At 44.0% G+C, this 72,089-nt stretch overlaps 1 long non-coding RNA gene across 2 annotated transcripts; it reads right to left on the bottom strand.

Moving 5' to 3' along the window:
• Positions 1 to 24,537: 24,537 nt before the first annotated feature.
• LOC114593575 (uncharacterized) lies at positions 24,538 to 58,134 on the bottom strand. Of its 2 annotated transcripts, none has more exons than XR_003705740.2 (4): positions 57,907 to 58,134; positions 39,896 to 40,072; positions 36,511 to 36,593; positions 24,538 to 32,818 (listed from the first exon to the last, which is right to left on the bottom strand). It is a non-coding gene; the product is annotated as an uncharacterized LOC114593575 (long non-coding RNA). The 2 variants fall into 2 exon arrangements; XR_003705739.2 differs by having other exon boundaries at positions 39,896 to 40,032; positions 57,907 to 58,131.
• Positions 58,135 to 72,089: the final 13,955 nt, after the last annotated feature.

Here is a 72,089-nt window from a genome sequence, read left to right as displayed (position 1 = left end):
GGGAAGGTAACGACGAAGAGCTCTTCGTCTGCTGAGGGGAGCGCGCGCGGGCGCGCAAGGAGAGCGGAAAGTGAAAGTGGCCTCCCCCGCGGCGGAGCAGAAGGGAGAGCGCGCTGCGGCGCTGCTACATCGCCAAGGTGACGCGCGCCTCATGGGGGACCTTTCTCTCCCCTTCTCCGGTTAGAGAGGGAGAAAATAGAGATGTTGCCTTGAGCAGCAGCCGCCACTGTCTTGAGAGGTGGAGGGAGGGGGGGCGGTGTTTGGGGAGGAAGAAACCTCTTCCCTCCGGCTCGCCCAAGCAGACGGGGCGTCCGCACGGCACGGGAAAGATTTTCGGGACCGCGCCGGGACTTGCAGGCTGGCTGATGCGCAAAAGAGCCGGCCAAAGCCCCGAGAGCCCGGCGGGGCGGGGGAATCCCCTGGCCAGGAAGAGGGGGGTGGAGTACCGCCAAAGAGGGCATGCGGCGGCGTGTTGCTCGACAACGGTTGTGGGGCCGGTTTCCCCCCCTTAAAAATAAAAAATATTTTTTTTTAGCCTTGTGCGGTGTCAGGCCTCGGGGGTGGGGACTGCCCCAGTATCAGCCCTGTTGCCCACCCCGGGGGTCTTTGTCGACCTCCGCTTTGAATTCCGCGGAACCGACCCCCCAGTCCTGCTCAAGCGCCGTCCAGGGTTAAGCATGTGCGCAAGCCGCTCCCATGGGCCGCGGCGGATACTAGAACCCAAATGTATTTTGGAATCCTAAATCCTACTGGCCTCGGTGGTTTCCTAGGGCGCTGAAGACTTTCCCCGGGTCAGTGGTGCCCCAAACTCCAGGCCAACACTGCGCCCAAAGGGGGCTTTTGAAAGTCTCCTCTGAGGAGCCGGAAAGAAGGTGGCGCTCGCTTCAGCTTCGGAGCCACACCCGAATTCCTCCTCGGAGCTGAGCGGCTCCCAGCCTGGAGGAGAGGCAGGCACGACCTTGGCGCGGGGTTGCCGAGGTCAGAACCGGCGAGGCGGCCTCAGGGGTCCGCGCTTCTCCACCTGATGTGATCTGATCCCAGAATGGGCGCTGTGTTCGCCTGGAACGAGGCGCCCTGTCCCGTCTCTGCCAGGGGATGCGCTGTCCAAAGATACTCAGCGCATCCGCCGCGCCCTGCGCCCATCCTCCCCGCACCCCAGGCCGCTTTCCTCGGTTCAGAGCTATCTTATTTCAGCTCACAATCACTGCTGACATTCAGGCTTCCCTTTGATCGAGGAAGGCTCAGGGAAGGCACCTGAGACGGAACTGCCATAATCCTGAGGCCAGATCACAGAAGATGGGCGTTTGTAGGAGATGCGGAGGTTGCAAACCGAGAGTCTGCGCCTCCTGCAGACCTGCGCGCGCCCTCGCGCTTTTCATTTATTTGGTTTTTCCAGGAAAGGGAGGAGGGCTATGCTTTCCATGCCATTGAGTTCTAACTGCTTTGTGTGGCGCCGGAACAGATTTGTTTCCGGAATTTCCACAAACGATACCTAGCTCATCAAAAATCTATTCCAAATCCTGAGCACCCAACATTTGCCATAACTACGTTCGTGGGTGCGCCTGACCCAATTCATTTTTCCAACACACACACGTCTATTCACAGTGCATATAAAGAAAACAATTATTGGCATTCTGCTGCCCTCAGCTTGACAAGTTGTCTGTCTCACTTCAAAGGACGGTTACCTAATTGTTTCCAGAGGTTAAAAGTAATTAAGCTACATTAGAGAAACCTAAGTAACACAGAGAAGGGACTCCCCCTCCCTTTCACACTGGGACCTCTTTCTTGGACATAGGCGGCTCTGTCTCTTTCTCGGTGTCCTTTTGAAAACGCGAAACTGCTGGAATCTGCCAGTTCCACAACACAGTTGAAGGTCACTTGGCTATAGCTGCAGATTTAATTTAAAACCGGGTTACGGTGTCCGATGCCTTGGTTGGAAAAAGCCACGGTAATTGTGCATAGTTAATGCTGAGAGGACACATATCAGTCATCAAATATTAAACTATTTGTACACATGGATCATGGGAACTTCGAAAAGAGTCTTCTCCCTGCCCAATAATTCTCCAAGGCTATGAGGGTGTAAAACTGCACAGTCCTCAGCAATGGAGACGTGCATTTGATTACTGTACTTCCAATAATTTGGAATATGCTTAGAATGAACAATTGAGAATTTCCATCTTTTCTGCATGTGTGTGTTTATATAGAAGCCATCATTTCGCCAGTAATATTTGCTTTCTTGAAGTTCGGATTGCGAAAATAGCATACATAGCAGTAACGGTAGCATTCATGTGCGTAGCCAGGATTTTCGTTGGGGGGGGGGGAGAAAGGACTTGGGGGGCAGGACTTTTGTTTGGGGGGCAGAACCGACGTGATTGGTCAGTTAGTTAAGCGTTTCTGTTGTTTTACTTCATGGGCCCCTTGGCTACGCCCATGGTAGTATTGTTAGCAATTACAAAGCAATACACAAATTACATTACCTGCTTGCCGCGTTCAGAGATGTTTCCCCACTTCTGATAACTTTGGCAAAAGAGAGACAGTCATGCTATATTTTTGTGCTATATTGATAAGCAGTTGGAAATGTTGAAAGAATTTTTTTTTATAAAAATGGCCAAATGTCCCAATTAAAATTCACATGACTGACTCCCATTTTAAACAAAACAATAAGAGCAATGTTTTACAGCATAATCTTTATGGCTGTCTACTGTGAAGTAAAGCCCAATAAATTTAATTATAATGTGGTAAATGTGCTAAGATTCTCCTAAGCACGCTTGCTTAGAAGTAAGCTCCATTGAAATAAGTAGGAATTATTGTCAAGTTTACAGGCTTAGGGTAGTAAGTATGTGTAAATGAGGAGTGTTTGAAAATAAGGGGGAAAGCACTTTCAGATAAGATAAAAAATACTATTATCTGAAACTACTTTCCCCCTTATTTTCAAAAAATTGACTCAAAGCATTTTTTAAAAATGCAACATACAATTCCATGCTAGGAGATCATCTGCAATTTTGTACAAAATTTAGGACACAAGCCCCACTATGAACTCAGTCTTTAAAGAGAGGCGATCAGGAGAAATGGTCACAAAATGTGTGTGTGTGTGTGTGGTGGAAATAGGGTTTAGTGTAACTGGTGTTCATTGTTTTTGGTTTTTAAAAAAGTATTGGGAATGCTCTAACACCTCTACATTTTAAAAATCCAGTCCAATCTCTCCCTCCCTCCCTCCCTCCCTCCCTCCTTTCTCGTGAACTCCATCAAAAGAAATATGATCCAAGTCAAGACGTTTTGCTGCCTGGGGCGGACTGCCTAAATAGTGCCCTCAAGGGTGGTAAAATACGACAATAAATTAATACTTGATCGCCTGTTGCCCTTTAGTGATGCATCCCAAAATCTGCCTCTGGAGGCAGACCTCCTTACTTCCCAGATTATTCCTCATTCTCTCCATCCTTTGCAGACCCATCTCCTGTGTTTGCTTTCATCCAGGAGTAGCCAACATGGTGCCCTTCAGATGTTGTTGGACTCAATTCCTAGCAGCGGAGAGTCTTTGCCAGGTTCAAGGGTTCAAGGAGGCACAAAGGGGAGCTTCCAGTCGTCCTTGTTTCAGTGCAGCAGTGACCGGGGTCATGGTTCTAGATGCACATTCAGAGCCCATTTCCATTTGAAGTGACTGATCAATTTCTGCAGGAGCTGGGGACAAATTGGGAGCGGGCAGCTAGAAAAGGGTGGTTCAAGTGACACAACTCCTTCTGCAAGTTAAGTTTGTTGGAATGTAACCAGTGGTGGACTAAAGGTAAAGGACCCCTGACAGTTAAGTCCAGTCGTGAACAACTCTGGGGTTGCGGCGCTCATCTTGCTTTACTGGCTGAGGGAGCCGGCGTACAGCTTCTGGGTCATGTGGCCAGCATGACTAAACCGCTTCTGGTGAACCACAGCAGTGCACGGAAACGCCGTTTACCTACCGGAGCGGTACCTATTTGTCTACTTGTACTTTGATGTGCTTTTGAACTTCTAGGTGGGCAAGAGCTGGGACCGAGCAACGGGAGCTCACTCCGTCGCGGGGATTCGAACCGCCGATCTTCCGATCGGCAAGCCCTAGGCTCAGTGGTTTAGACCACAGCGCCACCCGTGAACTTGGAGCTCTCAAATTTCAGCAGTGCCCTGTGCGATGCTAAAATTTGCCGCCCCCAACTCTCTTGCTCCGTTCTTCAGCATTGTTGTGGCACCCCCTGCAGTGTGGCACTCTGGGCACCCGTGTACCAGTCGCGCTACCCTAAAACCACCCCCGCTGGAACTCAGAGCTTGCACTGGAGGCTGATGTGTTTGCATGGGAAAGAGCAAGTACAGAGAGGAACCTCATGTTTCCTAGACTGTCCTTCCTGACTTAACCTGTGATGTAAGAGCAAGCACCTTTGTTAGATAAGGACGATCCCTAGCTCCAGCAAGCATGTATTTCCTGTAATAAATTCAGCTTTCTGGTTTCTCTAAACTCAGAGTTGCAATGCGATTATATCCAGGGTAAAGTGTGCTCTTCCAACACGGATTCAGTGTCAAGTTCAACTTCTGCTGAGCATTTTAACTCCACATGTCAACACAGGGCGAGTGCAGCTTGGCCTGTTCTTCTAGTGCCCCGTGGTCCTGTCCACGACGCCTCTGATTTATGCACTTCCCCGTGTGGTCTGAGTTAGGGTCAACACCCATTTCTACGTTGTGGGTCCTGCAAGACTCTTGCGTTTAGGTTTCTCTGTCTCTTTAGGTGCAAAGGCATATACACCCAGCAGGCATAGATAGAAGCTGCGATTTCTGCCTGCCAATGTTCTGGCCAGGATCTTGTTTCCTGAAAATCTTTACAGATCTTGCTGCCTGGTCGAAGGATGAGTCTGTTGCACTTTGCACTGCACTGGTTCCTCTATAAACTACAGCAGGACCTTCTGCTGCTTAAACAACAACAACAAAAACCAAAGACAAAAACTTGTGCTGTAACCCATGGCTTTGCTTTATATGTAATAGGAACCAGTTGCTTCCTTCCCCTCCTTAAACAGAAACCACTCTATTCCTGCTATTGTTGCACTGCAAAACTCAACTCTGTTAGTAAGTCCTCTGCCAGCCGCAACTCAGCTGAGGGGAGATGACAGGATACAGGAAAACCCCACCAATAGCTGGTGAGTTAGGCTATCTTTTTAACAACATGTCTGAACAGGGCTCTCCTTTGGTCGCTGAAGTTGTGTTGAAAAGGCTGGTGTTCAAGTGAGTCAGCCAAATTAGTGCTCCAAACCGCAGCGTGGAGGCTGTTTGGAGAGTGAATCATGGCTAAGCTGTGTGCACTTGAATTAATGATGCTAACATTGTGCATGTGGCTCTCTCTCTAGAGAGAGAGAGTTTTGGCAATGGTGGTGCAGGGAGAGAGAGAGGCAAAATACTTATGACCCCAACAGATTTTTGAATGCCTTTGTGATAGCGCAACTGCATTGGAACCAGGAGCTTTTGAATCAGGAGTGTTGGTGAAAGTCTTGCAAAAGTGCCTTTCTCTGGCTTAAGCAAAACCATGCGGCACCCAGTGCTCTACTTGCTGCTTTGTGTGATTTTGGGGTAAGAGGTTGAACGTTTGGCACAATTTGCGAGATGGAAGTTTGGTACTATTTAAGAATAATGCAAATTCTGCCATGGGTTTCCATGGTGCTGGGATTTTATTATAGAGAGGTTCTAGACTGTTTGATTATATCAGCACAGAAGAACACTGTGGTAGAGACTGGGATTCCCTCCCATCACACACACAATGGCATTCATTTAAGTTGTTTCAGGTGTTCCAAAATAGATGGGTATATGAGGCAGAAATTGCTCCTGTCTATGTATCTCTCCAGCTTCTACACCCCTTCCTTCCTTCCTTCCTTCCTTCCTTCCTTCCTTCCTTCCTTCCTTCCTTCCTTCCTTCCTTCCTTCCTTCCTTTTTGACATATTGTAGGGTTATGTAGGGATAACTCACTATCCCAGGGATACAAGAGCAGCGTTTAGTCCAGGCATCCCCAAACTTGGCCCTCCAGCTGCTTTGGGACTACAATTCCCATCATCCCTGACCACTGGTCTTGCTAGCTAGGGATGATGGGAGTTGTAGTCCCAAAAAACAGCTGGAGGGCCAAGTTTGGGGTTTAGTCCTTTGGTTTCAATAATCTGTAAGGGGAATCATGCTTTGTTTTGTCACACTCACAGAGCAAAGCAGAGAGCAAATTCATGCTACACAAATGTGCAAGGCTGTTAGCTGATTGATTTGTTCTCTGCTTTTGCACCTACCGTTCCAAAGTGGCTGCAACCAAATCGGTGATGGCTGGTGTGCATTGGGACTGGTGGAGTGGAGGGCCCGGAGCCCAGTCGTAGGGGGAGCTGGAGGCAATGGCAGAGTCACCCCTCCCCATAGGTTGTATGGAAGAAGGCCAGTAGGTGGGGGGCTGGCCGAGGTTGGTGGATCCATTTGCCCTGATGCACTAGCCTCCACTGAACCAAGCAACCACGGTCAAATTGAAATCCCGTGCTGGATTGAAAATATGTATTTCTGCCTACAAGAATCCCTTGCAAGGCAAGCAACAGATCCATCGCTTTTCGTTGCTCCTCACTGTGCCTGAAGGCGCATCAGGTGTCCCCTCTCCCCCACCCAACAGCCCACAGACAGACATTCCTGCCCACAGGCATGCAATACAAGACGGGCAGCTTTTCCAAGAGAGGGGAAATAGAGAAACTGGAAGGTTACAAAGAAATTAAGGCAGGGGAAATGCTTGGGGAGCAACAGCAATGAAATGGAAGGGGTAAGCAGAGCAGGAATTCAGCTGCAAACAAATGAATTAAAAGATACGATTTAAGGTGCTTTATAAAAAGCAAATGCAAATGCCAAAGAGAAACACAGTGATGCATAAGCATGAGTAACTGTGTTTGGCCACATTCATTCTCTGTAGCTTTGTTAGGGAAGATCTATACCATATATTTAAAGAACGTGGTTCAAAGAATCATGGGAACTGTGGTTTCTCACTGTAAGCTCTGCAATTTCCATTGCTGTTAAAAAAACACAAGTCCAAGGATCTTTGGGGGGAAGTCATGTGCTTTCAATGTATATGTACCCCCCTATTGCCCTGCTCTCAAATCACATCTATACCATATATTTAAGGCACACGACTTCCCCAAAGAATACTAGGAACTGTAGTTTGTTAAGGGTGCTGGGAATTATAGATAGTTGAGGAGTAAACTAGAAATCCTCGGATTCTTTGAGGGAAGCAGGGCTGGGCCTGCCCACGAGGCAGAAGGAAGCAGCCACCTTGGGTGCCAAGCTCACCCCTGTTGCTCCTGCCAGTATTGCGCAGCTGCAGCGACAGCTTCTGGTGAGATCTTGTGAGATCTCACAAAACTATTGCAAGATCTTATGGAACTCATATGGGACGTGGGTGGTGCTGTGGTCTAAACCACAGAGCCTAGGGCTTGCCGATCAGAAGGTCGGTGGTTCGAATCCCCGCGACGGGGTGAGCTCCCGTTGCTCGGTCCCTGCTCCTGCCAAACTAGCAGTTCAAAAGCACAAAGTGCAAGTAGATAAATAGGTACTGCTCTGGTGGGAAGGTAAACGGCGTTTCCGTGCACTGCTCTGCTTTGCCAGAAGTGGCTTAGTGATGCTGGCCACATGACCCGGAAGCTGTACGCCGGCCAGTAAAGCAAGATGAGCACCACAACCCCAGAGTCGCCCGCAACTGGACTTAATGGTCAGGGGTCCCTTTACATTTTTATGGAACTCTCACTTGATCTCACTAGATAGAAGCTGCTGCAGCCACACGACCCCAGTAAATGAGGCTTTGGCAGTGGGTTTCGAGGGAAAATGTTTCCATCACGTTTCACCCCAGGTGGTAAAATGGGATGGGCCACCCCTGGGGTGTGGAATTTTTTTTTTTAGTCGAGGAGTCTCTTTTCCCTCTCCTTAAGTTGCCTCCCCTTCCCTCCCTTTGGTTCCTTTCTTTGTTTATTTTACTCTGTTAGTTTATGCTGCTCTGTACAGCACCATTCAGGTGGAATGAATAACCACCACCACCAATGCCCATGACTGCCAGGTCAAGAAAGAACGTGTGTATCTGCTCACACCCCTGCTTGTAGACAAGGTATTTGAAGGACAATTTGAATCATGTCAAACAGGCTCCTGCTCCACTTAAGCTGGTCCCCTGAGGTTTTCAGAGGAGATGTTGCAGGTCAGCTGAATGTTAAATCTATTTCAGGACTTTACTGATCAGCTAACATGATAGATATGCCTTAATTCATTATAAGAGACAACTACTAGAAAGGTATGAAAGAAGGAGAGAAAAAGCATCCTTCATGGTTTGGGACAGGCATGTCCAAAATCCATTTCGGGGGCCTAATCCAGCCCACTGGTCGGTTTAATCTGTCCCCTGTGGCAGTTTCCAAGTTTATTGTAAAATCCTAAAAAAAAACCTCAACAACTTCAATCCTAAAAAAATGGTCAACAACTTTGGTTGGCCCCCACAGCCCTTCACTTCATCAAATCTGGCCCTCTTTGAAAAAAGTTTGGACACCACTAGTTTGGGAGAATTCAGGTTGATGCCCTTTTGGAATAAATGTCCATACCTTTTGAGCTCTTGGTTTGCCCTAGGGTCTGATAACTTGCCATGTAAGGATCTTCTCTCCTTATTTTCTCCACCATGAAAAGACCCACCCTTTAAGCATGGAAATCTGAATGACCTCCCCAGTTCCCCTGAATATTTGGTATTCCTGAACAATAGAAGATGGTGTTTTGCTACCATGATTGAGTTATTTGGTGGGAGAGAGAAGGAGAGGGATAGAGAACGAACACACCAGACTGTCATCTCCTGTCTTCTAGCATTTATTTCATTTCATTTCAAAGACCATTGTATCCAAATGTAAGATCCCTCCCTTTGCTAAACTCCACTACTAAAAGCAAAGCAAAATGCCACACAAAAAGTTTTAGGAGGAAAAAGGGACAGAGTTTGACATCCACGGTCAAGAACAATGAACTTTACTAAGCTTGTACGTCACTGCTTTGCCCTGCTTCTCCTTTCAGAGTGATAACAGTCCCACTGACAGAGAATGACAAATTTGATAAAACATGGTTATAAAACTTCATCACAAGCTGGTAACTTTCCCACCAGTGTGCTCCGCAGCACACACGCTGGCGCAAAACAGCGTGTCAAGGTTGTGTTCCATAATCATATCTGCGATTGGTAACAGAATAGGAAGGCCAAAGAGATAAAAATTTGAAGCATTGGTTATTTATTCACCTTTGAAAGTTAATGAATTAATCAGCGCACTGAAGGCTTTTCTGATGACCCAGAGGAGAATCTAATTCTTAGATGAAGTACAGCACTTACGGTATAAAACTGTGTGTGTGTACATACCTGTGACCCAGAGTGTACATGCCTCACGCGGAGATGACCTAAGTCCCAGGCGCTGTCCGGTGTTCCTGCCCTGACTATTCTTTTGACTCCTTAATTGATGAGCTTTTCCACTGCCTCCCAACTCTTTGCTTTTAATTCCTCTGTGGACTCTGACCCTGGATTTATGCAAAAAAAACCCCAACAGGATTATCGGAATAGGACCACAGTATCAGATCCCTGGCTTAGTTTAGTGGGTCTCAATGTCTTGCCCCTGGAAATGGCCAGGACTGAATACTTCAAAGAGAAAAAGCAAGTAACTCTATAATGGATGATTATAGGAACATAGAAGTATCTTTCAGACTCTCATTAGCTAGTAGTTAGCTTTTGCCCTGAAGCACAAAGGTTTACACATCTCCTGTAAAAGATTCTTCCTTGTGTTACGTCCTCATTGCCCATATAAATGCCTATAATCCTTTCTGGGGAATCTACCAAGCTTCCTGACTTCACAAAAATGAAATGCCACTATGATTTTGAAAGAGGAATAAGCAGTTTCTTATAAATAAAGTTACCAGGTAATGACTAACTGAGCTGTTAAATTCAGCTGATACATAACGAACACAAATAATTCCATTGAGACGTTACAATTCGGCAAAGCCTCTCTGCTTATTGCTGTTACAAGAACAGAGAGACTCTTGGCTCTTTGCAAAACATTGATCCTCACACCACCCCAAAGAGTAAGATTAAGCCACAATATAAACCCTAAAGTACAACTGGTAGAAAGGGGACATGGATAGGAGGGATGGGGTGGTTCTCAGGAAAGCTTGACCTGCAGGGTGTGTGGAACAAATTTCCATCTCCTCCAGGGCTGGTCCACCCATGAGGCAAGCTGAGGGCGCAACCTGCCCTTCAAGGAATGCATCGCCCACTGCTGATGCCATGTGAAACACATAGGATGTACTGTATGTGAAACACATGAGATGTACCGTATTTTTCGCTCTATAAGACGCACTAGACCATAAGACGCACCTAGTTTTTGGAGGAGGAAAACAAGAAAAAAAATATTCTGAATCTCAGAAGCCAGAACAGCAAGAGGGATCGCTGCGCAGTGAAAGCAGCAATCCCTCTTGCTGTTCTGGCTTCTGGGATAGCTGCGCAGCCTGCATTCGCTCCATAAGACGCACACACATTTCCCCTTACTTTTTAGGAGGGGAAAAGTGAGTCTTATAGAGCAAAAAATATGGTAAGTATTGTCAGTATCTACCTCACCCCTTCCCTTCATCCTCTCCTTCCCCTCCTTTTTCGCTAACGTTAAACACCTGTTGAGCAATTAGTAATGAAAGAGTGTATTTATATCCAGATCCAAACAGGGTAACCTTGCTAAGTAAATCTTAAATCTTAAGCTTAAGCTTAAGCCAAGAAATAGTATTCTCTATAAAATGTAAGTATATCTGTATAATTTTTTGTAGTGTCTGATTTCACGTATAATGGATATGTAATTTTGATTTAATTGAATATTTAGAAGTGCAATAAGTTGTTTCTAATAAGATTTGGTTTGGATTATTATTAGTGAATATCAATATACGTATCAAGGCTTTGAGATCAGACCACTGAAGACGCCCGGAAAACTACCCTGGGAGTGTGCTCTCTGCAAGCCCCAGTAAAAGGGCCCCATCGGGGGCACACAGCGGCCTCTTGGTTATTATTATTATTATTTATGTGTGGAGCCCAAACAGCAATATCTATGCACAAGGGGGAAGTTTCAGCAGGCACAGGGTAACTGCTAAGTTCCATAGTTTAGTAATAAACAATTCTTTTATTAGAGGTATTTTCTGTCTTTGCCAGTACTAAGCATGGAAAAGGCATTCTGCAAATATTGTGTACAAGTATTTTTCTTTGTTCCTTGGTACTGCATCCTTTAAAATAAATTATTCTCAAAAAGCCATGTCCCCCAAGGAGTCGGGTGAGGACTGAGCATGCCCAGAAGATGCTGTCTCTGTTGGGGACAGGGAATGGAATGGACTGACTAGGAAAGAAGAAAAAGAAGAGGAAGAAGAGGAGGAGGAGTTTGGATTTGATATCCCGCTTTATCACTACCCAAAGGAGTCTCAAAGTGGCTAACATTCTCCTTTCCCTTCCTCCCCCACAACAAACACTCTGTGAGGTGAGTGAGGCTGAGAGACTTCAGAGAAGTGTGACTGGTCCAAGGTCACCCAGCAGCTGCATGTGGAGGAGCGGAGACGCGAACCCGGTTCACCAGATTACAAGTCTACCGCTCTTAACCACTACACCACACTGGCTCCTAGGACGATGGCAGAAGGGAAATATAGATATTTGTAGGGCAGACAGAACCATTTCATTTTCTAGACAAGTCACCAAGAATCTGTTTCCAAATCTGTTTCCAAGAATCGTTTCCTGCTTGGCAGGGGGTTGGACTCGATGACCCTTGTTGGTCTAGTCCAACTCTATGATTCTATGATTTTATGAAATATCCTTAGGAAGATATGTGAGAGCTGCCCATATGTGGAGAAACCCAACATTTCCATGTAACTGAGACTGGGCACCAGTGTGTCCTCCCCAGCAATAATCTAGCCCAATAAACTCTGGGCATGATCTGTGTGCATTGAATGCTGACTGTTTGGGGAGGGGAGACCCTAAACAGAGGGTCTTTTTTTGTGTGAAATGGAGTGTCTGGAACCTTGAACAAACTCCACGTTTGTTGGGGGTTCTGCTTCTTCACTTTCAAATTGCCCATGAGCTCTGCATTCCTTCTAGCATATTAGCAAAGCTCCTTCTTCCTGCCAATAATTGGCTGTCACAACATGTAGGTGACTAAGTAAGACCTTCAATAAAGTTTTTGGAATTTGAAACTAAAGTGTTTAAACCTCCTCCTCCAGAAAGAAGGGCTTTAGGTGCATCCTTTTCCTAGACGATCCCACGCTACTGGGCCAGAGGTGATTTGTCATCTCTCACACACGGCAGTCAGAATTGTATTGCTCTATGCACATGACCCATAACTTTGCAATATTGTTTTCTAGGCATGCTCAGAATAAATGTGTGTGTGTGTGTGTGCATGCTGTCAATAGCAGGATTCCAGGATGAGATGAATCTGTATTTGCCTAATGACAGGAAATGCCCACAATGATGTTGAACTTTCCATTCTTAAAGACAGGAATAAATTATTATCTTATGAGAATGGTCACCCAGTCACCCTTTTTATGGTTTACTACTGTATTTTGGAACGTCGTTGGTCTTACCCTTCAATAACACCATTGTCGTCATCAATTGTCATCATGATCAACATCAACAACCGAGACAGAAATACTTGTAAGTGAGAAGGAACATAAGATAATCTAATATGCAGTTGATACCATTATGCTCTTTCCTAATCTAATATTAGACCTTCAAAATTTAATTAGCTATTGCTTAAGCAAATTTCTGGTTTTAAAATTAATTATGACAAAACAAGCTTTGACTATTCCTGTTCCTTGGTCTATTCAAATTAAATTAGGAGGTACTTTTTCTAAAGTCAGCTAAGAAATCTTTTCCCAGTCAGAGAGGAAGGGAAGTTGAGGTGTCTATATCCAAAACCTATTATGGGCAAGTGACATTTGTCTCATCCACAGATGTCATCTTTCCAAAACTTATTTATTAACATTTATTAACATCTGCCAACCTATTTCCCTTAGCTAGGTAATAGGTAAACTGGTGTATAATATGACTACTTCCAATGCAGCACAACTTTACTAATCCAAACGACCCCAACACCAATTATTAGCGATGCTGTCTATGTTAAGTTTGCTCTGATACGGAGCAACATGAGGGATTTCTAATTAATGCAAATAAGCCAGACTGAGCCTCTTGGGCTTGCTGGTCAGAAGGTTGGTAGTTCAAATCCCTGCAACGGGGTGAGCGCCCGTTGCTCGGTCCCTGCTTCTGCCAACCTAGCAGTTCAAAAGCACGTCAAAGTGCAAGTAGATAAATAGGCACCGCTCCAGTGGGAAGGTAAATGGTGTTTCCGTGCGCTGCTCTGGTTCGCCAGAAGCGGCTTAGTCATGCTGGCCACATGACCTGGAAGATGTACACCGGCTCCCTCGGCCAGTAAAGCAAGATGAGCGCCGCAACCCCAGAGTCGTCTGTGACTGGACTTAACTGTCAGGGGTCCTTTACCTTTACCTTTATTCTTATACTAGGCCAGGGTGTCTACTACTACACAGACACCCCAATAAATTAGCTAGTTTATTACATTTATATATCACTTTGCACATACAGAGGCATCTGGAGTGATTTACAGTAATAAAATGCAAAATACAGATTACAGGAGAAATTCAGTAAAACAATGCAAATATAAAATACTAAAAATGTTTGTTCAAATAAAAGCAATCTAAAGCAGCACAACACAGGAGAGGCACCAGCAGCTATTAAATGTCAGGCCACCAGGGCTGTTCAAATGCCCAGTGAATAAAAATGTATTTGCCTGGCGCTGAAGAGATGACACAGTTTCCTTGGGGAGCGTATCTCAGGCCATCTGCCGTCTGAAGCGGTTGTCCCTCTTTGCCTAATGGTTGGGCTGGTCCTGGTCCTATGCCTGTAATCAAGCGAGGAAAAACTGAAGATGTGGATTCTCCGATACATTCATGCTACTGATATTGTTCAACAAAACCCGTGTTCACAAAGTCCTAAGCCAGGCAGCAGCCATTTTGGATGTTTGTCACCGGTTTCAGTGCTCACAATCTCCTCTGTCTTGGGATGTAGAGTAATTTCACTCATTTCAGCCCAAATAGCAGGCATGGGGCCAGCCCAGTTTGTATATTTCACAGAATAATAATAATAATAATAATAATAATAATAATAATAATAATAATAATAATAATTTATTATTTGTACCCCGCCCATCTGGCTGGGTTTCCCCAGCCACTCTGGGCGGCTTCCATAGAAACCAAAAAACACTAAAATATCATACATTAAAAACTTCCCTGAACAGGGCTGCCTTAAGATGTCTTCTGAATGTCAGGTAGTTGTTTATCGTTTTGACATCTGATGCGAGGGTGTTCCACAGGGCGGGTGCCACTACCAAAAAGGCCCTCTGCCTGGTTCCCTGTAGCTTTGCTTCTCGCAATGAGGGAACCGCCAGAAGGCCCTCGGCGCTGGACCTTCAGGTCTACTGGACCAAGGCCGTTTAGGGCTTTAAAGGTCAACACCAGCACTTTGAATTGTGCTCGGAAACGTACTGGGAGCCAATGTAGGTCTTTCAAGACCGGTGTTATGTGGTCTCGGCAGCCGCCCCCAGTCACCAGTCTAGCTGCCGCATTCTGGATTAGTTGTAGTTTCCAAGTCACCTTCAAAGGTAGCCCCACGTAGAGCGCATTGCAGTAGTCCAAGCGGGAGATAACTAGAGCATGCACCACTCTGGCGAGACAGTCTGCGGGCAGGTAGGGTCTCAGCCTGCGTACCAGATGGAGCTGGGAGACAGCTGCCCTGGACACAGAATTGACCTGTGCCTCCATGGACAGCTGTGGGTCCAAAATGACTCCCAGGCTACGCACCTGGTCCTTCAGGGGCACAGTTACCCTATTCAGGACCAGGGAGTCCTCCACACCAGCCCGCCCCCTGTCCCCGAAAAACAGTACTTCTGTCTTGTCAGGATTCAACTTCAATCCATTAGCCGCCATCCATCCTCCAACCGCCTCAAAGCTGTTGCAGGATCTTTCACAACCTGGGTTGTGATGGTCCACGCTTTGGTGTGCATTCTCTTGGCGAATGGGCAAGATTTGCCTAAAGGAATAACATAAAAGTGACACACTTTAACCCCATCAAACCTAACTAGGATGGAGACAAGCTCTGTAGAGCTGAGTATGCTTACAATTTTCTGTTGGGGGGGTTCAGGGAGACAGATCTATTATCATTTCTATCTCTCTGCTCAACGAACTTTGGCTTTATGAGCCATAGATTAGCAGGCAATGTCAAACTTCAGACTGTGACTCACTCATGAAAAATGTAAATGTTTTTGAATTAATATCGCTGACCTGGCCATAAGTATTTTTATTAAACACACACACACACACACACACACACACACACACACACACACACACACGACTCCCCAATCTATCACTCTGTAAGGGGATTTATGCATACAATTCCCATTACTGTTAATGGGAAATAATCACATAAATCCTCTTCACATCAATAAGAGAATAAACCATTAAATCATTAAGCTTTAAATGACAATAAGAACCAAATTCTCCTCAGATTTTCATCTCTGAATTGTTGCTACAGTGATCAAAATGTGTTGCTGAAGCTGCTTCTTCTGAGAATAACCTGTCCCCTAAGGTTGCCAGCCAGATTGACTGAGGAATGAAGCTTCATAATATCCTGTAATTGTAGGAAGTTTAAGCTACTTTTTTTCTTCCAAAGAAATATGCATATGGAAACATGACGAGATATTGGGCTGTTATAAAAGGGAAACAGGTAAAACCAAAATCAAACCACATGCCAGTAAAATATTCCACAACAGATGGAAGACTGGGAGGGGGAATTTACAATTCAAAATGATTGTAAGGCATAGCTGTCAACGTTTTCCTTTTTAAAAGGGAAATCCCCATATTCCAAATAGGATTCCTCGCAAGAAAAGGGAAAAGTTGACAGGTATATTGTAAGGGTGAACTTCACTGGATCTCTTTTGGTAGTTTAAGCGTAGCTTGACAGCATTCTGAACATTGTTATGAGGAAGCACTTTATTTATTTATTGCATTTTTATGCCACCTTTTCCTCCAAGTAACTGAATTTGGTGTACCTGGTTCTAGTTGGACATTTTTGTCACCGAACTAAGCAGGATGCAGAATGGTTTCGAACTGGATGAGAGACCCTGTGTTGAGATACCGCATTGCAAGGGGTTGGATTAAATGACCATTGAGTTCCCTTCCAACTCTACAATTCTATTATTCTATTGTTATACACACACACACACACACACACACACACACACACACACACACACACTTGTTGTTGTTTAGTTGTTTAGTCGTGTCCGACTCTTCGTGACCGCATAGACCAGAGCACGCCAGGCACTCCTGTCTTCCACTGCCTCCTGCAGTTTGGTCAAACTCATGCTGGTAGCTTCAAGAACACTGTCCCACCATCTCGTCCTCTGTCGTCCGCTTCTCCTTGTGCCCTCCATCTTTCCCAACATCAGGGTCTTTTCCAGGGAGTCTTCTCTTCTCATGAGGTGGCCAAAGTCTTGGAGCCTCAGCTTCAGGATCTGTCCTTCCAGTGAGCACTCAGGGCTGATTTCCTTCAGAATTTAGCTGTTTTTAATACTGAACTTTTTTTTATAACGCGGTGGTGGTGGTGATGATGATGATGATAATAACAGTAATAATAGACAATGCCTGAGACAGAATTTGGTGCTGGAGTCCTGCTTCCCTGGGCTGGCTACTGTCTGAATTGAGGTGATTCCAAGAAGCTGAAGAGAGGGCATGCTCAACTAACCTTGGAAGAAGGATTAACTTACATTCTTGAGTCCTCTTAGATGTTTTGCCAGAAAGGAGCTGGTTGGCAAGATGACTTTTAAAACATCTTTCAGCTAAATTAGAGATCCGAAGGCAACATTTAGCATGAAAGGGATATCATGTGGGTTTGTGAGCCTCCCTTGAAACACTGGTGCGAAAGATAATTAATACTTAGGTCTACCCTCATCCATAAATTTCATTGTCTTATCTGAATTGGCAGCGCAATTTTCATGGAACCGTTTCAAGCAACCACATGTGAACACAAGAAAACAGACGGGGAAATTATTCCTACAGCATGTTAGAATGACATGAAAGCATTTCATAGCAGGCCTCTTGGTGGGGGGAAAGGCTTGGAGCAGATTTCCAGCTGGGCCGAGTTTTGCCGAAGTCATCGCCATATGATATAGGTTTGACATAAATGTGACTCACATACTTACGAACAAGGACTGACTTTGACAGCCATGGAAGGTCAACACCTTCTATATTTCATGCACAAAACAGGAAGCAGCAAAGATGTAGACTTTTCCACGTGGCAGCCTTAGAGTTCTTCAGTTGGTTTTATTATGAAGGCGGGGGTAGACTCTGATGTCTCTACAGTGGTACCTTGGTTCTCAAACGCCTTGGTACTCAAACAACTTGGAACCCAAACACTGCAAACCTGGAAGTAAATCTTCTGGTTTGCGAATGTGCTCCGTTTTGAGTGTTACACTGAGGTCTGTCTGTTTTGGCTATTTATTTTGCGTTTTTGTTTTTGTTGCTCTCTTTTTTTTTTGTCACTGTGTGGAACCCAGTTCAGCTACTGATTGATTGTGTGACTGCAGCACATTGTTTATTGCTTTCCTTTTATGGATCAATGGTCTCGTTAGATGCTAAAATTCATGTTAAATTGCTGTTTTAGGGGTCTGGAACGGAGTAATCTGTTTTGCATTACTTTCTATGGGAAATTGCACCTTGGTTTTGGAACGGACTTCCGGAATGGATTAAGTTTGAGAACCAAGGTACAACTGTATAGCCCTCCTTTCTGCCATTATAAACCCAGAGCCTGACTTTCTAGGGGTTTTCTGCATTTCTACTAGACCCAAAATGTTTAAGCAACATGGACTAGAGTCACTTCTGGGGTCCCTCTGGTATTAGGAGCCCTGAGGTTTAAGCTTCATTCATTTCCTAGTAGATCCACCCCTGTATACAGGTGCTGGCATTGTATCAGAGTGGAGGTGGTAATCTTGGTAGATATCTGCTGCTTGGATGGCCGGAATCTTTCAACATTCTTTGCTCTCTGAATTTAAGCTGGAAGAGAAGAGAGTTTTCAGGATAAAAGTTTCTTTCCCTTTCTTTCTTGGAGGCAGATGAGCAATGAGTGTTGGGGGGCGGTTGGCTACATCAGTTGAAGTGGATTTTATTTGGCCAGTCCATAAGTGAAATTGTTTTTCCTTTTGGGGAGATGAGATTTGAAAGTTTGTTTGTTTTTTGAGGCGGAGGAATGAACTGGAAGAGGAATTGTTTAGAGAAGATACATACCCCACCCTCAGTATGCGACCTGTGGTCAACACACTTGTCTCTCAGCATCGCTAGGCACCTTCTGCTAAACAGGTGTTTAAACGAAACGATCTGGGGCTCAGACTCTTCCTGTGATGGGACACAGTGGGTGGTCTTGGGCAAGTCATTTGTTTCCACCAAGTCCAACCTTCTGGTCCGACAATGGTCTGCAAAATGCCTCTGGGAAGTTTATGAGTAGGAGTCAGTGGCAGCAAAGAAATATGGGTGGGAAGACCCAGAAGGGGAAGGTATAGTTGTGCCCCACATGTCTCTGAAAGGAAAATAACAGTAAGAGCTAATGACAGGAGCCCAGAAATGTAGGGCGGGGGAACAAACAAGTGTCTGGGGGGTGAGCTCCCTGTTTGGGGGAGCACTTGGCCCCACCCTCTCTCTCTCTTTTTTTTTTTAAAAAAAATATTTATTGAAATTTTCAGAAAAAATCCAGAAAAAAGAAAAAAAGAAAAAACAAAGAAAAATTAAAAAAACATTCACCGTTTACAATCCTTATTTTCAATAACATATTTCCGTGACTTCCCCACACCTCCCCTTCTTGTATTCCAATTCCAATTATTAGTTCAACAAGTTCTTGTCCCCAGTTTTTGATCTTATTCTATTTAGTTCATTGTTATATTTAGTTCATTTTATATAACCAATTTTAACTTAAAAACATCAGTCTTTATACATCAGTACCCATTCTTAGAATCTTTTTCTAAGGTCGACCGCAATTCCCTTCCACGAATTCCCCATTTTTATACTCCTAACAAAACAAAATAAAAAGAATCAAAATATAGTTATACACCCTTTGGTTTCCCAAACCCCACCCCACCCTTTCCCGGTTTCGATCCCCAACGAATGTCCATCAGTCTATCTGCTATCAGCCTGGAGACTCACGTCCGAGGCTCTTAATTCTCTCTCAGTTCCTCTCTGCCGGTTTTTTTGATAGTCCTTTATATAAAACACCAAATCTCGGAGAAGCTTGGCCCCACCCTCTCTCTGGCACCACCCATGATAGGGGCAGGCAGTGTGGGAGGGCAGCACTGCAGAGCTGCCCTCTGTGGTGCTGCCGCCACTTAAATGGATAGTATGGGGCTTTAGGCTTCACAGGGACACCAGTGTAGTCAACCTGGTATTCCTGTCCATCCCCAAGCCCATCCTCGCTCTGCCCCTGCACCACTGCGGCAGCAGTGATGGCCCACAGCTGCCACATTGCACCAACCCCTCTGGTTTATGAGAGGTTCCAAGTGAATGATATTCAGTTGTAAAGGTAAAGGGACCCCTGACCATGAGGTCCAGTCGTGGCCGACTCTGGGGTTGCGGCGCTCATCTTGCTTTATTGGCCGAGGGAACCGGCGCACAGCTTCCGGGTCATGTGGCCAGCATGACTAAGCTGCTTCTGGCAAACCAGAGCAGCGCACGGGTTCCTGGGCATATCAGCACCAGTTTCTGTGGTGTTAAGTACCACTTGTAGGTGAGTTTCAGAGTGAGTTCCCTTCCATTGACTGATATGGACTTGAAGGGAGGTTTGGACCACATTCTAGTCCATTGAGTGGGGTTAATTTCATAGCCTATGTCATGCTCCCATTGTTCTTTGATTGCCTCAAGGGGGTTTGTGGGATTTTGTATCAGTATTTTGTGTATTGTGGATACCATCCCTTTACTGTGTCCCTTTGCTTTCAGGAGAAGGTTTCTGAAGGTGGTCAAGGGCCTAGTGGCTGCTGATTTTACTGTTGGATTGTTTAAGAAGGCATGTAGTTGATGATGTGTTAGCCAAGGTATTTGGGTGTCCCCTAGTTTGTTCTTGTGTTGGTATATGTTTGTTGTTGCTATAGAAGTCTTTTAGACAGTGTAGGCCTTTGGTTGGCCAAGTTTCTATCTGGAGGTTTTGTGCTGCGTGTTGGCATAGTGGGTGGTAGGCCAGGGGGGTTAGTGGGGACGAGAATCGGGATCGTTTGACTGCTTTTCCTTTCCAAGCTTTAAGCATGGACTTTGTGAACCTGTTCGGTGTGATGGGGATTTCCTTTAGTTTGTTTGGGAGAAATGGGTATGCTGTTGTGGGGATGTTTTCGATGGTGTCTCTCTCCAAGTAGACCCATTGTTTCGTCTCCTAGAATATACAGGATTATGTGGTGTACTTTGTTGGCAATGTAATATGATTCTATGTTGGGAATTCCCCATCCTCCTTCTGAGGTAAAGGTAAATGTAAAGGTACCCCTGCCCGTACAGGCCAGTCTTGACAGACTCTAGGGTTGTGCGCCCATCTCACTCAAGAGGCCGGGGGCCAGCGCTGTCCGGAGACACTTCCGGGTCACGTGGCCAGCGTGACATCGCTGCTCTGGCAAGCCAGTGCAGCACACGGAACGCCGTTTACCTTCCCGCCAGTAAGCGGTCCCTATTTATCTACTTGCACCCGGGGGTGCTTTGGAACTGCTAGGTTGACAGGCGCTGGGACCGAGCAACGGGAGCGCACCCCGCCGCGGGGATTCGAACCGCCGACCTGATGATCGGCAAGTCCTAGGCGCTGAGGTTTTACCCACAGCGCCACCCGCGTCCCTCCTTCTGAGGTATTTGGGGCTTATTCTTGGCTTTTTGTGTGAGAAAATAAACGAGTGTAGTTTTTTCTGCCACTTCTGGAATTGGGCTGGGGAATCCAGATTGGGAGGGTTTGGAATAAATAGGTTAGTTTTGGGAGGGTGATCATTTTTATCATTGCTATTTTGTCTGAGAGGGTGAAGTTGGTGTTGTTCCATTTCCTCAAGTCTCTGTTGATTTGTCGCCATAGGGGCTTGTAATTGTGGAGGTAAAGTTTGCTGAGGTTTCTGGTTATTTGAACCGCTAGGTACCTGAATTTGGTGCACCAGAGTTTTATCTTTGTGATGCTGGTGAATTCCTTTTGGGTTTGCTGGGTGTGTGTGTTGAAGCACAAAGCCTCAGATTTTGCAAAGTTTACTTGTAGGCCCGACACCATTGCGAATCTGTTGAGTTCTTTAGTTAGGGTGTTTGCTGTGTTTATGGGGTCTGATGTGGTGACCATCAGGTCGTCTGCGAAGGTGAGATATTATTATACTAAATCAATAATAATAAGATAACTAAGGCTGCATATGAACTATACCTTTAAAGCACATTCCTTTCCTTAAAGAATTCTGAGCCCTGTAGTTTACCCCACACAGAGTTACAATTCACAGGAACCCATAACAAACTACAGGGCCCAGAATTCTTTGAGGGAAAGAAGGTTCTTTGAATGGGCTTTAAAGGTTATAGTGTGTACACAGCCTTGGCCAAGCAAAAGAGAACGAGGCAAGAGACTTGTAAATGCATGCATTTTTTAAAGTGGCATGAATGATGTTTTAAAAAGCAGAGCGAGGGAGAAAATATGAACCCTTTCTGAAATACACAGAGAGGTTCTGGTGACACCATAAACCATTTGCTCTTTGCTCCCCAGGTTTATGATGATGTCACCAAGATTCCTTGAAGCAGGGTCCTTTTAATTCTTCATTGCCACAGTCAGCTATAATTTATTTGATAATGCATCTGCACACTTTTCAGGAACAATTAATCAGCGCACAAGTAAAGTCTACAGTGGGAGACACACTTCAGACGGGCTTTTTCTTGTTCGGAAATTCATAGTCAAATGGGTCATTTTTCAAAAACCATGAATGTTACAATCAAGAGACATTATAGAACAACAGACGCTGGGGACAAGATTAATTGATTAGCAGCCATTTTAGAGTTTTAGAACACTCGGCGATGTTTTAATTGAAAGGTACAGCAACTAATGTATCAGTTGAATGCAGCACAGTTTCATATCAGATGTAACAATGTTTGACATTTCGATTTTCTTCTTCCCAATTTACATAATGGAGAAGATTGTACTGTAAAAACACTGCTGCTGTAAGTACATTTTTGCTTGCACCTTTTCTTTTCAGGGTGGCAAAATTGATCCATGTTTAGAAGGTGCAGAATTCTTAACACATGAAAGAGGTGTTCAAAGAACATAATGGCTTCTTTCATCTGTAGTATGAGATTAAGATGTGTTCTGGAGCGTAAATCTTTGAATAACTCAACTTGTGTATCTGCCTAAAATGTTGGCGCAACATCCTTTTTATTTAAGTGTTATGTCGTTTGTGACATTATACTGTTCCTTAAGCTAATTTGTACTCTGATACAAGGAAACCTTTGTACAACCATGCATCTAGACAAACATGAATGAGCTTAAATAACCAACTTAAATAAGAAAAATAGGAAAAAGCCAGAAGCGGCTTAGTCATGCTGGCCACATGACCCGGAAGCTGTCTGGCTCCCTCGGCCAGTAAAGCGAGATGAGCGCCGCAATCCCAGAGTCGTCCGTGACTGCACTTAATGGTCAGGGGTCCCTTTACCTTTACCTTACCCAACCTGAATTTTGATCAAAGGGTTAGCTGGCTGAAAAACTGGGCCTTTGCAATCTTGAAATTAGCATTCACAATGTGCCAGAATGTATGACTATTCACACTTCTCCATGGACACAAGGGCTAATAATGTTGCTCATCGTCTGTGTGATATGCATCAAAACCTGTTTAAGCATACATATACCTTCCTAGGTGGATCATGCATGTAAGGCTGAAGCCCCCTGGGCATACTGCACAGGATGAAAAGCTTCCCTAAACACCAAGACTCCCTGTAAGCGTGTCAAGCAATGGTTGCTAATGATGTATTTCACTGGGCAAAGGGACACGGGTGGCCACACTGCAGTGACAGAGGCAAGCGGGACCTGCGCATGCAAACACACAGTTGCTAAGCAGAAGGTAGTTTGGTCACAGGCGCAAGCTGCTGACATCATCAGGGGCAGCAACGTGTCCCACGAAAGGTCAGGTGTGAAGTCCTTCCTCCACTTCCAGCACCACTGGTTTCGATTAAGAACTGCCTTAATGGCAGGAGCATAAAAAGGCAGGATAATGGACTACAACCCTTCCGCTTGGCATCCAGTTTTCTGTGTGGAGGGAAGTTTTATATGAAGGAGAATTTGATCAAACGTGCCGCCACCTGTTCCTTGAACTGGTACAACCCACATACTGGTTTCATATGTCTGAGATGGGAGACAGAGAGTGAACTGAAGATTAATACTCCCGTTTTCATCAACCTGGGAGTAGGAATGATGGAGCCTACACAAGGTGTAAAGGTAAAGGGACCCCTGACCATTAGGTCCAGTCGTGGCTGACTCTGGGGTTGCGGAGCTCATCTCGCTTTACTGGCCGAGGGAACCGGTGTACAGCTTCCGGGTCATGTGGCCAGCATGACTAAGCCGCTTCTGGCAAACCAGAGCAGCGCACGGAAACGCCGTTTACCTTCCCACCGGAGTGGTACCTATTTATCTACTTGCACTTTGAAGTGCTTTCGAACTGCTAGGTTGGCAGGAGCAGGGACTGAGCAACGGGAGCTCACCCCGTCACGGGGATTCGAACCGCCGATCTTTTGATCGGCAAGTCCTAGGCTCTGTGGTTTAACCCACAGCACCACCCGCGTCCCTTTCACAAGGTGTAGGCACAATTTAAGAAAAAGAAAATAAATTGTTTATTTTTTTTAAAAAAACACCAATTGCAATAGATAACAACAAGAAACCCCACACCTACCTATTTCTTTTGTCATTTATCAGTAAGTAAAACTTTAGGTCTTGAAGTAATAAACCCTTCCCTGCAAAACCTGACTACTGTAAGCAAAAGTGGGTTGAATGTAGACCTCAAAAGCCACAGTTCCTCTCCAGCAACCTTCAACTCTCTGGAAACAGCAACTCATGCTTGCAATTTGCAAAGTTCTTAAGACATCTAGTGTGGGGACTTGGTGGGAGGGGGTGTGGTGTGTATGGAGGGAGATGAGAACAGTGGGGTGGTGCAGGGAGCTTTGTGTGTGAATAGGTGCTTGGGGTGTGCATTATGGGCGACAACATGAATAGGGGTGCAAGGATGTCCTGTGCCAGCGCTGCAGCTCCTGCCTGCTTCTGCCTGGCACTGCCACCTTCACCTTTCCTCTTTTTTGCTCTTCAAAATATGGCAACCCTAACTGCTGAGATGTATAAAGTAAAAATGCCTGCCTACCTTATTTTGGAATGAGCTTCAATCATCTTAAGGAGGCTTGCTTAAAAGTAAAAATCCACAGGATTGGTTCCTACGGCTTTATTACTTGCTATAAACATGGGATTGAACTGCTGTATTTTCAAAATTATTCTGAATAGCTATCATTTTAATACCCGCTCTTTGCTATGCTTCTTGCATTCTTCCCTACATGGATTTGAAAGGCAGGTTAAATATTAAATAACAATCTAGTTATTACAGATGGTGTACGCAAAACCGAAACAAGAATTCTTCCAAACCTGGAAAGTACAACTACTACATTTAAATGTTAAAAAAAATTTAAAATAAAGCAATTCACTCCCTTCAGTTTTCCTTTCTCACCTGAATTTGTTAACCACATTTCATCTAAATACCTGACACAACAAAAGCAATTATTTACGCATTACTACAAAGCTGACTTGGATGGGGAAATGCTGTTAAACCTGTGTCAAAGAGAGTAACAAAAGTAGAAACATCGCACTGTTTGCTTAATGAGCAAAAGAAGAAGAAGAAGTGTGAAGGTGAAAAGACAGATTCTGGGTTGGAGTGACAAGGCGAGACGGTGTCTTGATCACACTTATTGTGGTGGTGGGGAGCTGGAAACATGGTTGTAAAATCAGCAAAGAACAGAACTGGGCACCCTGAGTTGTGGCTCCTCACGGCCGAAGGGAAGAGTGCCTCTGGCTCGTGTTGCATCTTCATCCCCCTGTTTCATGGGAACTGTCAGTTTGCTGCAGTAACTTTTAATTGGTTTATGAGTGACACAAAAGTCAAGTTGCTTATTCTTTAGACATCTGTTTTTGCTTTCCTTCCCCCCCTCCCCACCACACTCTGACACTACATGAGCCATCTCTTCATATTCCTGATTGGCAGCTTCTTGGCATCTAGTTGGCCACTGTGAGAAGATGCTGGGCAAGTTGGGTCTTTGGCCCAACCCAGCAGGGCTTGTCTTACATCCTGGCTTTTCAGGATACTGCCTACTTTCCTTCAGAATAATAATAATAATAATAATAATAATAATAATAATAATAATATCCTGCCCATCTGCCTGGGTTTCCCCAGCCACTCTGGGTGGCTTCCAACACATATAAAAACATCATACAGTGGTACCTCGGGTTACATACGCTTCAGGTTACATACGTTTCAGGTTACAGACTCCGCTAACCCAGAAATATTACCTCAGGTTAAGAACTTTGCTTCAGGATGAGAACCTAAATTGCGCAGTGGCGGCGTGGCGGCAGTGGGAGGCCCCATTAGCTAAAGTGGTGCTTCAGGTTAAGAACAGTTTCAGGTTAAGAACGGACCTCCGGAACGAATTAAGTGCGTAACCAGAGGTACCACTGTAAAACACCAGACATTAAAAACTTCCTGATACAGGGCTGGCTTCGGATGTCTTCTAAAAGTTGTGTAGTTCTTTTTCTCCTTGTCATCTGATGGGAAAGCGTTCCACAGGGCAGGCACCACTACCAAGAAGGCCCTCTGCCTGGTTCCCTGTAACTTCACTTTGTGTAGTGAGGGAGCTGCCAGAAAGCCCTCAGAGCTGGACCTCAGTGTCTGGGCTGAATGATGGAGGTGGAGACACTCCTTTGGGTTTACAGGGTTGAGGCCATTTATGGCTTTAAATGTCAGGACCAACATTTTGAACTGAGCTTGGATACATACAGAGATCCAATGTAGATCTTTCAGGGCTAGTGTCCCAGAGGCCACTCCCAGTCACCTGTTTGGCAGCCGCATTCTGGATTAGTTGTCGTTTCCAAGTCACCTTCAAAGGTAGCCTCACATAGAGTGCATTGCAGTAGTCCAAGTGGGAGATACGGTAACTAGAGTGCACAGACAGGTAGGGTCTCAGCCAGCATACCAGATGGAGCTGGTAGATAGCTGCTCTGGACACAGAATTGACCTGGACAACCTGGACAACCGTGAGCCCAAGATGACTCCCAGGCTGCGCACCTGGTCCTTTAGGGGCACAGTTATCCCATTCAGGACCAGGGAGTCTCCCCCACACTTGCCCGCCCCATGTCCCCCAGAAACAGTACTTCTATCTTGTTGGGATTCAACCTCAATTGGTGAGCCAGTGTGGTATAGTGGTTAAGAGCGGTAGACTCGTAATCTGGGGAACCGGGTTTGCATCTCCGCTCCTCCACATGCAGCTGCTGGGTGACCTTGGACTAGTCACACTTCTCTGAAGTCTCTCAGCCCCACTCACCTCACAGAGTGTTTGTTGTGGGGGAGGAAGGGAAAGGAGAATGTTAGCCGCTTTGAGACTCCTTCTGGTAGTGATAAAGCGGGATATCAAATACAAACTCTTCTTCTTCTTCTTCTTGACAACCAGCCATCCTCCAACTGCCTCTAGACACTCACAAGGGACATTCACCACCTTCGTTGGTTCTGATTTAAACGAGAGGTAGAGATGGGTATCCTCTGGATATTGGTGAACACCCAGCCCAAACCCCCTGATGACTGCCCGGGACTTTCTCCTCTTCCCTCCAGAATGCACATCTTGGCTGTTTTGGCGTCCTCCTTCTACAGTCTCCCTTCCCAGGACACGTCCTCCCTCTCAGGAACATAGATGCAAATAGATCAATGTGGCAGCTGAAAATTAGCACAAATCATAAAAGGGCTTTAGTTTCTTTTTAAGCACGCAAATGCTACCCTTCTTTCTATAACTGCAGTTTTGTTGTCTCTGTGTATGAAATAATAAGCGACTGTCTTTAAAACTGGCAGCAGCTTGCTTGTTTTACTTTAATATAGACAGGAACTACAATTTGAACTTGCATCCCTTTGAAAGACCTTGTAATATGTATTCTGTAAGTGGATAATGACAGTGCGTGTATGTAGTTGTTTTTTTGTTTAAAAAAATTGCTGTCTTGTATCTAAAACTCTCATTACCTTACTGTTGCTTATCTGAACAGCTATTCAGCTCCATTGTGTGTTTACTTCCTACAGTACCGTTTCAGTACAGACTAGTCCATCTTCTGTCCAAGACTGCCTCCCCGTAAGTTCTGTTTAGAGCATACCTAAGTATGAATGAACTTCAAGGGGCTCTGAGAAAGATGCCTACCAATGGATACAAACCCAAATCTTTGCATTATCTTTTGGCTGACCTTGAACCAGACCACAATAGTCTCATTCCTAGGCAACCATAATGATGGTACACGTATTACAGATTCCTTCTTCAGAGTGGATACTTATGGACAGACGCCCAGCCATTTCCTTCAAACTGTTGCGCTTTCCCAAGGTTATATGTGAACATCTCCTCTGCTTGGATGTCCTATGGGTCTTTAGGGTGACTTAGATTGAATGGCAGCTGCCTATCTAAAAGTATAAGGCTTCATTGAGAGTTTGCCGGGCTGACATCAGATTACCCAACTAAACATGACTTCAGTTCATACGATAATAATGTCTGCAGGTCCGTAGGTACATCTGCTCACCTCTTTCTCCTGAACCACCCCATCAGTGGAGTCAGAAAAGGTGCCATCAAGAAACAAAGGAGGAGACAACTGTGCTTGATTCTGTGAACCGGTGCCCCCCTGCCGGCAGTGCCCCATATCAGTTAGGAAATGGCTCTGTCAGTGCACAGTCAAAGGCCATCATTACATAAGCAGCTAGTAGACCAGTTCTCCCCTTGCCCTGTCTCCTACTTCCAGTTCTGAAAGTGCCCAGCTTTAAATTGCAAACTGGATGGACAGGCTCTCTATTTCATTCAAAACAGTTGTAGTCCTAAGAGCTTCCAGAAGGGAGCTGCTGCAGGAAGAACAAGTGTGAGGGGTGACTCTTCATGCAAGAGCTGTTTCAAGAAGAAGACCTGCGAAGGAAGAGTCATTCTCTGATGGCCAGCAGGAGAGGGTTGGTTTCACCTGTGTTGCTACACCCTCCAGTCCCAGCAGCCTTTATAAGGGAGTTGCCTAATGGATATTTTGACTTGACAATTAATAAGCTGTATGCTTACTTAAATGTCTCTATATATTCAATGAAATGTTATTTGTTGATTGTGTGTGTGTTATATTGCAGTGATATCATACGTCTTATTATTGTTGATATTACTTTAGACTTTGATTTTTCTGTGAACTGCTTTGATGACAGTTTTTACTGTGGAAAACTTGGTATAGAAATAAACTGACAATGACTACGCTTATGTATTTTTAGTAATTTCTTTTGGTCAGTTAGGAACTTTTTGTGGAGAAAAGCAATATATAAATCTAAGAAACCCAAGCCTTGTCAGGCATTTTTGAAAGGCACAGGCATCATGCTACAAAAAAATGGCAGCCCTTGAGGGACCATGTACCAAGGGAACACCATTATTATTATTATTATTATTATTATTATTATTATTATTAATTAATTAATCTGCCCTTCATCCACAGATCTCAGGGTGCTTCACAACATAAATTTCCAATATAAAACCACAAAATGCCTAATAAAAATAGGAACAACAACAAACCAATAATCTCCCCCTCCCACGACATATTTGAAAACACGAGCTGGAAACAGCGATGGGAAATTCCAGCTTTCACTCATCCCCTCACTCGGAAACAGGCTACATTTCCATTTCCATTTGGAAAGCGTCTCGCTAGTTTTAAAATCATGGTCATTATTCACCTGAAAAAAGAAGGAAAGCCCAAAGATGCATTTAGTCAAAATAATACATTGGAGGAGGAAAAGCTTGAAGAGGAATATCCTTAACCAGCTCATTTGCAACCCAACAAAATCAAACGGTAGGGGGAAAATCCTCAGTAGATTTGTACAGCACAGCAATAGCCTTTATGCTTGGAAATTTATGGGCCATGGACAGTTTATAAGAAACGATGTAGTTCATCAGTGAGCCAAACTGATGGAACACATGGGAGCATTCGACAGAGGAAGTTGAGTTTTGGAATAATACTTACTTTGATAGAGTTGTTTTGTTAGCTAAGTAAAACAGTAGGGAAGCCTATGGCCACTTAGGCTTCAAACATAAATATATATTTATAAGTCACCCAGCTGCTTAATTGAGATCCCTAATGTTTTCACAAAGTATATCTTATCCAAAAAACAATAAAACCAGAAAACAGAAGCGGCGGCCAAGACCTGCTGCAGGCTGAAGTTCGATTAATCAGTCAGCGGTTGCTAGGAAGTAACAGAATGTGACTTAAGGACCAGATTTGGATCAGGGCACGGAGCTCAAGAGACAGTCTAATTTTGGAAGCTCTTGAGAAGGAAACTTCACGGACACTGGAGCGCCTGGGTGAAAAGGTTGATTAAACACAAATTAGTATGGTAAATTTAATTTCAAGCTGATGTCGTAAGCGGTATGGTATTCTCCTGGATTGGGAGTGGATGGGCAGGGCATAGAAAATAAACAAAGAAGTAAATTGCCTGGGATCCAAAGGGTGCCTGGTGGGCATCTGCGCATGCTCAGAGGCTCTGAAGGTTTCAGCTTCTGACTGGAGCTAAGTATGGTGCCCCAGAGGGTACGGTTGCTTTCAGCATCATTTGTGATGTTTGTGTGCTTTGCTTGGCTGGATAATTTTCCCAGTCTGCCATTTTTGAAAGAAATTCATTTTCAGTTCTGACAAAAGAAACAGAATCCGTTCCAAGTCAAATGTTTGAGTACATACGACTTGTAGCAGTGACCTCAAAGTGTAGATCTGGACACAGAAGGTTTGTTGCCAGAATATTAGCAATGGCCTGTACAGCAGAAAGGAGCTAATGTCTGGCTCGTGTTCTATCTGTTTTTGAGGGGTGAATGGGAATTACATAAGATCTGAAGTAAGAAAATGTGAGAAAAGTGAAAGCAAAGCTGACTAAACGTCACAAGGATTGTGCAGAAACTGACTAAAAATCACAAGTAACATTCAGGTATTTCAATTAAATTTCAATTTAATGTGGAAATACCCAAACCCGACTCATGAATGTGAAGCCTGCTATTTGTACCACTCCAAGTGGCAACGAGTAGGAGAGGACTCTTACATTTTGGAGATAATATTTGTGTCAGGGTAAGTACATTTTGTAATGAATGAAATGATATTTTTTTTAAATGACAGGAAAGTGAATCCTATGAAGCATAATTTAGTTGCTCATTTTCATGTTGAACGGTTAGACTTGTCTCATCCCTGTTGCTTTGTTTGAATTCTGAACTTTTCTTGTTTCACTATAAAATAAACTTTAATTCAATTCTTCATTTAAAATAAATTATGAAAGCCATTTACTCTTCACAAGCAGGAAAGAGACATCTTGGGGACTTTTCCAAATCTCCGCTTTGTTTACAAAGAGGGGGAAATACAATTTCCCTGGATGCTTCCAAACCTTCTCACATGGAGGTTACACAGGAGGCGGCTCATTAAATTTGAGCAGAGAACTGGAAAATGAGATTTCACACTCCTGGGATGGGGGAGCTGGCATGTTTGGGGTTTCACAAAATCTTTTAAAGATATTTGGCAAGTTGCGTGCATGGTTCATGAAATATTGTGGGGCTTAAGTGAAAATATTATTGCAAGTCCTCTCCAACTGGAGTTAATTGGGTTTATCTACTCAATCAAAGGGTAGATTTCATGATAGGAAGCTCACAGGTTTTCAATTAGGCATAGGCCCTTAATCAGTAAAGATTTGCTGCCAAACCATGCACTGTTTAGAGAACAGGAACAGAAAAACACCACAAGTCAGTAGGATCCATGATAGAACTAGCACGTGCTCAGGAATTGCATTAAAACAGGGGGAAATACTGGTAGTTACCTTCCTCACAGGTAGCTAGGTAATGGAGGTGAGAGAAAAGGCCTGCCAATTGCACCCACTTTCCCTACTTGGTGCTGACCTTTAAAGCAACGGCCTCGGTCCAGTATACCTGAAGGAGCATCTCCACCCCCATCATTCAGCCCGGACACTGAGGTCCAGCGCCGAGGGCCTTCTGGCAGTTCCCTCACTGCGAGAAGCCAAGTTACAGGGAACCAGGCAGAGGGCCTTCTCGGTAGTGGCACCCGCCCTGTGGAACGCCCTCCCACCAGATGTCAAAGAGAAGAACAACTACCAGACTTTTAGAAGACATCTGAAGGCAGTCCTGTTTAGGGAAGCTTTTAATGTTTAATAGGTTATTGTATTTTAGTGTTCTGTTGGAAGCCGCCCAGAGTGGCTGGGGAAACCCAGCCAGATGGGTGGGGTATTAATAATAATAATAATAATAATAATAATAATAATAATAATAATAATTTTGAGGCTTATGATTTATGTGGAAATTTTTCAATTTGGTTGTGTACTTTTTGATGTTTTGTTATGTTTGTAGTTATGTCATTGTTTTATATGTTGCATCTGGAAAGGAGGCATACAAATAAATGATTGATTATCTTCTATGGCCGCTGGCTGAAAAATCATTTGAACCAAACTGAAATTGTAATAAACACAACCAAAAAAACTGCTTTTCCAGGAGAAGAGGGTTTGAAACCAGAAATGTAACATATGCAGCTTTTAAAATGGTGAATCAAATGTAAATATTTAATAGATGAATTATTGGGCCCTGCTGTGAGGATGTTTACAGCACCTTGAATAGCTCTGATCACTATATGCTTTAAATGTTAATTCACAACCTGCATTTGTCACATATCTGCTGTATACAGATGCCAGGCCATTTTCTCCCATAATATCCCATAAATTGTTGTGCTTTTTTGGGTGGACACTGCCGCTGGCTGCAGTATTCCGGATGTGTTCGAGAAATTCCAGACGTATGGCCACCCTGTCTCTTATCTTGTCCTCTTTCATTAGGAAGAAGAATGCCCCTACATACATGTGCTTTTTCTTTCACATAGGAAATAATGGATTTTGTGGATTGTGGTTGTAATCTCTACCAGCTAAGAAAAGTTCATGCCCATTTTAGCACACCACTGAATTCACACAGGTTTTTTGAAACTTCTACAAAGTATGAATGAAAGAATGAATGGAACGCGGGTGGCACTGTGGTCTAAACCACTGAGCCCAGGGCTTGCTGATCAAAAGGTCGGCGGTTCGAATCCCTGCGACGGGGTGAGCTCCCGTTGCTCTGTTCCAGCTCTTGCCAACCTAGCAGTTTGAAAGCACCCAAAAAAGCGCAAGTAGATTAATAGGTACTGCTCCAGCGGGTAGGTAAACAGTGTTTCCATGCGCTGCTCTGGTGTCGGTGTTCTGTTGCTCCAGAAGCGGCTTAGTCATGCTGGCCACATGACCTGGAAAAACCGTCTGCTTAAGCGGACAAACTTCGGCTCCCTCGGCCTGTAAAGCGAGATGAGCGCCGCAACCCCAGAGTCGTTCGGGACTAGTCTTAACTGTCAGGGGTCTCTTTACCTTTATATAGTATGAACTGGAGCAGAATAATCAGTGACCAGGCCTAGAAGAAGAAGAAGAGTTTGGATTTTATATCCCGCTTTATCAATACCCGAAGGAGTCTCAAAGTGGCTAACATTCTCCTTTCCCTTCCTCCCCCACAACAAACACTCTGTGGGGTGAGTGGGGCTGAGAGACTTCAGAGAAGTGTGACTGGCCCAAGGTCACCCAGCAGCTGCAGGTGGAGGAGCGGAGACGCGAACCCGGTTCCCCAGATTACGAGTCCACCACTCTTAACCACTACACCACACTGGCTCCTCAGCACATGTAGAAGTTAAGGTTAAGCTCAACACTTCTGTGGATTTCTACAGGCCCAGTGGAATCCTGTTGCTTACCTATTCGAAGGCATGGTCATCTGACAGGTAATCAGTAGCAGATGGCATGGTGGGGTGGAGATGCTTAGCACTCCCAACAGCCAGTGTCATAATGTGGTTTGCCAGTGAAAGGGTTGGGGGGGAATGCGCACCCACTGGGGCCAATGCACCCCTTGGCAGGCAAATCCCCTTGATGCCTGCAGAGAGGAGCACCAGGCGGTGCTGTTCTGCCTGCCTCCCTCTGTCTGAGCCTGCTCACCGTCCCAGGAATGTGAGGGGTGAGCAAGCGCTGGCCAGCTGGCCATTCAGCAAGGGGGCCAGGGATGTGGCAGCAAGACCAGCTTGGACTTTGAGGACCAGAGACCCAAACAGCAGCAACTCAGCTGGTGGTAGCCCAGTAAGTGTCCCAACCACAATGTCTGCTACTATGGATAATGTGAAAAGGCATGTTATGAAATGAGGGCTGTGCAAGTTGCTTTTGCTCTGGAGCATGAATAAACCGTATGGTTCATAGAGAGGGGGGAATGAATGGTGAAATGGGAGCATGCACAGCCTAAAGGTCAAAGAGCGGGTTGGCAGTAAATCACACCTTTCAAAGTTGGAGTTAACTCTTTCTTAGCAGAAATACAATTTTCACAGATCTGGCTGAGTGTCAGGTCCAATGAGTACAGCAGCTCACATCTAGTATGAATCAGTTACCGAGACTGAAAGTCTCTGCTGCCCCACAACTCCCCCCCTCTCTCCAGGGCTTTCCCCAAGGAATCGGAGACTGACCCTGCATGCAGCCTGCTGCAGCTCTCTGACTTTCAGCCCTCTTCTGGTTCTGGGAGGCCGGGGAGGAGAGGGGATTGTAGCAGCAGGAGGGGGAGGTAACCATGACTCTTCACCAGCCTGACTTATCTCTGCTTCTTGGTTTCGAAGGTGACCCGCAAACTACAACTAACCCAGAATGCGGCAGCTAGACTGGTGACTGGGAGTGGCCGTCGGGGCCACATAACACCGGTCCTGAGAGATCTGCATTGGCTCCCAGTACGTTTCTGAACACAATTCAAAGTGTTGGTGCTGACCTTGAAAGCCCTAAATGGCCTCGGTCCTGTATACCTGAAGGAGCGTCTCCACCCCCATCGTTCAGCCTGGACACTGAGATCCAGCGCCAAGGGCCTTCTGGCAGTTCCCTCATTGCGAGAAGCCAAGTTACAGGGAATCAGGCAGAGGGCCTTCTCGGTAGTGGCGCCTGCCCTGTGGAACGCCCTCCCTTCAGATGTGAAGGAAATAAGCAGCTATCTTATCTTTAAAAGACATCTGAAGGCAGCCCTGTTTAGGGAATTTTTTAATATTTAATGCTGTATTGTTTTTAACACTCAGTTGGAAGCCACCCAGATTGGCTGGGGAAACTCAGCCAGATGGGCGGGGTATAAATAAATTATTATTATTATTATTATTATTATTATTATTATTATTATTATTATTATTATTATTATATTTCCCTCCTCCCATTTCTGCCTCTAATTCTGGACTCCTCTCTGCCACCGACTCTCCCAGCTCACTAAACCTTGTTACGTCTTCAGCTTTCAATACCTGCCGTTCCCTGTCTTCTCCCTGTGGCCGCTTCTCGTTGTTCCTCCACCACTCCCCAGGCTCTGAACCTTCTTCACTTGGTGGTTTCCCAGCTAGTTCCTCCCACTATTCCTCTGCATTCAACCAGCCCAGGACACTAACCATCCCCTGCATAGTCCTTTCACGCTGTCTGAATATGTCCCTGTGCACAGGACTGGCTTGGGACATTTTGTTTGCCACTTGAGCAAATGAACAGAAAATGGTGCCCCCCTTCTCCTCATCTGCCATCCACCGAAGCACCCTGCTGCTCCCACCGAAGCTGCCTCCTTCTGGACCCATGGAAGCTGCCCCGTGGGGAGAATAAAGGAGGCTAGGGAGGAGCAGGCAGCAGAGGTGGTGAAGCAGCAGGCAGTTCTCCCAACTGTCCCCCAATCATGGGTGGGCCAGCTCTGCTTGTGGATCATTGCTGGAAGGACTTTGGGAAATCTGTAAGGACCTTTTAGGGATGGGAGGAGAAATCTATTAAGAAACAGGAACTGAGAGACAAAGGAGCACATGGGAGAGGTGTACTGAATATCACCTCCTCCTGCCCCATACTTGTGTCTGTGACGTTAACATATGAGAGTGCTGGAGGTGAAATAGTTAAACAGGTTACCCAATCAGAACCCAGGGGGGTGGAGTCAGAGGGACTATAAAACCAGCTCTGGGAGGGGCGAAGGAGGAGTTCGTTGGGAGTTGGGTGGTTGGTTGGAGTGGGAGTGAATTGGGATAGAGTCTGTGGGTTAGTGTAGCGAAATAAGCTGAGTCAGGAACAGTTAGGGGCTAGGAAGACAAGTAAATATCTGAGAGGTGGTTTAGTGAGTGAGAGGAGGTAGCGGAAGTTATAGGTCTGGATAGGCACCCCATGATTGTAATTGACTGAGACCGTTTATGAAACCACACGCTTGTTAAACTGCAATAAATAAACAAAAGTTTATTTAACCCTGACTGGATTCAGTATTTTCCCAGGTAGGACCTGGGTGGTGGCAGCGAGAAATAAAGTGGTGGCACAGGGATCAATAGACGGTGAAACGTCCAGGGACCCTGTGTGATTGCCACGGTGTCCACCTAAAGTTGTGTTCCCTCCCTCTCTCTCTCTTTCAGCATATGTCATGAGTTGATGCTCTAATAGCAGTAAGAGGGATTTCCAGATGAAGCACCACTTAGAGCTGCTTCTGGTGTCGTAAAGGAGGAGCACTAAGTAGGAAACACCATGAGCGTGGCACGTACTTAGTCTCATATGACATTGTGCATTTTTGTTTCATTGTGATCATGTGCCAGGAAACTCCCGGCCAACTGCAGTTTCCCAGCACAGTGAAGCATATGCATGTTTCAATTGCCACACATGATTATTCTGTTTCCACTCTCCCCCGCCCACCCCAGCCCCCAGCAAGTAGTGATATTCATGTAGATAACTTGTCACATTTGTAGTGGCCCTTAGGAGAGAAGCAACCAAGCAAATCTGTTTGATCAGACCTTTCCCACTCATTATGTAGACTGCTATCTGCATTAAAGCTTTTAACCATTACCTACACCACAGAGCTAAAGCTATTGTTAACTTAGGTGATGGATTACAATTGAGAATGTTAATGTTACCTAAAGGAACACTTTTAATGTATGTTGCTGTAAAATAAACAAGGTCATCAAAATTAAATGGGATGTCAATGGTCTACGAAGATCACAAAGTAAACAAAAGTTCTTAAAATAAGCATGAAACCTGAATACCCCTGAGATTGTCGTGTATCAAAGACATTTGTTTATATGAAGTAAAGAGAAAATTACTTACTGGTAATGTTGTTTGTCATAAGTCTACATCTAGGCCCATCAGACTGCAAAAATCCATCATGATGAACAATGCTGTGTCTACTTCTAAGAGGAGGGAAGGAGAATGTGAAAGTGACTCATTACATTCAATTTTTTTAAAAAAAATATAATATTATGGGCTTGTAGCTTATTCACTGGCAAGTCCAAACAATTGCCATTTAGTTCTACTGTAAAATAATCAATAATCCACTTTAATGCTTTCCAATAACATGTCAGATAAGTCCAAATGCGGCTCATTGGGCAAAAGCATATTGACAACAAGTTTGTCAGCTATAAACAAATTATTTTAAAGGCCATGCTGTCATTACATTTCTTTATTCTAATTTTTAAAATGTTTGCAGGGAGGCAGAAAGAAAAAGCCAATGGGTGCATTTTTTTAATAGGACAAGATTCAGATATCGCTCCCAGAACATACCCAAAGGTTCACACATCTTGTACCATATTTATTTGACTCCTGGGTCTATGGGTACTAAGGTAATGGGTGGCTATCTTCAACTGAGTTTTACGCAGAGTAGACCTGTTGAAATTAATGGGCCCAACTTAATCATGCTAATTAATTTTTATAGGTCTACTCTGAGAAAAGTTAGTTGAGTACCACCCAATGTATTTAAAGCGTTTCCCCTCTCCAGAACACGGTCAGTTTGCTTAGAACAGCCTCCTGAACGTGATGCCCTGAAGACGTCCAACTCCCATTAGCTAAAGTTGTCATAGGGATGATGGGCGTTGCAGTGCAAAACATCTGGAGGGCACCAGGTTAGGGATGGCTTGTTTAGAATGTGTTTCTTCGGTCTTGAAGAATGAGATGGGCCTACTGAAGTACGTGGACATGAACCAGAAGACTAATGTAAAGATTATAATTTTTGGTAACAACCTTCAAATAGCCTTCAGAAGATGCCTAAGTGCCTGTGTTGGGACTCTGCCATCAAGGGCAACATTAGGCATGTACCTCCCGAAAAGTCTGCTTCACATCCCTTAATGTCAGCCATCCATGCATACCTTGGCAAGAGGTTTGTGGACTGACTGCACTGGTTGTTTCCTCTAGGAAAAATGAACATTTGGTTTCCTAACCCATATGTTCTGGGGGTGGGTTAGTATTATTTTTTAGCTGACCCCCAAAAAAGTGTAGGGATTGTTCCTACACTGAAACTCAAGGAAAACCCAAGATAACTCAGTACAGGATGAAGTAAAAGCCAGAATGTGAAATGGCTTAGTGCTTTTACTATTCCCGATCAAGTTATATCCAGTTAATGTGTGTGTTTTTCCTCCAGAAATTTTACACATGCATGGCTACATTCCAAAATATATCAATGAGAGTTCAGAACACAAATGCCAGTTTTCTCTTTTGTAAATCTGCTCCTTTTACATTGTGATATGTTCCATGTGGTCATTCATTATAATTGCAACAGAAGTGGGATAAGTATGTTTTTTTGAACAAAACAAAACAAAAAAATGAGAGGGGCATGGGGAGGTCACCCATGGAGGTGATGAAATTGACCCATGGGAAGAAGGGGGTATTTAATCTCCCATTGCTGATAGGTTAAGTGTATCTTAGAGTTGGACAAGGAGCCAGCCATGAAGGGAGGTTTTCTGTTCAAGATAAATGAGTTCCCTTCCTTCAGGAGGCCATTCCCTTGGCTACCTGATTTCTTTATGACATCCTGGCAGCCACTCCAGTTTGTCTCTCACTGTGAGACAGTCAGCACCACACTCCTAGCACTGCAGGAAAAATAAACTCATCCAAACCAAGTAAAACACTTGGAAAAACATTGTCATGAATTGTGGTTCACTTGAAAGTTATGCATAAAGGGTGTTGTTTTTTTTAATGTGGTAGGGAAGGCAAACCATGTGGAGACAGGCACTTCTTTATTCAAGTTCCTTTGAGCTTCTTCGAAGGATGCTGGCTTGGAAAAGGCACATGAATGCGGAGGTTGAAATGAAAGGGAACAAAATCAGTTGAGTGCAAGCTATGTTAATTTGACCACAGATCACTTGACCTTGTCCAGAGAAATGCTCAGACGGGACTGTGCGCACATGAGGTTCATGAGGTTCCCTCCAGAAATCAGATTCTCAGACAGAAAGTGCGCAGGATGTGAAAATGTAACTGTCACTTTCTTTGGTTCCAATTTGGTAATCTTCATACAGCCAAAAATAACGCCACCCACTCAAGAGTAGAGCTGGGTTCTTCTTCATCATGCAGAGAGGATGGTGTTGATGCCTCTGAGAAGTGGGAATACAGGTCCAGCCGCCCAGGCACCCCAAATTCTGGGACTTTGGTTTCCTCAGCGGGCAACTTATAATATGCGACTGGCAGTTTAGAGCAGTGTTTCCCAACCTTGTGCCTCCAGCTGTTTTTGGACTACAATTCCCATCATCCCTTGCCACTGGTCTTGCTAGTCAGGGATGATGGGAGTTGTAGTTCAAAAACAGCTGGAGGCACAAGGTTGGGAAACACTGGTTTAGAGAAGAAACTGTGCTAGTAATAGTGATGAGGATAATCATTTTTCAAAGACACATCTAGGGACTTACAGAGCAACCTAGGACAGGGAAGACTTAAAGCTTTGCATCTATGAGCTGTGTGTGAAATCTTCACAACCCACTGCCTCCACTCCAAACCAATTCCTGAAATGTTTTAGGATTGTTAAATGGATCCTGGGCCTGACCTAGCTGAGCCTACTGTTGTGCCCCTCATTGCACCATCTCTACACTAGTGCCCCAAACACCTTCTCTATGCTCTTCACATTGCCTAGACCTGCCTCTCTTTGGCCACTCCTATTATATTCGGCTGTTGGACATGAATTGAGAAAGCTAGAGGCTCTGGAACTCCATCCTCAGGGAACTTGCCATCTCTTTCATGGTTTTGTGCCATGTGGCAAAGGGATTTCATTGCCAACCTTCCTCCTTGTCTGTTAGGGACATTTTAACAGTGAAGTTTGATCGGTTGGTGTTTCTATATTACCACTATTTTAAGTTGGGGTAGCCAACAGGATGCCCTCCAGAATTTTTGGACCACAATTCCCTGCAGCTGGCTGAGGCTGATGGGAACTATAGTCTACCCCTATTGTCATAGAATCATAGAATTTAACGTGGATTTTCTTTTTCTTTATTGCTGTGAAATGTATGTTTCGTTCTGCTGCTTCTGGGCATTTAACTCTGCCTTCAATAATTTACTTTATTTTCTTTTTTAAAAAGTATTTAACACCTACTGTTTATTAGCTACCTTGGCAAGCTATAAATGCTTTAAATAATACAAACAAAGTCTGTCTTGGCTCATCTTAAGGGTTTTGATGTATATGGCATCTGCTATGGGATAGCAAAATTTCCAGCAATACGTAATCCTAGTGCTTTACCATTGCTTTGGTTTGGTGTCCTTGCTCAGCTGAAGAAAAGGCAGGCCTCTTTACCAAATCTGGAAAAGCAACAGATTCTGGACTGAACACAGTTGCCAGGTGCCCAGTCATGTTGCATCTTCTTCCTTTCTTAGCAGCTGGAAGAGAAGAAAACATGCATTGATGTCCTTCCCAAACCTGCAATACAGATATAAAAGGAAATAATGTGACGGATTAAATTTGATATAGGCAAACATAAAATGCTTCAAAGTTTTTGCTGTTTGAACGTCATTTGCTCACTTGTCCTGCAAACTTTATGCTGGTGGTTGACTAAGGTTGCCCCAAAAGTTGTTGAGCTATTTAAAACACGAACGCCAAAAGAACGTGATTTTTCAATTGACTTGCCTAAGATCCAGGACAAAGACATACTTCCTGGACGTATGGCAGTCCTAGGTTTACAATGGCTCCTTTTACATGTGTATTTCACTGGCTACGAAAAGGCCATAATCCCAAAAACACAACTGCTCCAAAAAGTTTCAAAAATGGAAGAGTTGTCCAGACTAGTTATTGATAAAAGAAAAGAAAAGAAAAGAAAGTCATGCCGGAAGCCACAGAATGATGTCCTCTTTGGTTCTGAACCAAATGTGAAGACATATTGGCCATAACAACTGTTTGTTTGTTTATTAATTAAGATGTTTGTTAACATTCACAACTGGTTAAAATGATATTAAAGTATGAACACTAAAAGACTTTGCGCAGCTACCCTTAGCTGATCCTTCTCCTCTCCTTCTTTCTTTCCTTCCTTCTTCCTCTCATAAAGTGTGTACCTGTTAAAGATTGCACTAAAATGGATAAAGCAAGAAATAGACTTTGGTGAAGTATGGAAAACACAAGCATGACATACTCTGCAAAGATGAACCCTTCAATTGTTATGCAGTAGAGCTTCTATTCATTGAATATGCAAATAAAAATTTAAAAATATATGCAAAAAGTCTTAAATGAGCAACAAGAATATAAGTAAAAGAGAGCTCTGTTCTATGAGAGCGAGATTGAAAATATGACAGGAAATATTAAGCTGGAATGTATTTCTCTTCAGCTTTCTGTAGTAAAAAAATATGGCAAAGAGAAGTCGTTCTAGAGGTTTTCTTGACCACTCTTGGTTGCAATATGTTTTCTGTAGGGAAAATGTTGAGTTAGGAAATGTCATCTTAGCCACCAATGTGATACTATAACAAAACTTTTCTTTCTTCTCCCATGCTGCCATGGAATCAGCTCTTGTTTCCAACAGTAAAGTTCCCTTCTCCATACCATTGGTGTGAATTTTCTTCTACAACAGAAGGACCCAGGTTATGCATGCACCATGTGGGAACATGACAAATGTCATATGCTGCTGATTTAAGCCACAGATGACTGGAAGATACATGCAATTCTACTGGCAGCTGGATTAACACCGATACAATCATCTTTCAGTGAATCAGAAGATCCTTTGGAAAATACATCTATGACCAAGAATTGTAAATCTCTCTGACTGATATTAAGAAGGCCTTTCTGGAGAGTGTAGGTTTTAATTTGGGCGCCATAGCTCAATAAGCTTGTGTGTTATTCACATTATGTGCTGATGGTTTTTGCCAGTCATCTGTGCAACTGCCTCTTCGACTTCTCTGGCGTAGAGAGAGGGGTGGGGGTGGGGAATGGTTGTATTTCAGTAGCAGAGAAGTGATGTTGTGTTAATTAGTGATACCAGACTCAAAGGTGTTAAGAGGCAGAACTATAATCCTGGCTCTCATTAACTGTTTCATTCTGAATCTTTACATGAATTTGTATATTTAATCAAGAATCTTGCTTTGTAATTGCTCCATAAAAATCCCTGTAAAACTATTCAAAGGGAATTTTTCTACACGGTGAATAAAATATTCAAACCCTTCAAGTGCTATGAACATTCTCCTATTAAACACACTCTGTATCCCCTGACTATTGAATATTGTTAGGAATGGTCTATTGTGGGGGAATCCTGCAAACCAAACCAATCAAGTCCCTGCTACATTTTAGGCATGCAGTCTGATCCTTTGCAGGTTTAAGTAGAATGGAGGCTTACTCCCAAGCAAGCCTGCACAGGAGTGCAGTCTCAATGTGATGCTAAAGCCGGAATCCTAAACCTGCTTACTACAGAGGAGATCCCATAAAACAGAGAGGGGCTGACTTCAGAGTACAACTTGCAGCTTTGGATATTATTGTCTCCATGGCCACTGGTCCAATCACCTCCTGGCAAATAGAAGGCGAAGAAATGGAGGCAGTGAGAGATTTTACTTTCTTGGGCTCCATGATCACTGTAGATGGTGACAGCAGCCACAAAATTAAAAGACGCCTGCTTCTTGGGAGAAAAGCAATGACAAACCTAGACAGCATCTTAAAAAGCAGAGACATCACATTGCCAACAAAGGTCCGTATAGTTAAAGCTCTGGTTTCCCCAGTAGTGATGTATGGAAGTGAGAGCTGGACCATAAAGAAGGCTGATGGCCGAAGAATTGATGCTTTTGAATTATGGTGCTGGAGGAGACTCTTGAGAGTCCCATGGACTGCAAGAAGATCAAACCTATCCATTCTGAAGGAAATCAGCCCTGAGTGCTCCCTGGAAGGACAGATCCTGAAGCTAAGGCTCCAATACTTTGGTCACCTCATGAGAAGAGAAGACTCCCTGGAAAAGACCCTGATGTTGGGAAAGATGGAGGGCACAAGGAGAATGGAACAACAGAGGACGAGATGGTTGGATAGTGTTCTTGAAGCTACCAGCATGAGTTTGACCAAACTGCGGGAGGCAGTGGAAGACAGGAGTGCCTGGCGTGCTCTGGTCCATGGGGTCACGAAGAATCGGACACGACTAAACAACAACAACAACAACAAGAGAGATCTGCAATGGGCAGAGATCCTGCACTAAATAACTCATGCTCATAATCTCTGATGATATCCCAGGCACTACCCAATAAATGCCCATTCAACAACCCTGTTCTCAGGTGGAGCCTCATCTGGTGAAGGTTGAGGGAAGACTGCAGTTGGTGGGACAGCTCTCCATTTGCTGTGATGGACCAGCCTCCTTACTTAGACAGCAATCCAACGGTCCCTGGAAAGGCGTCTCAGGGACTACCGGATTGCAGTCTAAGTAACAAAGTTACTTTGGCCTTTTTTCACCCTAACTTTTGAGCTTCTCTTTCTTTTCCTTGCCAGATTCCATTTCTTTCCACATATCACCCTCCTCCCCTCCATGACGACGTTGACCAGACATAACCCAGATGGCAGACAGCAGAGGAAAAACCCTCTCCATCACTTGACTTCATGCACCCATTTAAAGATAAAACACAGGAACAATCCAGCTAAAAATAATCATTCCTTGTTATTTTTTTCATTCTTCAGGGGAGAGAAAAAAGATAAGCCTGCCGTCCTCAACACTCTTACTCATTAGTTAAGAGAAACTCCCAATTAAGGCTGACGTTCTACGCAGACTTGCTCAGAGGTACATTCTAGTTAAATCAATGGGACTTATTTCCAAGTTAATAAGTTTAGAATCGGACTGTAAAAGAATTTAGAGTTGCAGCTGATATATTTCATGAACAGCAGAAATAAAATCAATGAAGAGTTTCTAGTTTCAATGTTCCTGTAAGCAACTTCAGGCTTTCTTAAAAATCAGGGCCATTTCTCTCATTACAGCAAAGCTGCTTGTGAGTCACAAAAGTATAGATGAGTCAAAGGAATCTGATATTTAAATATATACGCATCCAATAGATACACAGTCCAAATCCATCTTGATTAATCTTTTATAAAGGCATACCTATCTAGTTATTAACAATATCATCTATTTTTGTTTCCATTCTTTCTAAAGAGTGCCATTGCTTAATAAGACAAAATGACAGCACACACATATAAGGAGGTGCCATCAGTAGGCTCAGGGATATCGGAGATTTGTAGAAGTGTGTGTGTGTGTGTGGGGGGGGAATAGAACAAACCCTATGTGTCAGCCACCCCCATCCAAATAAGAAAGGAAGGGGAGAGGGAAATCCAGGGAGAACTAAGCATATTTCCTGGGCATTGCATTCTGGGTGACTGTTGAGAAGATAAAATGAGATCCAGTGTGGTGTAGTGGTTAAGAGCGGTAGACTCGTAATCTGGGGAACCGGGTTTGCGTCTCCGCTCCTCCACATGCTGGGTGAGCTTGGGCCAGTCACACTTCTTTGAAGTCTCTCAGCCTCACTCACCTCACAGAGTGTTTGTTGTGGGGGAGGAAGGGAAAGGAGAATGTCAGCCGCTTTGAGACTCCTTCGGGGAGTGATAAAGTGGGATATCAAAATCCAAACTCTTAAAATGGCACCGTTACCACTGTCCACAGAAAGTCAGAGATACCCATTATTAGAAAAAAGTAACAAACGTAACTTTCTATATGGAAAAAAGATACACACACAAACAGAAGGTCGGAGATAAAGGGACACTGAACGGTGGGAGTGGCAGCAGGAGAAGCTGTGTTGTTCTCCCCCTTGCCAGGAATGATGGGCTGGCATAAGGGCTCAGCTATACTGACCACATTACTCACCCTGCTAAAATGGCATGACTAAACTGTCCATTTTCATTTCTTGGAAGGGGAGGGGGAGTGTAGGAGCTCCATTACAGAGCAGGCTCCCACTCTGGATTGGGGCCCACACCAGTTTCTGCAAATGCATGTCCCTAGGCCTAAACCACAGAGCCTAGGACTTGCCGATCAGAAGGTCAGCGGTTCGAATCGCCGTGACGGGGTGAGCTCCCATTGCTCGGTCCCAGCTCCTGCCAACCAAGCAGTTCGAAAGCACGTCAAAGTACAAGTAGATAAATAGGTACCGCACCAGCGGGAAGGTAAACGGTGTTTCCATGCGCTGCTCTGATTCGCCAGAAGCGGCTTAGTCATGCTGGCCACATGACCCGGAAGCTGTCTGCAGACAAATGCCAGCTTCCTTGGCCAGTAAAGCGAGATGAGCGCTGCAACCCCAGAGCCGTCTGTGACTGGGGTCCCTTTACCTTTACCTAGGCCTAATAACACTTTAAGCAGACGGAGAGTTGAAAGGTTATCAGCACCCTGAATTGGGGCCAGAGGAGAATCACAGGTTGCCACAAAAGTGGAGGAATAAGTTCTCACCTTCTAACATGCATCAGCAACAAACTCTTCCAGCTGAAGCTTCTGACTCCTTCTCAAGGACACACCACACTTGAGCTGAGATATCTAGAGTGCATTTTACTACAATATTAATCAACAGGATCAATGTTTATTATAAGAAATTGGGATCTTATTTGAACTTAAGCTGCTATAAAACCAAATTTGGGTTTGGCTGCCTGTCACATGATGGCTGTTCTTTATGTTCCCTATATAAGTACCTCTGTAAATTGTCAGACTACTATGGGGTACGTTTGCTTTATTGTTGGTGGCAGTGGACTGTTGCTGTTCAAATTTCAATAGTTTTTGACAGCAAGATTATGCGTCCTAACAAAGGGGTGTAGTGGGGAATAGCCTCTATATCTGTCATCTTTGCAACTAAGAAAAAATGAAGCCCAGATTTTTGGGTTACTTGTGGGGTGAAGGGCGACGATGACTGTTTCAGTACACTTAAGCAATACATTTAAATGTGTGATTTATGCAGTCTGACATTGACTTTAATTTAGCTCATGTTACAAGTCAAGTAATTCGGTCCTTAATGAAGTGTGTTTCGCATGACATACTGAACATGTGATCTGACAATCGCTGCTTTTAAACAGGCCTAAGTTACATTTTCTTTTTGTCATTGAAAGTGGCCTGTCAGTTCATAAACTTGAAACAAGGCCTGCTGACCTGTCATTTTCCCTGAACTGTGTTATTGAAGTCTATGGAAGGCATACATTACAATACGCTCTTGTTGTAATCGGATGAGAGACAAGGAAAAAGTGCACACTGGTTGCACTGTTATACAGAACACTTCAGAATTGTGTAGGCAAGTCCTACCTCCTCCCCCCATTTCTGAAAGCAAATTAGTGGGGGAACGGGACAAAAGAGATTTCTTAAAAAAAACAAACCCCAAAACACACACACCCAACAGAAGGAAAGTACTCATCTGCTCAGAGAGGCTGACCATAAGTATCCAGCAATTGAGACACACCTAAGGCTAGAGCTTTCTTGGGAGAAAAGCAATGACAAACCTAAACAGCATCTTAAAAAGCAGAGACATCACCTTGCCAACAAGGTGCCGAATCGCGAATCGCGACCCGCACGTGTGCAGTTGTGGCATTGTGGGTTGCGAATGCTGCGGCTTGCGTACGTGCCTCCCACACGGATCACGTTTGCATCCTGAGCATCTACTGTATAGAGGGACAGAAACTGACAGTTAAAGTGCGCATACAATCTTTGTTGTTGTTGTTTAGTCGTTTAGTCGTGTCCGACTCTTCGTGACCCCATGGACTAGAGCACGCCAGGCACCTCTGTCCTCCACTACCTCCCGCAGTTTGGTCAAACTCATGCTGGTAACCTCGAAAACACTATCCAACCATCTCATCCTCTGTCGTCCCCTTCTCCTTGTGCCCTCCATCTTTCCCAACATCAGGGTCTTTTCCAGGGAGTCTTCTCTTCTCATGAGGTGGCCAAAGTACTGGAGCCTCAGCTTCACGATCTGTCCTTCCAGTGAGCACTCAGGGCTGATTTCCTTAAGAATGGATGCGTTTGATCTTCTTGCAGTCCATGGGACTCTCAAGAGTCTTCTCCAGCACCATAATTCAAAAGCATCAATTCTTCGGCCATCAGCCTTCTTTATGGTCCAGCTCTCACTTCCATCCATAGCTTTAACTATATGGGCCTTTGTTGGCAAGGTGACGTCTCTACTTCTCAAGATGCTGTCTAGGCCTGTCATTGCCCTTCTCCCAAGAAGCAGGCGTCTTTTAATTTCGTGGCTGCTGTCACCATCTTGGAAATAAAAAAAAAGTAGTTAAAAGGATGGAGGGAAGTCACGAGCTTGGTGGAACAATAGTATTTGATTTGTTATTGTAATGTTAGTATATTTTATGTTTTTTAAAAAGAAAATAATAAAAATTATAATCAAAGTAAAAAGAAAAGAAAAAGGGCGAATCACTAATGCTGCACCACAAACAACCACAAGTGCCGTGTGTATGCGTGTAAGTGAGCGCATGCATCCCAATAGAGTTAATATTTACATCCCAATGGGGTTAATAATTACTACTACAAGGAAGCCCATCTTGACAAGTTTAGGAGATGGTTGTAGTTAAGGATTGCAAATTGGTCTGTATTAGGTTACAATTCCATTCTGAAGGAAATCAGCCCTGAGTGCTCACTGGAAGGACAGATCCTGAAGCTGAGGCCCCAATACTTTGGCCACCTCCTGAGAAGAGAAGACTCCCTGGAAAAAACCCTGATGTTGGGAAAGATGGAGGGCACAAGGAGAAGGGGACGACAGAGGACGAGATGGTTGGACAGTGTTCTCGAAGCTACAAACATGAGTCTGACCAAATTGCAGGAGGCAGTGGAAGACAGGAGTGCCTGGTGTGCTCTGGTCCAGGGGGTCACGAAGAGTCAGACACGACTAAACGACTAAACAACAACAACAAGGTTACAATAGCTATTTATTTAGTATCTCTACATCATGCACTGGGCCAGCCACAGGAGGCCAGGGGCAAAGGAAAACAGGGCTCCTGCACCTTTAATAGTTGTGCAGAAGATTGGGTTTCACCAGGTGTAGCTTGCAGGACAAGCATGAGCATCTGGCCAGCCTAGCTGACAATGGAGGGAAGGGAGGAGCATCTGAGCATCTGGCCAGCCTAGCTGACAAAGGAGGGAAGGTCTACATAACCTTGAAGGCATGGGAAGGAGCCCTATCCTTTGGGAACTTCAGCAGTCAGGTTGTCAACAGGGCAAGACAGTTTGAGCATATAACCCCAATCCTGGCCCAACTGCACAGGCTGCCATCTAGCTTCTGGGCCCAATTCAAAGTGCTGGTTTTGACCAATAAGGCTAGAGTTGCCATACGTCTGGACATATCCAGAATACTGCAGTCAGCAGCAGTGTCCAGGCAGAAATCGGTAAAAAAAAATCTGGGAAAATCTGTACATATGGCAGGCCATGGCAGAAGTGCTGTTTCCCCATAAAAATAGCTCAGAAACTTTTTTTTGGGGGGGGGGGGATTTTGCCCAAAAAGCTCAAGAAATTTGGGCAAAAGTAAAAACAGCCTGGATTTTCACTGTTTGAAATACGGCAACCCTACATAATGCCTTAAACCTACCCAGACCCTGTGATCATCATCTGAGGCCCTTCTTCATGTGCCTTCTCCGTGAGAGGTCTGGATGGTGGCAACATAAGAGCAGGGCCTTTTCTGCAGTGGCTCCCCATTTGTTGAATGTTCTCCCCAGTGAGGCTCACCTGACACCATCATGATATATCTTTAGGTGCCAGGTGAAAACATTTTTCTTTTTCCTTGGCCTTTGGCTAATTCAACAGTCTGTGGCCTTATAAACTCTCTGTGTGGTATTTTTGTTTGTTTGTTACTATGTTATGTACTTTTGTGATTTTATATTGTAAAGTGCCCTGTGATGAAGGGCAGTATAGAAATTAAATCATATTAATTATATCCTCTTCTGCAGCTGCCCAGCCTAGCCAGGCCAAATCCCTTCTATCCCAATCCTATGCATATTTATTCAGATGCAAGTTCCACCCTCTTGGCTCAAGCCTGGATATGCGAGTTATCCCAATTGGCCTCATTATTCAGGGTACGTAAAGAGCTGATATGCACCCACTATAATGTGCCATTTCTCATGAGAAGGAAGTCTGCCTGTAGTCCTTCTGCAGAGCTGATTTTTTAAAAAAGGCATTTGGTCCTTATTTCATATTCTCGTGTTTTGATCCTCAGTTGTGTCGGCTGAGGCTGCAATCTAATACACACGACCAGAGAATAAGTTCAGCTGAACTCAGTGGAGATTTCCTCTGAGTAGACGTTCACAGGATTGCGTTGTTAAGAGGGCTTCCTCTTGTGAGTTAACGTGATCTGACCAGATGTCTCATTTTTCACCAAAGCCGACTAAGTAACACTTTGCGCTCGTGTTTTAAAGTGATCAGAAGGAAGCTGGTGCCCCAAAATATCAATTTCGCTTTTTATTGCAGCAGAGCTAATGCCAATGCTTCTAATATAAACCCCTGCTTGTAAAAATTAATCATTTTGCCAACAAACATCTCCTCCTGTTGGTATAGGGTAAACCATTAAAGTAGAAGGGAAAATCCTCCTTGGAATATGTTTGTTTAAACAGTTGCTTTCAGTGTGTTTTGCTTTATTAATATTGTATGGAAAGTGCTGAACAAAAAATAAAGAAATGGGGCTTTGCTTACCCAATAGGGCATTTTAGCACTTACCAAATTCAAAATGAAGTTTAAAGGACCATCTGCATATCACAGCTCTTCTGTGCCAGGAACACTTCAATCTGGTTGCTTTATTAATATTTGAAATCAAGTAGGGTTTTTGTGGGCAAAAACCAAGTGAAGCTGAGTCTCATTGATTTCATCTGCATATCCACTCAAATCAATGGGACTTAAAAGTGCTGAACATTGGCTACAGCCTAGCAAAGATTCCACACTCCTTTGATGAAACATCCATTGTAACCACACAATTTCCTGTGATACTTGATATATGTTACACAGCCCTGAGAAAATATTAGATTATGCTGTAATCCTGCTTTAAGATGTTATGTACAACAGCGTGTTTCTTCAGTGTGTTGCGTAATTTCTGGAATTTTGTGTGCTAAATCTTCCAATTTTGTGTGCTAAATCTTCCAATTTTGTGTGCTAAATCTTCCAAGGGACGCGGGTGGCGCTGTGGGTAAAAGCCTCAGCGCCTAGGGCTTGCCGATCGAAAGGTTGGCGGTTCGAATCCCCGCGGCGGGGTGCGCTCCCGTTGCTCGGTCCCAGCGCCTGCCAACCTAGCAGTTCGAAAGCACCCCCGGGTGCAAGTAGATAAATAGGGACCGCTTACTAGCGGGAAGGTAAACGCCGTTTCCGTGTGCTGTGCTGGCTCGCCAGATGCAGCTTTGTCACGCTGGCCACGTGACCCAGAAGTGTCTCCGGACAGCGCTGGCCCTCGGCCTCTTGAGTGAGATGGGCGCACAACCCTAGAGTCTGTCAAGACTGGCCCGTACGGGCAGGGGTACCTTTACCTTTACCTTTAAATCTTCCAACTTGAAATGAGTTAAAGCGATAAGACTGAGCACCAGGAAATATGTGTTCTGTTTACCTGGCTGAAAATCCTCGTAGACCCAGAATATGATAACTATTCTCCCCATGAATCGTGGAGATGCCTTTAACACAGACTGAAAGTCAGATCAAATTGTAGCTCATGTTTAAGTGTACTTGCATCTAAGAGGTTTCAGGTAGTAGCCCTGGGAACAGGATGAAAGGAGAATGGACGATGAAAGAGATTGGGATGCAACAGGAAGAATTAATTGGCGATTTTAAATTTGGAGGTTTAAGTATAATATGTTGGTATGGGAAACTGTCGTGTAACGGGCCAATGGCCGTAATAAAGATCAATCAATCAATCAATCAAGCTGTACCTGTAATAGTTGTGTTAGTAAAGGGAATTTCAACAGGTGCAACTTTTCCCAACTCCTTTATGCAAGACTTGACCCACTCCATGAATTTGGAGTTAAATTCCAAGCAAATGTCTTTTGGAAAACAGACAACTATGGCAAAACTCCTATGGCTTTATTGGACTGGGATTTCATCAACTTTCCTGAAGCAACTTGCCAAGGCTGTATTACACAGGATAGTCAGTCAGTTTTATTGCACATAGCCAAAGGCTCCCGCAATGTACACAGAATCATACCAACAAACGAACGTGTTTGCATTAGGGGATGTCCTGAAGTGGAGGACCTTATGCATTATATCTTGCACTGCCCCTTATATAATGAAGCAAGAGAAAGATTTTTAGCACATATAATGACAAGGTCCCCTGGCCAGAACCCCTCTGACATGATTTTATATCTCCTGGCAGACACAGATAAGTATGTGACCTGGCGTGTAGCACTCTTTGCAACTGCTGCTGCTAGGAAAATTAGAGCAAATTATATAGCCAAGGTAGCCACCAATTGTAAAGGAGATGAATTTATTTGACCCTATCTACATCCTACATCCTACATCCTACATGTATTCTATCTTTATCACCAAACTCTGAATATAATTGCACATTGTATTAATTAATATTATTTTTTAATATATTAGTGGCCATGTGATAATTTTAGCTTGTAAATTTTATTGTTTAATGTCTTTATTTGTATATTAAGGTACTTTCATAGCTCTGTTTAGAGTAGGTAATGTCTTGATAATATAAATGTTTAAGTTTTCTGTACACAGGATAGAAAGCTCCTCCATACAGTCCACCCCAGGGTGAAAATGTCACACGTTCCCTGAAAATCTTCAAAATGTCATTATATTTCAGTTTTATTTGCTCATTTGCAAGGTGGGATACAGATTTGTTCTGCCTTGTGAGCTTGTTGTGAAGATAAAGCCACTGGACGCTGCTGTCCATTATGTCTTTATATGGGAATAAATAAGGCTTGCTTCTGAGTAAACCTATCCATGAAAATGACTTTATCAATCGTTATCAACAGTTGCCGGTGATTGGGGGAGCATTTAGATGGAACATAGTTCTGGCATGAACCAGTCAGAATGGAAAAATCTGCTCTGGATGAAAAAAAATCACCTGGACAGCAGAACCTTTCAGGGCCAGCTATCCCAGGAATTCTCCAACAATGCCTGCTTGTCATCTTGTGGTTTGCATACCGGGAGGCTGTGATTTAGCCACGGCATCAGCATACCATTTATATAAATTAATTAATGTTTGCTTGACCACTTTTATCCAATTTCTTTCACCAGCACATAAAAGAAAACCAGACATAAATTTCTCTTTCAAAACAATTGACTTAGCAACTGCTGACCTTCTGTTCTGTCATTCTAAGGATTGATTGGATATTGTTGAATTGTTTCATTCTACAGTAATTAAACATAAAATTAATTATGCTGGTAACCCATTATTTCTTTGAACCAAGGACTAAGTCATTTATTTTTGCTTGGTTACTCAATCTGAGAGTCTGACATCAGGCAGGGAAAAAGAGCCCTATTGTTGCAGACAAACGAAATAGGACGAAGGAACAATTTATGAATCAAAATATACCATAAAGGCTTCTAATTTCCGTATGCCCAGCATATTGTATTAAACTAATATAATTTGGTCTATCAATCTTTTAAACCATATATTTGGTAATTTAAACATTTCCTGGATGACTAATCACGCAGAAAAGAAAGCATCAAGAGAAAACACACTTCAGAAAAGAGAGGGAGAGGGAGGAGAAGAAAAAGATAAGGGATAACAATTGCATAATGCTCAGTGATCCCAGGACATTATTGAATGCAGTGCTCTAATAAACCTTTGCTATGTTCAGCTTTGGAGCAAGTGTCTAATATTTTCTTGCTGTGAAAGGATTATTAGTTCCATATGCATTTATAGAGTTAGGTGAAGACAGGACCATTTATAAAGGCATTCTGGCCCTGGCAGGCAGGTAGGTAAGCTCAGTGCCTTTTGTGGGGGCTGGTCTTTATTATATGCCATATTAATTTAATTAGAATTATAATTTAATCAGAATTACTGAAAGTAGAAAGTGATCTTACATTTTGAGCTATCAGATACCAGGAACTGTTCTGTTATTTACTTGTGACTGATGTAACGCTATTTGCTAACAAAAATATTAGCAGGCTACATTTTCACATTTAGACTTTGCTTGCAAGGTGACAGTAACCAGATAAAGCTGAAAGAATAAACATTATCCTTCCCCCTGCTTGTCCTCCCCACAAATAAACAAAGTTTCTCTGATTCCCACTCAGTAAATTTAGATTCTGGTGGTCACTTTGTTTTCTTTTCAAGGCAAGGTGCTAAGTTTCCTGCCAATATATCACACACGTGCACCCCCTTTCTTTAGAAAGGTCATCGGGCCTCTTGGTCCTTATTTTTCTAAAGGTTTTGTCTGTCACTGGGAATTTCACATTCTCTCACTCTGCTGGTGAGCAAGAGACTGACCAGTCTACTGGGCTCCTATGCCAAGGCAGCGGGAACAATTTTAGAATAACCTCCTCCCCACTTTTATAAGGAAGCCTCCTCCTTCGTATTATCAAAAAGGACCTACTGTATAATGAATCGTGCCATCATTAGCAGCAAGGAATGTGCATTCTACTTTTTAGCAAAGCATGAAAATAATGAAGACCATGCCTGATCCTAGCTCAATTCAGTTTTTGCCAAGTGGTTGGCGAATCCCTTTCATGGTTTGGAGTGAAAGATTTGTTGTGGAGCTCCCACAATTCACCTGGTATCTTCCACTAGTTGCCATGTTTGCTGCCTGTAGGCTTCCAATCCATGGACTCCATTAAAACAAACTAGCAAAACCCACTGTGTCTTCACCCTCAGAAGAACACCTCCAGTCATTCATGAATCATTTGATGACCTTGTGATGCTACAGGAGAGATGTTGGCTACAGTCTGAAAGAAGCAATGAGCTAAAAAAAGACGATTGAAACAAGCAGGGGCCAAACCCACAGTTTCCTTCAACAATATTAGAAGAATATTAAAACAGGAGCCATGTTTATGATTATTTTAATTTTTGCCCAAAATTCACGAATGGCAAAATCGAGGAGGCCATTTTGCCAAATAACCTTCAGGGGATAAATGAAATTCTTTAGTGGTTCAGGAGGAGCTTCAAAAAGGAGATTTTCAAATACAGTGGTACCTCGGGTTAAGAACTTAATTCGTTCTGGAGTTCCATTCTTAACCTGAAACTGTTCTTAACCTGAGGTACCACTTTAGCTAATGGGGCCTCCCACTGCCGCTGTGCCGCCGCCGCGCGATTTTCCTTCTCACCCTGAAGCAAAGTTCTTGACCTGAGGTACTATTTCTGGGTTAGCGGAGTCTGTAACCTGAAGTGTCTGTAAACCGAGGTACCACTGTAAGTATTTGCTGTGAAATTTTGGTCCATCCTTATTGTGAGCTACAAAGTGCTTTTCAGCCCCCAGTACCACATTTTTTCATTAGATATTGGGTAGGAGTTTCAAACTGACAATCCTAACTGATGCATACATATGTTATGGAGCCTGTTCTTCCCTGTGAAACTCTCTGGTTTTGATTCAGGTGTGTTCATTCAAATAAATCAGATGGTGTGGTTGTGGTGGGGGCAGAGGCACTTACCTGACCTCCTGGCAGGTGAGTTGCTGCTGCTTTCTGGGACGTGAAGATGGCGGTGAGGTTGGTGTGCTGCATATGCACTGGCCAATCCAGTCCAGCATTCCTGCCAGTGCATTTGCACTGTTGGCAATGATCATGGCCATCGCCTCTGCCTCCTACGAAGCAGCAGCAACAGGTAAGTGTCTCCAGCCCATCACGTTGAATAGAATGAAACCAGAATTGTGGGAATTATTGAAGGCCAAGGAGGAAATACATGGGCAATCATTGTGCTTTCGAATGTCCAAAGTGTTTGATAAACATTATCCCGGTGTAAGATAGGAGTCAGTATTACTATCCATATTTTGCAAATGGGGATGGAGATGGTTGAGAAACAGTGGCACACCTAAATTTTACTCTTTTCTATTGCAGTGTAATTATCTTGTTAGCTATTTCAAGAGGTGTGTTTGAGCAATTTAAGAAGCTGAGAAATGGAATAATGATGATGGTAAAAACCAGTAGTGGTCAGAAGGGCAGCCGTGATTACCTGACCTCCCTTTGCTGCCCTGGCTTTTTCAGGGGGTGATGGGAAACAAGGAGCACTGTTGGGAGATTTCACCTGAAAGCTTCCTGGCTCCCATGCTTAGATACTGCACTAAGCCAATGGTGCAATAGAGCCAGAGTGTGGAGGGGGAGCACAACTTGAGAACTTTTCCCAAGAGATGATACAATCTTCTAGAAAGGATGATGACATCATCTCCCTTCAAGTCAATGAGGTGATAATAAGGTTTTCAATTTCCCTTTTGGTGAGAGATTAGCCAGGATCAGACATTGTGGAAGATAACCAAGCAGACCTTAAAGCATGAAACTCTTCTTAATAGGCGTTCCAGCTACATGCTAGAAATGCCCCCCCCCCGCTTCTTAGCAAGACTTTTCGCATTTCTAATTAAAAGTGAAAGGCAGCATTTTAGCTGGGTCAAGATCATTTGTTCAAACTCAACTGAACTTATGCAGTCAGGAGTAAACACCACTGAATTCAATGGAATTTATTGCCAGGTAACTGTGGCGCTGTGGTCTAAACCACAGAGCCTAGGGCTTGCCGATCAGAAGGTCGGCGGTTCAAATCCCCGCGACAGGGTGAGCTCCCGTTGCTCGGTCCCTGCTCCTGCCCACCTAGCAGTTCGAAAGCATATCAAAGTGCAAGTAGATAAATAGGTACCGCTCCGGCGGGAAGGTAAACATGCTGGCCACATGACCGGGAAGCTATACGCCGGCTCCCTCAGCCAGTAAAGCAAGATGAGCGCCGCAACACCAGAGTCGTTCGACAGTTATGCCACACTAGTAATCAGGGATGTGAACCGAGGACTGTTCAGCCCAGTTCCAGCAGGGCAACAACTAAGTCACCCATTGCCAGTTCAATATGCTCTTACTTTTCTTTGACCCTGTCCTTCTCCTAAGAGACATGGCTATGGAGCCTATCATGATGAGTTTCCATACATCAACATTTACCCCTGCACCACAGTAGTAAACCACTTCTAATTTCCCTTTCAAGGGTAATTCTTGAGCATTTGTGGACTGCGGTGCAGGTTGCGGAGCCTATGCTTTTGTGGGGGAGGGATTGCACACCTGCCAAGTACATAATTCTGTTTAAGCCCTGAACCATATCTGTGCAACGCTGGTAAACTTCTTGATCTCATATCTGCGCACCGTCTCTCGAATCTGCTATTAGTATATAGATAGAATGTTCCAATGCATAATTTTCTAGTTTTGTACATTTGTGGACATACAACTCAAGCTGATCTTAATTATCAATGAATGAAAAGAAGAGGAAACGTGAAAGGAGTTCATTGAGGTCCAACGGAATTTTGAGTCTGCAGATTCTTTTCTGAAGTGGATCAGTTTTTCAATGGCAGTTTTGCATGCTAACAGTTCCTTGAAGAAACTGAGAGAGAGGTAGATGGCTTGGTTGCTGATAAAGAGAAGTGTGCAACAGAACTACTGAGTTTCATGCTTTAAGTTTTGCGTTTTCCCTAGAATGGAAGAGACAAGGAAGAAAAATGACCAGCCAAATCTGGTCTTAAGACTGAAGTGGCTTAGCGTGTCCTTGCAGATAATAAGATGCTGAATAATGAGTTAGCCAAAGAAAGAAAGAAAGAAAGAAAGAAAGAAAGAAAGAAAGAAAGAAAGACCCTTGCTAATGGTGGCAAAAAAGAGAAAGAAGAAAGAAGAAAACCTGTTACCATGTGCTGCTGGTGTTTTCAGATTAAGATGGGGGATTAAGGAATTTTACTCAGCAATTTGAGATGCTTTGTTAAGAATAGAGGAGATTTGAACTGCTTTGTTCTGAAACCACATGTTAGTGAAAAAGCAAACAGGCACTTAATCCTGACAGACAGCAGAATTTGACATCAATTTGTCCCTTGGGAGGTGACCAAGAGTTCTTTGGGACAGACGAAAACTGCTGGGACCTAAAATGGCTTTGAGAACTTAATGCCAGGGCTTGTACCCTCATGGAAGCCCTCGGATGCCATAACTCACAATGGCTGGGGACCGGTCAACAGTTTTATAGACCCAAACAAGGCCGAGTGTTTAAAAAACACATACAAGGTGCCAAAGTGTTTACCAAATAGAGTTAAAATATGATCTAGTTTAAGGTCATGCCTTTAGCCTTAAAAGAGACGAAGCCAAGAGCGAAGAAAAAGCTGATAACTTTCCCGTTTGTGATGTTGGATGGTTTCCTGTAACAATAAAAATATAGCAGCTGACATCTAGACAGTTGAATATATACAAGGCTATATAGTGGCCTCTGATATACACACAACAATATCTTATGCAGATCTTTAAGGGGGATTAGTTGGTTGTGGTTTTTTTTTGAAAACAACAATGCTGAACAGCTTTTTAAGGTCGGTCATAGCTTGACAGTATTTGTTTCTAAAAAATCTTATTGAAGCTGGCTTTATTTTTCCATATAAATTCAAAGAATGTTAAAGTCTGGCAGCAAAGCTAAATTCTGATGCAACATTTGACTTCCTTAGTTTTAAAGTGCAAATGTTGTACTGTGCAGAAAACTTGGCCAGTTCATGTTCTGAGCCACTCGCTACTCAGATCTACTTAGAACACACTTCTTAATAATCTTGTTACAGGAATGCGGGAAGATAAACTAAAAATTAATTGCAGCCATTCTGTGGTTTAAGTTTTACAATACAGAGTAAATATCTTCAACACACAACACATGCACAAACTCTGTAAAAATGCCCCCCTATGGGAATATAAGCAGTGGGAAGTTACAGTTCTACAGATCCCATTACTTAGGTAAGTAAACAGCACCAACCCAATCAAGTAAGAGCTGTATTGGATCGTTTTTCTTTCCTCTGCAGTTTATTAGTACTGAAATACCTTTTTCAAAGAATAGCTATCTAGGTCTTAAGGAGACATACTTTAGGTAATTTGATAGACTTTTAAAATTTGCTTATATTCCGTTTACAACATCCATAGCTCATGATCATGACCTGGTAAACTTTTAATAGCATAGTCATCTATTGACTACAATATAAAATTTACATGCTTCAAAAATCCCCCCTCTTTTTTTGGATTAAATATCTTTCTTTCCCATTAAGAGAAGGCATATTTCAACATAAAATACAATAAAATAACCTATATATGATCAGGGCCAATGACAATATTTTTAAACTTAAAGCAAAGCACAGAAAAGCAACCCACCCCCCACCCCTCTCCTGTTTCTGGTTTTTAATGATCACATTAGGCAAAATATACTCGAAGAACTATAAAAGAATACCTTGACCCTCTGTCCTTTTGAAAATGATCAGATGCTTGTTAAAATCCCGTCACACGATGCATGATTTTCATTACCTTCTTGTACATAACATAGCAAACGCTGAGAGAGTTAGATGCTATAGCCTTCATAGGAAATACCAATTTGTTAATTCTGCTTTTGTAGAAGAGCAGATAACCCAAATCTTCTCTCTCTCTCTGTGTGTGTGTCTGTGCAACGATAGTGAGACATGCGGGGGGGGGGGGGGTAAAAGGATCAAAGACGGGGTGAGTTGAATTCAAAAACACAGTATTCATTCATTTAGCTCTGCTATAGCAGAGCAAATCTAGGGTGACTCAAGGGACACAGTGTCTTGTAAAACATATGTACTTAATATAAGGGTCATAAAACTTATTAAATTAAAAGCTAGGTTAAAAATAGGAAGAAAATTTATGCGGCTGTCTGAAATAGCAATAATTTCCCTTTGGCCTTTCCCTTTGCTTGCAACCAACATGAGCTTTCTTTCCTTCCTTCCTTCCTTCCTTCCTTCCTTCCTTCCTTCCTTCCTTCCTTCCTTCCTTTCTCTTTCATTCTTTTTGGCAAAGAGATCAGATTTTGGAAGGGAAGTGTCTCAGTAAGTAGGCTATTTGATTACTCATACGCTAAACCTTAAGGCTTAAGGTAAACATAACTGGGTGCTAACAAGGAAATGGGGCTCTTCAACGCCTCATTCTAGTGGGAGAGAAAGAGTGAAGATGGCTGCGATCCAAAGTCTGAACATGCAAAGTCTTCCTACTTTCTGACATAGAAGGAAAATGCTTCATGTGCCAGGGAGCATATTTTGCTTCAGAGACTGAGCAGTTCTCTCATAAAAGGATTCTGGGATACCGCTGGCATGGCCACCAGAGCACAGGCGCTACTTTGTAAAAAGTGCTGTGTGAAATTCTTCAGCAGGCATTGTCCATATTGTCATTTTGTGATGTCTGGTATCAGTTCACCGTGTGACTGAAGCAACACCACGCGATGACTTGCACGTCTAAATCAAGAGTCTGAAACAAGAGTCTTCGGTCTGCAATCACAATGTTTTTCGATGGAGACACAAAACATTGCATGTACAGTAATTAAATGCAAAGCAACCAAGTGATGCGAAGCAGTCCTTTATGACTAGAAGCTCAATATGTGAACTGACACGATAGAAAAGTATTCTTTCGGAGGTGGCATGGGTTGATAGTGTGACATCCAAAACAATCCATTCATGCATGCAAGTTATCATTTGGTATTGCCATCATCAAGTGAGGAACATGCCACTGTGAACATTATGGATTTGCCTAGGCCTAATAATAATAATAATAATAATAATAATAATAATAATAATAATTTATTATTTATACCCCGCCCATCTGGCTGGGCCTCCCCAGCCACTCTGGGCGGCTTCCATAGAATCCAAAAATACAATAAAATATCACACGTTAAAAACTTCCCTGAACAGGGCTGCCTTAAGATGTCTTCTGAATGTCAGGTAGTTGTTTATCGCTTTGACATCTGCTGGAAGGGCGTTCCACAGGGCGGGCGCCACTACCGAGAAGGCCCTCTGCCTGGTTCCCTGTAGCTTTGCTTCTCGCAATGAGGGAACCGCCAGAAGGCCCTCGGCGCTGGGCCTCAAAAATGCGGCGCTGGACCAAAAATGTTTCTAGCTTTCCTAAACATGCCTGAAGTGGGAATTTTTGCAATGGAATTAAAGCACCAGGCGTTGTTAGCTATAGCTTGCAACCAGCACTTCATTGTTCAACCTGATGGGATGGCCCATTCTAAAACAAGCCATCTGAATTTAAAACTAAGGCTCGGACTCATCCACTCATGCTCATTCCTGAAACATAGCTGGTTTTTTTTTTTGGTAGAATTTAGCCCAGGGACATAGGAATTATATATATTCAAAAAGGACATTAGGTCTGTGAATCTTCCAAGTGACTTATTGCACCACAAGTGGCCATTACATAAGTGTGTAATTGCTCATGCCCCAGAACCTCACTTTTTAGAAAGGTGAGTGAGCATTTGTCAAAATTATTGCCAACTTGGACATCTTCTTCTGATATCAGGTTTATCTGGTGCAGTTAGAAGGCCAAAAACTAGTCCACTTTTTTCTGGGGGGGGGGGGGCGGAATGACACTGAAATTGGCAGCCTTTATGAAATTTAAGCACACTGCTAATCATGTAATTATAGATGAAATATTAAAGAAGTGGACTAATTACACACAATACTCTTGAGCCCAATTAAAGTAGCATCTGTAGTGTAACGTAAGGGTATTCTCTTCCACTAATAAGAGATACTTTTTTTAACAACAGAGAATAAAACAGCTAAATTGGATAGGCAGTGGAGATTATAAATTTCCTATTAGCATATAAAATGAGGATTAACCTTATTTAATCACTTCATGCTTGATCATCAAAAGTCATGTTTCACCTCTATAATGTAGCAGTATCTAGTCTGAGGGGGGGAAATCATTAACACGTTTAGTTAACAACATGGTTTTCGTCTACTGACAAGAGCTGATAGCAACAAGTACAGCCCCCTCCCAGGTCATTTAGAAACATAACAAAGAGCTTCATTCTTCCATATAGTCGGGTGTCCTTCAGCTAAAGTCAGAGGGACTCTGGCAGCCTAGATCCCGTCCACTTATAGGCAGACCAAAAACAACCACTGGATTTCAGGACACTGGTTTTCAGGTCCTCCTACAATTCCTCCACCAAAGAGGAACTCCAAAGAAGGTAAAAGCAGTGCTTGTGATCCTGGTATAGTTGTGATCCAAGGAACTGTAAGCCATTCATTTAAAGACAGACAGGAAGTCTATGAAAATGGGTGCTGTGTGACAAAGGGTTTTCTGGGATTGTGTTGGCCAGCCTGCAGCGCCTAGTGTCACCTCTCTTGCTGTTCTGTAGGGTGCTGCAACCCTATAGAGAAGCTTTGCAGGGCATGCAGGATTGTCCTACACAACTGTGAGCAAATACTGGGCTTAAAGAAAAAGCCTCTGTACAATAGATAGAGCCCTTGGTCACCTCATTCAGTTCCTAAGGAACTTCTCTGCTCCCTTGAATCTTTTTTTTTAACAATGAAGTTCTATCCTTTCCCTCTATTCCTTTCCCCCCGTAGAAACTTCATTTTTGCCTCCAACCACCTATGAATTGTTGAAATAATGACCTTTGGAGGTTCAGCACAGATTGGCTCTGCAGCGTAGTAGCTCAGTGAGCTCACAGGGGCACCCAATGTTCATTTCTTAGGATGCCTTGCTGCAGATATGCACCCAATGTGTGGATAGGGTTGAAGTGTGTTTGGCACAATGGGCAGGACCCCTTGCCACCCTGTTGTGCTGTTGCGTGATGTTGAACACCTGAATAAGGCTATGTGCACATCGCAGGTTAACCATATTTATTTATTTATTTCAACAATTGGTAGACCACTTGATCACGTTCATCTCTAAGTGGTGCACAAGCCTAATCATATGCATGCTTGTTTGGAAGCAATTTCTTATGGAAGCTAGTGGGATTTATTCCTAAATTGGAGTGCACAGGATTTCAGCTGAAGGCTTCTTTGATGAATGCTGTGGTTTGTGGACCACAGAGGAAGGTCAGGATGTCCTCCTTCCAGTCCAGGGGTCCTTTACCTTTACCTTTAGTGGAGGAACTAATAAAGATTCATGAATGATTCCTGTGCAACTGCTGATGTTTTTCGCTTGCAAGGATCCACATGCCACATTCGCAAGGACAAAAGGAAAGATCAAAATATATTTAATTTTTTTTTAAAAAAAATGTCCAGTAGCACCTTAGAGACCAACTAAGTTTGTTCTGGGTATAAGCTTTCATGTGCATGCGCACTTCTTCAAATACTGGACATTTTTTTTTAATGTATTTTGACTGCGTCAGACCAACATGGGTACCTACCTGAATCTAGAACTAAAGGAAAGATATTATGAAGTGCCTTTCATGGAATGCATACGTTAAGGTCTGATTTTCCTTGTACACATGGAATGTGGATGCTACACTGAGAGTCAGTGTGGCATAGCCATTAAGGCTGTGATCTCTGCACTGAAAATCCAGAGTTTGTCTCAGACATGGAGCTCATCCATTCTGTTCTGCCCCTTGGGAAAGCTCAGTCTTTAACACAGAATCACAGCAAATGCCAACAGGGTTTTCCTTAGACTGACCTTTCCCCTGATTTAGTGCTAAAGGGTGGGTTTTCCCCAGGAAAGCAGCGGGACAAATAGAAAACTGCTGGGGCCCTTGCCTAGGAAGCATGGGGGAAGAGGAAAATCGCTCAGATCCACAGGACAAGTGGAAGAAGAGTTTGGATTTGATATCCCGCTTTTCACTCCCTTTCAGGAGTCTCAAAGCGGCCAACATTCTCCTTTCCCTTCCTCCCCCACAACAAACACTCTGTGAGGTGAGTGGGGCTGAGAGACTTCAGAGAAGTGTGACTGGCCCAAGGTCACCCAGCAGCTGCATGTGGAGGAGCGGAGACGCGAACCCGGTTCCCCAGATTACGAGACTACTGCTCTTAACCACTACACCACACTGGCTCCCTGGAAGTGTGGACAAGCCCTCAGCCATGTCTTCACAGGACAAGCTGCCATTTCTCAGTCTCATCCCCTTCACCATGGAATATGCAAATAAAAAGACCGTCCTCTCTGACATGCCTGCTGCAAGGATTTACTGAGATGTCTGTGAGATGCTTGAACAATTTAGAAGGAAAGTGCCACGTGATCACTTAGTATTCTTAGGACAACAGCAGGTGGGAAAAAGTCAGATATTTCCATGATTTCTCCCAGAAAGTTCTCCACCAGAATTGTAGCCTTTAATTTTTTCCTGCTAGTCTTTGGAAACTACTTCAATTGGTACAAACAAATAAATGAAAGCAACATTATAGCAGGAGTGTCTGTAAACTGCTGCAAATGCAGCACCATATTTTAGTGGTCAAAGGCTCTAAACACTTCTAAATACTGAAAACAGTTGTGACAGATAGCTGTTTGTGTTCCTAAACTGGTACTCTTCAAAATTAGCACTTGTCGAAGTCATCTTTGCCACTCACGCCACCTTTGCCACTTGTGGTCTTCTTCTCTTGCTTATTTTTGGTCCAAGAACTCACATCTAGTAAAACTTGCAGTGCAGCCTTGGATGCAAATTGAAAGTGACTGGGAATAAAACGGGCCTTTCCATTCTGAGGGATTTGAGGTGTTGTACTGTCAGAGGACTGTGGGCGAAGTGACTGAATCCAGAAACATACTGAGAACTGTAAGGTTTCCTGCTGAGTCTGACATCAAACACATGATAGAAAGTCAGCTGCCTGCTTTTGAAAATGTGAGTTCAGGGACATTGCTGCAGACAAAATATGAGAACATATGTAAAGTAGCCTTCTAGTTTTCAAGGTAGAAGAGGCCTCTGCTCCCCCCACCTTTCCCCTTTACTTCTAAAAATATTTATGCTTAATTTAATCTCCGCTAATACCAAATGTACAAAACATATTTCGAAAAGCCTGCTCTCAATGCCGGTTGAAATGTTATGGTGAAATGTCATGGAAGCTACCAAAACTGCTGCTTTGTGGCAGTGGTTCGGTGTGGGGGACATGACGACATAAGCTGCTTTTTCACATGCATCAGCCCAGATGTGTTTGTCCCAGAAATGACCAAGAATGTGTGGCACCAACACAGAAACCCCCCATGTTGATCAAACCAACCCGCATGTTGGGCTACCTGCAAATGTTATGGGTCCTTTGTGGAGTCACTGTGTGTGCCCATTTTATGTTTGATGAAGATGCTGTAATATTTGTAGCATACATGGACTTCCTCAAGCCACCGAAAATATCTGTTGGCCCACAGGAAAGAATATGGGGGAAGGAACTGTTTTGCCTGGTCAACCGTAAGTTCAAAAGGAAAGAAGAGGAGAGGCAGCATGAAGGGGGTAGGCAAGCTAAAAGTGTGCTCAGACTGGTTATTACAATCACAATGAAACAGAATGAAATTTATGTGGGAATGTTGAGGGTGGCGGGAGAGGATATATTGTTTATTAATATCCTTCCTAACTTGCGCTAGCAAGTTTCTTCACTTAAAGGTAAAGGTAAAGGTACCCCTGCCCATACGGGCCAGTCTTGCCAGACTCTAGGGTCGTGCGCTTATCTCACTCTATAGGCCGAGAGCCAGCGCTGTCCGAAGACACTTCTGGGTCACGTGGCCAGCGTGACAAGCTGCATCTGGCGAGCCAGCGCAGCACACAGAATGCCGTTTACCTTCCCGCCAGTAAGCGGTCCCTATTTATCTACTTGCACCCTGGGGTGCTTTCGAACTGCTAGGTTGGCAGGCGCTGGGACCGAACGACGGGAGCGCACCCCGCCGCGGGGATTGGAACCGCCGACCTGACGATTGGCAAGTCCTAGGCACTGAGGTTTTACCCACAGCGCCACCCGCGTTCTTTCTTCACTTAGCAGAGTGCATTCCCCATCTTACGCAGCAGAAAGCGGTTGCAAACTCGTATGAGTTTCTCAAGACAACAAGCCATTCAATCTGGCTTGTCCAGATTGAGATGTGTTCTAACATTCCTGGTAAGACCCCTTTTGAATCCCTCTTAAAAGAATGAAGACACCACAGTCTTACTCATAAGTAACAAAAAGTAGTTTTACTCATGATCAGGCAGAGCGCAGTGTGATCCCTGAAGGCAGGCTTTAGGCTTAAAGTTACAAACATGTACAAACAGGTTTACCCATATGAGAGATAACCTGGGGAACTGCTGTGGCAACCAGCCACAGTCCAGTTCTCCAGTACAGTCCAGGTGATGCACAAGCAGGCAGGATGAACAGGAAGGTTGAAAAGAGGAAGGTAGCAGCGTGGCTTGGCCTTTGACCAGGTCTGGAAAGGTCACGCCCACCTACTACAGTGGACCCTCTAGTTATGTACCACTCTGGATATGTAACTTTTTGGGTTACGAACGTGGGGTTTGCCCATGTGCTCAATCGTGCCGCGCATACATGCAGAAGCGGCAACTCTGCCTATGGACTTTTTGGGTTGTGGACGGACCCCCAGAATGAATTTAATTCATATCCGAAGGGTCCACTGTAGTCACATGCAAGGAAGGATGCTCCAGGCTAGGAGGAACAGGAAGTTTCGACCGGCTGGACCAAACATTCCCTTGCATGTCCACTCTAACAAAACAAGGAATGTTGTACTTGACTGCTCCCAGTGGATTACATCCCACAATTTACCCAGTGGCTGTAGGAACTGATGGCAGCATGGTCATAATACTGGAAACTTCCAAGTCATCGCAGAGGCAGCTGCAGCAGCAGTTCTCAATCAAATTATACAAAGGGTGCAATAGGTTCAGAAATGTGCCCCCAGCCTTTATAAAGAGAGCAGCATCAAATCATGGCCTCCAGGAGTCCATCCAAGGGGGAAGCTTCAACTTCCGCTTATCTGCAGCCTCTTGGTTGAGGGTATCACCTGAAAAGTAAAGGTAAAGGTACCCCTGCCCGTACGGGCCAGTCTTGACAGACTCTAGGGTTGTGCGCCCATCTCACTCAAGAGGCCGGGGGCCAGCGCTGTCCGAAGACACTTCCGGGTCACGTGGCCAGCGTGACATCGCTGCATCTGGCGAGCCAGCGCAGCACACGGAAACGCCGTTTACCTTCCCGCCAGTAAGCGGTCCCTATTTATCTACTTGCACCCGGGGGTGCTTTCGAACTGCTAGGTTGGCAGGCGCTGGGACCGAGCAACGGGAGCGCACCCCGCCACGGGGATTCGAACCGCCGACCTTTCGATTGGCAAGCCCTAGGCACTGAGGCTTTTACCCACAGCGCCACCCGCATCCCTATCACCTGAAAAGGGGCACACTAAAAATGAGCACAGACATTAAAATGTTTGAACTGGTGCTTCGGCTGCAAGCATGTGATAGTCCTCTGTGTGTGTTGCATTATGACACTTGTACAATGTGTGATGTTGCTCTGGGAAACATGCAAGGGAGCAGACTGCAGAAACATCTAAAGCGGCTCATACTGAACCAGTGATGAGCCTTGTGAGAAGGCCAGCAACAGTGCAAACTCCAGCAGAGGCCAGAAACTGGAATATCTTCTGTCGCCATGCATCCATTTTGCCTGTATCACCTGCCTGCGCTGGGTATACCCACTTGAGCTGGCCTTCAGACCTGGGTCGTCTTAAGCATATCCGGCGCCATGGTGCAAAGATCCCTCCGGCGCCCCCCACCCCCATTTCCCAAAGTTGTCAACCTTTTTTAAGGGCGGGAATACCAGCAGCGCCGGAGGAAGCCTCTTGGGACGGGATGGCGCTGCCGGTGACGTGGCCAGCTTTGTGGGGCTGGAGGAGGCAGGCAGTGGTGGCTGGAGGGCAGCTCTGGTGGTGAGGAGGCGGAGGCTGGACATGGCACCTCCTGGCTCAGCTGGCTGTTTCGTGTCATGGTGGCCACGGCAGGTGAATGCTTCAGGCGTGGTGCTACTTTGGCATGGCATGGTGGGCAAAGGCGGTGAGCAGGCCGGGGGAGCCGGGCCCATGAAGATCTGTGGTGCCTGATGCCTGGCTCTAAGACGAAGACGCCAACAGGATGGGCGCCATGCGCGCCTGTGCCTCAACCCGTTGGGCGAGTGAGCACACCAAGTGAGCAGGCCTGCGCTGAGCAAGCAAGCGCGCGTCCGCCACTCCCGCCAAGCGTCAGCATGGTTTTTTCCCCTTTAGCCTTGTGGCGCCCCGCAGAATTCGGCGCCTCGCTCGGTGCACTCATTGGGTGTTCCCCGGACTCTCACCTGGCGCCTTCCAGAACTTGGCGCCCCGGCGCCCCGCACCACTAGCGTCTATGGGTAAGACGGCCCTGCTTCAGACATCACGCTACATCTATGCAAGGGCAATGATCCCTGTGTTAGGGTAACAAAACAACTGGTGTGCTCCAGGATTCCTAAAGAATCATCGGGTCTTTCAAAAGAGGTTGACGTGTTTCAAATATACTGAGCACCTAGCATTCTCCACCCTCCCCCTGCTAGTGATATTTGCCCAAGTTTTCGGATGCTAAGAATGCTGGATTAAAGCAGAGCTGAGCTCTTTTGAGAAACCTTATCCCAGCAACAAGTAATGAATCAACCTGAGTGCTAATTTTTCAGCATGAATATGCACAGCAAATTAATCTCAGATTTGCTGCATTGTAGGTAAGTGGTCTCATTGTGACTTTAGGTAGTTGGAACTTCTGTAAGACGGGTCTGACTGGGAAATGATCTTTATTGACAAGATCAAAGGAATGCAAAGGGGAGGGTTGCGTTTCAATGTAACAGGAAGACAGATGATCTCTCTGTGTCCTTATTGTAATTCATTGCTTGTTTTCAGGGCCCATAATAAAAGTCTGGCATAATACACAGAGGACTTGGTTAAATTGTAAATGTGAATTACTTCAAGCACTCTGTAGAAATATTCTCCGCTCCCTATTGCCATACATTATTTTTTGCTAAGCTTATAGCAGCTCACATTTCCTGGAACTATCCCACACGGTTTCATTCACCCTACACAACATCACTTTAAAATTGTGGAGCTCTCTTTTTAATCAACCTTTGTATCAGCTACAAATTTGCCGTATGACCTAATTTGAAAAATGTCTCAAAGTGCTGACTCAAACTGTTAGTGAATAAAGGCCAGTCATTACCACCATGACACTAATGTGATGCAAAATAAAATTGAGTTGCATCAGCTGAACATTAGTTTACAAAAATGTTAGTGATTGAAGCCATTTTCTCTTCATATTTTATTTATACTTCTGAGATTTATACTTTTTTCCTTCTTTCAAACAGCTTGGCCACAAAATTTCCCTGAGTGTGAGCGCAAAGAAACATTTTAATCTCTCTCTATCTTTGTGCGTTTGGTGGCGAGGAGGAATCAAGCCAGAAACATACGTTCAATCTGCATTATATGCTTATCAGATCCTAAGCCTGTCTTGCATAAAACAGAGGAATGCACATTATTTTACAACTTTTATTAAAATATTTATACGGAAACATATGAGAACCTTCATTCTAACGGGCCATTTTACTTTGCCGTCTTGGATGATATTTCACAGCCCCCCCCCCCCCGGCAATAGAGTTAAGAACTTATACTGCATGCAAACCTGGAAATGGAATATTCAAGTGTATGGAAGTGCATGTAGGGTTGTTATTTTCAGCTGATTTTCTTCATTTTAAGAGATTGGAAAATATAAGCAGAAACACTATTATTACTGTTGTTGTTGTTGTTACTATTATTTTGCAAGAAAACAAACAAAAAAAAGTGTTACAAAGGATACCCTTTACATTTCTCACTTTTGTTCGTTTCTAGAAATCGTAGTTCTTGAAGGAAGTTCTACCTTTTCATTAAGAGTCTCAGATCTGGGACTGTTACAAATATCACCTACCATCGATGGGTGGAATTCTTCGAAACAGCACCTCCATTATGGAATTCCATTGCTCAGGAAGATTTGTCTGTCCGCCCTTCCTCCTTCTGTGAGAAAGCAGGCAAATCCTATTTTCTTTTGGTGAGAATCTTGCTTTCTAGAATTGTAAGAGCTGATTTGGCTTTTACTGGTGTTCTTACGGAACTGTTGCTAATTTCTTGCATTATTTTTTGTATATTATTGATGAATGTTGTGTTGTCTTATAATGCTGTTTTAGTGCTGCAGTTATGTTTAATGTAAAATGCTCTGGGAGCTTTTGTATAGATATATATTAAGAAATCAGCATCCAAGTTAAATAGATTCACAAGGTTTAATGACATGCATATTTGGTCTTGCCCAGTGTTGCTGCTCTGGATTTGTGAAAATATTCATAGTGACTCTCATTTCTTTCTGGTTCTAGATTCGGGTAGGTAGCCGTGTTGGTCTGACGCAGTCAAAATATATAAAAAAATTGTCCAGTAGCATCTTAGAGACCAACTAAGTTTGTTCTTGGTATAAGCTTTCATGTGCATGCACACTTCTTCAGATACATAAGGGTCTGGTGACTTCTGTTTCAGTGTATCTGAAGAAGTGTGCATACACACAAAAGCTTATACTAAGAACAAACTTAGTTGGTCTCTAAGGTGCTACTGGACAATTTTTTAATTTTTTAAATATATTTCTTTCTGGGTTCAAGAGCTCTGAAGTGCACATGATGCCTTCAGGCTTGCAACATAGGAAAGCGCCTCATATCAAGCCAAACCATTGGTCTACCTTGCTCGGCATCATCAACACTGAATGTCAGAGGCTGTCCAGTGTTTTACCTGGAGTGAACCTGCAGCCTTTTGCATGAGAAGTAAGTGCTGTGCTCTTTTCTCACACCATCTTGAGCCACGGAGAAGCAAGATAGAAATGTATTCCGTAAGTAAAGTTCTGCTTCACTAGTTTCTATGCGGAACATTTTGTGTGTGTGGAGGAATCTGAGTTGGGGGCTCAGGGAGGAGAGAGATTGTGTGAGCTGTCTTCTCCTTACACAACCATTGGACATACCCCTTAGAGTTAATTCAAGAAAATGGCATCCCTGTTAGATGTAACGGGGTGTCTACGTTATAACATAAAAAGGTAAAGGTAAAGGACCCCTGACAGTTAAGTTCAGTCGCAAACGACTCTGGGGTTGCGGCGCTCATCTCGCTTTACAGGCTGAGGGAGCCGACGTTTGTCCGCAGACAGTTTTTCCGGGTCATGTGGCCAGCATGACTAAGCTGCTTCTGGCGCAACAGAACACCGAAACCAGAGCAGCGCACGGAAACGCTGTTTACCTTCCCACCAGAGTGGTACCTATTTATCTATTTGCACTGGTGTGCTTTCGAACTGCTAGGTTGGCAGGAGCTGGGACCAAGCAACGGGAGCTCACCCCATCATGGGGATTCGAACCTCCAATCTTCCGATCGGCAAGCCCGAGGAGCTCAGTGGTTTAGACCACAGCACCACCCACGTCCATTATACTGCTTTACACTGCATTATAATGTAGGTGTCTACATTATCTCCAGGTATACCCACAAACATAAAAAGGAAATGAATTATGAAGCATAATCGTAGTAACAGATTATGCTCTGCAGCTATTATTTTAGCTTGTTTTATATGACGGATTTCATTAAAATTAAAGCATGTCCCTTTTTAAAAAAAATTCTTTCTCTCACTGGGTGTTTAGGCATTCTGTTATTCCAAATTCACTTGCCTCATGTTCTTAAATAGACCTCTGACCAGAGCATTCCATCTGAAGTGCATTTTCAGTCCTCCACCCATCACTCTACCCACCTCCCATAGAACTGTACACATTTGGAAAAGCCTTTGTTTCCCCTGTATGGAAGCAGGCGGGAAATACTTTGTCAGCATCACCAATGCAGATGTCCCCAATCTGTCCTCTTCCTGGGGTTCCTGCTGAAATTGACCAGTTCAGGAGAAAGCAGCTTCAAGACAGTTTTACTAACACTAAGCAAAGTCCACTCCTTTCCGCCATTGCTGCTGCTGTGAGGAGGGGAAAGGGAGCTTTTGGTGTTGTTTTCCTTCAAAGGGACATGTGTGTGTACCAGCATGGTGGGCACAGCATCAATCAATCAATCAATCAATCAATTATGAGCACCAGTGGAACTCATAAGGCTTCCCTCTCCTTCCCTTATGTGCGTTTCATTGTGGTTTAGGGAGAATAGTGGAGTACATGGCAATGGGATGAGCAAAGGGAATATTTCTGGGATTTCAGGAGAGTTGTCACAGGGATAGAATGGATCGTGTTACCATGATTTGGAGGAGGATGGTGGGATAGCAGGCAGCCTTCAGGATAGGCAAGTGGGGGGTTGACCTTGCAGGGTGGGTGAGATATTTAAATCAGGAGTAACATAACTGGTGAATTGTTATAATGCACATTAAATGAAGTGGGGGAAGATTTCTGAGTGATAATTAAAGCACTTTAAAATGCATGTATAATTTCAGCCTTAGTGATAGTGGCAGATGTAAGAAAGCTGCTGGTGTCTGATCTGCTTCCTTCCTTTTCTCTCCCCCACCTCTTGAATCCTTTCTTGGTTTTTTTACCTTTTTAAAATCTAAAACATATGTGTATTTTATGCAACAAATACCCAGAACCATAGCTTCTTCTTTTTTAGATAAAATGAAATTATTGCCACTCTTGATAAGACATCAAAGCAAATTCAGATTATTGCAAATGATATGCAAACCTTTTAATTTTTTTTGCCCTGTGCATTCGTAAAGTTCACCATGATTTGTGAAAATATAATATTCATTATTATGTTGAATTGCATTTTCTGCAGCCCCATTCCATGGCATTAATTAATGTAGTACAAAGATGACGACCGTCATTACCACTGGGCCGGGTGTCTTTTTCCATCCTTGCAAAAGCGAAGGGTAAAGAACCACCTGAAGCTTTTAAAATTGTTGTTTAACCTCCCACCCTTCACTTCCCATGCAGCACTGCTTTTGGACAATGTCTGATGATCTGAAAGCTTGTTGAAAAATCCTGAGACAAATACTAACTATAATCAATATATTAAAAAAATAAAGGGGGAGGGGGGAAGGGAACGCAATGAAAATTTATGACCTTCACATTCCTTCAGGGTCAAGCCATTTATCAAATTCTCTCACTCTGGTTTCAATTACACAGCTCTTGTGGAAGGAACTTATTTTAGCAGGTCCATTTGCCTCAGTAGGGAATACAGGACTTTGGCCCTAATGCTTCACCTTCAGTGCAGGCTATTTGAGCCTTAGAACAAATACCAATCATCACTCTTTGGGAGGAAAAAAAAATCTGCATCAGAGTGGCCTATTGGTATGGGATTCCTGTCAAGGTAAACGGTTGTCGGCAATGACTGTGGTAGAGTGGGTGATAAATCCCATTTTATTGCTGAAAAATTCCAGCCTCTCTCCATGCCTGACAGCTCCCCACATTCTCATACACATTTGGGCAATTTCTGCACTATGTCCATCTGGTTCTTATTACCTCTCAACCTGCCTGTGTCTGGTCCAGAAAAAAAGTGCAGGTCACAAACAGGGGAAAGAGACCAAGGTGTTGGGCAAGAAAGAAAGAAATGATCAGGGCAGCAGCTAAGTCTATCAAGCTAGTACTTTTATAGCCTGTGTAAATATATACCCATCAGGTAGCTGTGCTCAGAGGCATAAGGTTTGAATGGACTAAATAAGACACTTAAGGATGCATAATCTCTCCATTAGAACATAGTGGAAGCAAGTTCACACACACAAGC

Source organism: Podarcis muralis, chromosome 3 (genome assembly GCF_964188315.1).
Source record: "Podarcis muralis chromosome 3, rPodMur119.hap1.1, whole genome shotgun sequence".
Classification (NCBI taxonomy): Eukaryota; Metazoa; Chordata; class Lepidosauria; order Squamata; family Lacertidae; genus Podarcis; species Podarcis muralis.
Note: the sequence above shows the minus strand (reverse complement) of the source record. Positions and strands in the feature narration are given on the sequence as shown.